Genomic DNA, 72,089 nt, shown 5'->3' with positions numbered 1-72,089 from the left:
GTGGAGGGGTTCTCTACTCTTTCCTCTCCGTTGACTAAATTGACTCAGAAAGCGGTTAGGTTCCAATGGTCCAATGCTTGTGAAAGGAGCTTCCAGGAGTTGAAATCAAGATTGACTATGGCGCCGATGTTGATCCCTGCTAGAGGGTACAGATGGATTTGTGGTATATTGTGATGCTTCAAGAATTGGGCTTGGGTGTGTGTTAATGCAACATGGCAAGGTTATAGCATATGCTTCTAGGCAACTCAAGAATCATGAAAAGAATTATCCAACACATGACTTAGAACTTGCGGCGGTGGTTTCTGCATTGAAAATTTGGCGTCATTATTTGTATGGGGTCCATGTGGATATATTCATGGACCACAAGAGCCTTCAATATATTTTCAAAAAAAAGGAGCTGAATCTGAGGCAGAGAAGATGGCTTGAGTTACTCAAGGATTACGACATCGATATTCTATATCACCCAGGGAAAGCCAATGTTGTGGCAGATGCTCTAAGCGAGAAATCTATGGGTAATTTAGCTCACTTGGAGGCATGTCAAAAGCCATTAGCCAAGGAAGTCCATCTATTGGCTAGTTTGGGAGTTCGTCTTATAGACTCAAATGAAGGAGGGGTAATTGTACAAAATAGGACTGAATCATCGTTTGTTGTGGAAGGCAAAGAGAAGCAATACGACGATCCATTTTTGGTGCAATTGAAGGAGGGGATTCAAAAACATAAAACTATGGCTTTTACTCTTGGCATGGATGATGGTACACTAAGGTACCAAGGGCGGCTATGCGTTCCAAATGTAGATGATCTCTGGGAAAGAATCATGACCGAGGCCCACACTTCTACGTATTCCGTGCATCCAGTTCTACGAAGATGTATCATGATCTCAAGGAAGTCTATTGGTGGAATGACATGAAAAGGAATATGGTGGACTTTGTGGCAAGATGTCCGAATTGTCAGCAGGTCAAGGCCGAACACCAACGGCCTGGTGGATTGGCACAAAACATAGAAATTCCAATGTGGAACTGGGAAATGATTAATATGGATTTTGTGGTAGGATTACCACGCACTCCGCGCAAGTTTGACTCAATTTGGGTGATTATGGATCGGCTCACAAAATCAGCTCATTTCTTGCAAGTTAAATCTACCGACACAGCGGAACAGTATGCTCAATTGTATATCAAGGAAATAGTCATGCTACATGGTACTCCAGTTTCTATCATTTCCGATTGAGGGGCTCAGTTCACGGCAAATATTTGGAAGAAATTTTAGCAAGGTTTGGGTAATCAGGTGAATCTTAGTATAGCCTTCCATCCACAGACTGACGGGCAAGCAGAGCGGACTATTCAGATGCTTGAGGACATGTTGCGTGCTTATGTTCTTGATTTCAAGGGTAGCTGAGATGATCATTTGCCACTCAGAGTTTGCTTATAACAACAGCTTTCATGCTAGTATTCAGATGGCACCATTTGAGGCATTATATGGTAGGAGATGTAGATCTCCCATTAGGTGGTTCGAGATTGGGGAGGTAGAGTTGATAGGGCCAGACCTCGTGCATCAGGCTATGGAAAAAGTTAAGATCATTAAGGAGCGGTTAAAGACTGCTTAGAGTCGTCAGAAGTCCTATACGGATGTTCGTCGTAGGGATTTGGAGTTCAAAGATGATGATTGGGTATTCTTGAAAATTTCCCCCATGAAAGGTGTAATGCGATTTGGTAAGAAAGGGAAATTGAGTCCGCGGTATGTCGGACCGTATAGAATCATTCAGAGGATCGGTGAGGTGGCGTACAAGCTTGAGCTACCACTTGAGATGTCATTAGTGCACCCGGTATTCCATGTGTCTATGTTGAAGAAGGTAGTTAGAGATCCGTCAACTATTGTGCCGGTTGAGGTCATTGAGGTTAATGAAGAACTGTCATATGAAGAAATTCCAGTTACTATTCTTGATAGGCAAGTTCGGAAGTTGAGAAATAAAGAAATTACCTCCGTGAAAGTGCTATGGTGAAACCAACAAGTTGAAGAGGCTACTTGGGAGGCCGAGGAAGAAATGAAGAAAAAGTATCCTTATTTGTTTGAATAGCCATGTATTTATAAAGTTGTGTTCTATGAAAATTTTAAGGGTTACCTTCTATGATTTATGTATCATTTATACAAATTGACGTTAAGGGTGTTCCTTTCTGGTAATATAATGAATGTGAGGCCACAGTTGGTGTTGTTTTGTGTTATGTTACGTCATTGGTTTATGTATATGTTTTAGGGATGTGTTTCTGGGGCTCTCTGACATGTGGATAGGCCTAGTTACAGGGGAAACTCTGGCGAACTTTTTGGGAATTTAGGGAGTTAGTCAAATTTTGGGCTGATGGTGTGTGGTATAAAAACTGAGTGCATAAGATATTAATAGTGAACCTTGACCCTCATTCGAGGACGAATGATCTTAAGTGGGGGAGGATGTAAGGCCCCGTAAAAATTTTCCTAAAAATTGGGGTTCCATGATGCCGCGGTTCGGACTTTTTGGATTGAACAGTGCACTGGGGAGTTGAGAAAAATGTTGGGCAAAAATAGGCATTTCTACAGCCCATTCTGCGGCCGTAGAATGGTCGCAGAGTGAGGCAGTTTTCTAGGTCATTTTGATGTCATTTTCGCGGCCCATTATGCGACCGCATAACCATTTCACGAGCCGCACTCTTGTTGCATATCTAACTTTGGGATTTCTCGAAGGGAGGTTCTGCGGTGCATTATGAGACCGCATAACAGGTCTGGGGGCCGCATAGTGATCGTAGACCCGGTCAGTTTCTTTCCAGTTTTGGCACCCAAATTATACGACCGATATGCGGACCGCATAACCATTCTGCGGTCGTATATGCTACCGCATATCCTGTTCCGGAGCTTCATTTTTGGGGTTTTTAAACCCGACCCTTATTCGTTAAAAAATATGCCATAGCTCATTTTGAGCACATTTTTGATATTTTAGAGTGAGAGAGAGAGTTCTTAGAGTGGGGGGGGGGGGCAACCTAAAACTTATCAATCATTGAGGATTAACAAAGGAAGTCTTCACCCTAAAGGTAAAAATCTATGTCCTAGCTCTCAATTTCTAAAATTTAAGAAAATAGGATAATTAGAAAGACAATTATTGGGTGTGGGGGTTGTTATCTTGCATGCATGTATCCTTGAAGTATGTGGGAAGGTTGTGAGCTATAAATGGTAGAGAATGGGTTGGGGAATGATGGAATCTTCCACAAAAAGGGCCTTAAAACATTGATGCACACCTAGTGTTTGATAATATGCTCAAATGAGCTAAAATCGTGATCATCTTCCTAATTTTGGTTTAACTTATTATATTTCTAAAATAGATTGAAGTTGCTAAGAATTCCGGATCATTTTAGAGTTTGAGAAGCTCAATTGAGGTATGTTGGCTAAACCCCCTTCTTCTTAGAACCGAATCACACGGTGTTCATGTAATTGGAGTAAGTCCTTGATCATTATTGAATTGGCTATTCCTAATGTGGTTGTGTTTGAAGGATGTATGTTCAATATTTATTCTAAATGCTTCATCGTGTCATCTTTCCATTTGAGGATGTGTCAAAATGTGGAATATGTGTTAGAAATGTTAAGACTTCATTTCAAGATCGAAATAAAGGTTGTTCTATCAAATTGTATGAAAAGTCTCTATGTGCCTAAGATTCCCAAATTTCTCATATGTGAATTTAATGTCTTGAATGGGAAGCCTTATTGTTGTTGACAATGATAATGATATTTGAATGTGGAAAAGGGAACTGGAACTATGAAATAAGGCCAAGTGCCAAGAATGACTTTGTAATCGTGATCACTAGTGCCAATGAATTGATATGAAAGAAGTATGATGTGAGATGATAGACTGAAAAAGGTAACGTCTTGGGTGAGACGGCCTAGCCGATCGGGCCGTGATCGGACGCCATGCCCGCACACATGGTGGTGACTATGCTGAAAATGATAATTGAAATTGTGGTTATGGTTGATGTCTCATGTGAGATAACCTAGCCGATCGGTTCGTAATAACTCCGTGTAAGAATACGGTGGTATTGTGAATTGTGGAATATCGGCACTAAAGATCACCCAACCTAATAATATGGAAATTGACTTGAAAACTTATGTGATCCTTAACTTGATGTTTTAATGTTATTTGAAGCTCGTATTGAATTCTTGACCATTTCCCTTGTATTACTATTCATTCTATTGAGATGGTGTTTAGCTATACATACTAGTGCTATTCGACGGTACTAACGTCCCTTATGCCGGGGGTGTTACATCTTTAAATGGATGCAGGTGGATACATACCAGGCAGTGTTGATCAGCGATAGTGGCACATCCTCTTCCCAGCAGACTTGGTGAGCCCCACTTCATCCCGGGGTCACGTACTGTATCTTTTGTTCATATATTATCACGTCTCAAGGTATAGCCGAGGCCTTGTCGCCGACACTATCATAGACTCTTTTGTATCTTTTAGAAGCTCCATAGATACTATCTGGGTTGTATATGGGTAATGGGAATGTTAAACAAGTTATGTTGTATTTGGTCACTTGTTCCACTCAAACTGTATGAAAATGTGTATTTTGAGACTTAGTAGTGAAGTAATTAATGAAACGATTTAGTATTGTATGTATGAACTTCCTACTGTCTAATTAATGAAATCAAGTCTTTTATTGATCATGGGTGAGTTGGATATAAAGTATCTAACAGGGTTGCTCGGCCGAGTTCACTCGGTTGAGCGGCGGTCGCGCTTCCCGAGGTTGGGGCGTGACAAGTAGCTAGACTTTTACTAGGGTTGTGACCCAACCCTAATGTGTAAACCTTATTGGTATCTAATTTAGTGCTTGTTTATGACTGGGTGTTCATTATTTAGCTTAGGTCATGCTTTAATTGTAGAATTAATGGTTGCAAATATTAATTCTTGCCTATTTGACTTAGTCTGTACTTGAGAAAGAGGGACCTAGTCTAGGATAACTTAGCTAACAAGGAATTGGGTCAATTAAGAGATTGATTAACCTAATTAAAGGGTTCAACCTAGAGATAGTAATAACCCGACTTGAGCTCTTATCAACTATTTTGGGTGATACCCATTTGGTCTTGAGAAAGCCAAATTGGGTCAAACCACTCTCTGACCGAGAGGTATTGAGTGAGTAATGTAGAGTTGAGAGCTATAATACACCCCAATCAACAAAACAAGTATTAACGTTTTTATCCCATTAGGCAAACACTTAGGTTATGGTCACAGCCCTAGGCCTTTTTACCCATTTGGAAAAACCTTAAAAACAATTACCTCTACTCTACTTTCTTTATCTTTCAATTATTAGATTAACGGTAGAAATAGAAAGCAAATCCTTGTTATGGAAGTGCAATCTAGATAATCCAATTGCTCATTTGAAATATATACCCCTAACTCCCATCCTAGCTCCCAGTGGATTCGACCCTGGCTCCTAGTTTGGTATTTATTATTGCATATGACCGTTTCATATCTCTATTGAGGTGTGCTTCGGATGTGATCACATACTCATCCTTGTGACAGTCAAGCCAACTTCCTCAAGTGCTCTGAAATGGTAGTATATGCATTCTACTGAACAGAAGGCTCATACAAATCACACAACACAAATCCTCGCACGAGATAAGCCACCTGCTAGCCCTGAATCGGCATCTTCCTATAGCCCTACCATGGTCACAACCACTAAGCGATAAATTAATCTTCCTGAGTCTACACTCGTCAACAAGATATAAGAATCCACTTTATTCCACATATGAACAAATGAATGATCCACAGACAAGCATAAAACACACACTTAAATACGCTCGCTAGTCGAATATAGTATAATATAATATCGTATCCACAGGGATTAGAGTTAAACAACATTATCGTAGTTTGTAGCTAGATTGCTATCCAAGATAATCAATAGTTTAGAACTATGTGATTAAAAACTAAAATTACCTAAGAATCTAAAACTAATTGACGAATGACAATCGAACAAAAGTGAGCAAGGAAGATATCAATGGGAGAAAATAGGGATTGATTGGATAGGTGCAAGATAAATGTCTGGGATTTAACTCTAGATAATTCACTTCTAATGTTCGAGTGAGTCTCTCGAATTCACTCAATTATTAGTTTAAAGTTTTAATAGAAACTCCTCTCTCGATTAAGTCTCAACCTCACAATATGAACCAATTTAAGCTTAGTAAAAATATGCAAGAATTCGTAGTGGATTGGTCTTTAGGAGAACCTCTTTCGACTATCCTCCTAACTAGGTTTAATCAAACATCAACTAGCCTCTTTTGATTACTTAAGAAGAATTAATGAATTCAACCAACAAGATAATGCAAAGAGATCACAAGTTATGCCTCTCTCGATTACACGAACATGTGAATATAGATGCAACAATTAAAACATCCAAAACAATTCAATACATACAAACTAGAGTTAATATCCACAAACAAATATCAATACACCAAATCCATCAAACCCTAAAGGGAACTACTCCATAGATATGGAGTAATTCATCACAATTATGTTTAAAGTAAAGAAAAACATAAAACGATACAAACTCTTGTCTTGAGTGAGGATTGAATGATGAATTCCTTGTGATTTTGCTTCTCCACCTCCTCCTTAGGTCTTAGATATGTCAAAAAAGTCCAGAAAATAATGTTTTTCCATGTATATATACCAAGTAGGGTCGGGCCCAAACGAAAACACCTTTTCCTACGCGAAATAGGACAATTGCTCTGTAAAATTTACACAGGCGCGCCACATGGGGTGACGCGCCATGTGCCACACGCCACACACCACCCCACGCATTGTGGGTGTGTTGTTTTCTTAGAGTTCGGATTTTTTTTGACTTTTTGATATCCAGACGTGGTTTTCGTCCCCGAACGCGATCCTGGCTTTATCCCTTGGGCTTTTACTCAGACTTCAAAGCTCCAAATCACTCGAATTCATTCCTTAACATCTACATAGCTCGAAATCCTCCTACAAGGCATAAAACACATAATTAGTGCAAAACACTAAGCAATTAAAGCTCAAACTCAATTAAAGTGCAGTAAATTAGAGTGCGATAAGCGACTAAAACTCGAGATTATAGCCTACCATCAACACCCCACACTTAAACCATTACTCGTCCTCGAGCAATCAAACTACACTTTTTATAGACCTGGCCTTTTTAAACAACTCTCATAACTCATCACACCAAGAATATTTAAAATAGACTAAGCACAATAGTATAACATCATCACCTCACGATTCGACTCAAAAGCACTACGCATTATTTATAACTCGCTCACTTACTCTATCATAGAGTTCAAGCATTACCTTTCCTTTGTGAATCAAGTGCCCTCACACAACAATGGAGAGTAGTTCCACACACAATAGATATTAAGAACATTTAGGAACTCAAGATAGAAAGAATTCACTCACTCTCAGAAATAACATTCATATGCCACAAAAGATGAACCATAGCCTTGCCCATAGTGTACTACTATACTAATTGCGCTCATTCAGTCAAGGATCAAGTACGACTTTAATTGGTTGTAATGTAGGCTGCGGGACGGGTAGGATACATTTAGATATAAGAGTGAATACACCTCCCTAAGCACTTTAATACATACATTTCATTGTTCAAAACCCCACACTTATGTCAAACCATAACTCCACCTTCACATCAATATACATTAACTCCCTACTTCTTTAATCACAATAACATCAAGAGTTACCACTGTCAAAGAATAATTTCACAACAATACAACATTTTTTTCTTTTCTTTTTCAATTCAAGTGGCTCTTACTTAATTCAAATCAATACACCTTCTTCCTTATTTCATTAGTTCCACTCAAAAGCCAAACCAACCACCCCACACTTCAGCTTTTACAAAGTTCCTAACAAATTTAAGTGCTCACGAGAGGTATAAGGTTCAAATAGATGGTCAACTCAAATAACTGGGTAAGGCTTGTAATGTGGTTGCCAAGGAAACAGGATTACAGGCTCAACGAGATTAACTAAAATACATAACAATTAGGTGGGCAAAAGCATATAACTGGCTCAACAAAAAAATGCCTATATCACTTCCAAGACTGAACAAAACTACTACTTCGCTTTGCACACACACGGGGCAAGTTCTAGACATCAAATGTAATGCACAAAATAACAAAAAACCTCACATACATATGACACACAACTCACTCAAGATTGGATCAACAAGACACTCTAGTCAAAGTAGTAAAGCAAAGTTAAGATCATACACTTTAAGGTACTACAAGAGTCAAAAACTGAGCCTAAGCGTCACTACTAAAGCACTCACTATTCTTAAGGCATAATAAAGTCAAGACACATTGTCTTCAATTCGAATCATAGCACAAGGTTTCCTACTCCTAACAAAAATAAAAAGTAACTACACCCGGTTCAAACAAAACCTTTGAAAAAGAACCGCGAAACAAAGAAATATCAAGGGGGAATTATTACACTACCTAACAAAAAAAATTGTCTTTTTCTTTCAACTTTAATCCCTTAAGAAACCTGTCGAATAATATCCATCGCCAGGAAAAATTGAAAATTTTCACTTTTTATGTTTTTTTTTCAATTTTTAATCTCTAACTACTAAAACAAAAACTAAACTAACACATATACATACAACATACAATTATCCCCTACCCTACACTTTAAGTTGTGGCATGTCCGCATGACACACAATTAAAAGCATAAGGTAAAAGAAACTTTTCTGAATATCTAGTCGGGGTCTGAGTCGAGGTCGGGCTCAATTCCACGCGCCCAAACCAATGCACACATCTTCTTCTCAGCCTTCTTGGGGTACACCCCACACTTATCATTCTCACTGAGTGCAGCCTTTCCTTTCGAACTCTTCACTCTCCACTCAACACTTGCACCTGGCTTCTCCTTTTTAGCCCCCGTTTCTACATTCATCTCAAAAATTATAGTCTCCCCACCACTCTAAGCATGAGTCTTCTCTCATGTATATCTAAGATTGCTCTTCCTATTGCTAAGAATGGTCTTCCTAAGATAAGGGGGACCTCCTTATTCTCCTCCATATTCACCAGTATAAAGTCTACAGGGAATACAATATTATCTACCCGAACTAAAACATCTTCCACTATCCCCTCGGGTATCAAAGTCATTTGTTCTGCCAGCTGCAAAGATATTGGCACCGACCTCATCTCTCCAATTTCCTGCTCCAACTTCCTGTAAATAGACAAAGGTAATAGATTAATTGAGGCACCAGAATCACATAAAGACTTATCAAAATTAATAGAGCCTAAAAAGCAAGGTATAGTAAAACTCCCTGGATCTCCACACTTTTGTGGGAGTTTGTTTTGTATTATTGCGCTGCAATGCTCTGTGATCTTGACCACTGATGTCTCTTCTATCTTTCTTTTCTTTGTAAGGATCTCCTTCAAGAATTTTGCATAAGCTAGCATTTGTGAGAGCACTTCTGTGAATGGCAAATTTACATTAACCTATTTCAACATATCTAGAAATCTCTCAAATTGCTTGTCCAGCTTTTCTTTATACAACTTTTGGGGAAAAGGTAAAGCATGCATGTGCTTGCTCTCTTCATTAGATTCCTCTCTTCTTGAAGTTTCCTCCTTCTTTTTCTCAGCTCCCTTCTTGCCTTTCTTCTTCTTATCAACTTCAATTTTCAACTACTCCCCAATTTCTTTTTCAGGTACCACCTCTTTTTGGACTGGGGTGGGATCTTTCAACACTTGCCCACTTTTGAAGGTCACATCATTTACTGTTTCTTTGGGATTTCGTTCAGTGTCAGCTGGCAGAGTACCTAGGATCCTTTCAGATAATATTGTTGCAATTTGTCCCACTTGTCTTTCTAGAGTTTGAAGACCAGCACCTATTTCCTTGATAGCTGCTTCATGTTCCCTTATAGCTGCGCTATGAGTTTCAAGCTTCTCATCGGTTTTCTGAATGAAGGCCTTTATGAGATCTTCTATGCCAGACTAAATGGGCTGTTGAGGTTGAAATTGCTGCCTCTGTTAATTTTGGTAGACTGGAGCTTGTCCTTGGGTTCTAGAATTATTTTGTTGCCATGCATTCGCAGTACCCCCAGATGAACTCCATGACAAATCGGGGGTGTCTCTGACCCATTGCATTAAAGTTGTAATTACCCACAACATTCACTTCCTCAATTAAGGCTTGACACTCATGAGTTGGGTGTCCTCTTCCACATATATCACAAGCTGCATGAGGATCACTTTGTATCGAGGCTAAGGTCGGCTTCCTTATCTCTTTCGCCATGGCATCAAGCTGTACCTGCACAGATGTGTTAGCATCAACCTGGTAAACACTAGTCGCTCTTCTTTTTTCAGCACTCTCAGAGGGCTACTGATTTGCATCTTCGGATAACTCATCAAGAATTGTATCTATCTCCTCTAGAGTCTTCATCATCAACGGACCTCCAACTACATTACTCAATGTTCTACGTGACGCCGGTGTCAATCCATCCCAAAAGTCCTGGAGTTGTATCCAGAGTTCAATTCTACTATGTTGACACTTTCTGACTATTTCCTTAAACCTCTCCTAAGCTCCAAAAACAGTTTCAATATCTTTCTGGCAGAAATAATGGATCTCTCTTCTAAACTTGCCCGTTTTAGCTGAGGAGAAATATTTATCAAGAAATTTTCTGGTCATCTCCTCCCAAGTTCTAATTGATCCCGTTGGCAAGCTCCAAAGCTACTGCTTAGCATTATCTTTCAATGTGAAGGGGAAAGCCCTTAAGTACACTGCATCTTGTGACACACCATTATATTGAAAGGTGTTCATAATCTCCTCGAAGTCCATCAGATGTGTGTTTGGATCTTCGTTCATCTTCCCTCTGAAGACACAACAATTTTGAAGAGTTTGGAGCAACCCTTGCTTCAATTCGAAATTGTTCACTATAACTGGACGTGGTCTAATACTTGACAATCCTTGGTTCTAGACCGGTCTAGCGTAATCATCAAGTGGTCTCCCAGCACCGGGAGCTATGTTTCTGAATTGGCCAGCACCCATGGGTTGATTTTGATTAAGTCTGTGACCCCTCTCTTCTTCATAGATGTGCTGCGCATCTCTAATAGCTGCTTCCTTAGCATCTCGCGCAGCTTTTTCTCTTCGTTGGGCTGCTTCTCTTGCAGCCAAATCCACATTATCATCATCTCCAGCCATAGTTTCTTTGGTTAAGGATTTCTCAACCTTCTCTATATTCTTAGGATGATTTCTTTCCTTTCTCAGCTATTGCAGTTATTTTTCTATTTCTGGTTCGTATGGTAGCAATTCTTACCTGCAACCTTCGCACAGTCAAAGAACACCAACCGTAAAAGGGAAAAATAAAAAAAAAGGAATTCCTTAATTAGCACTACAAACTATTTCAAACACTATTGAATGCCAATCCCTGGCAAAGGCACCAAAATTTGACGAGCGCAAAACACACACTTAAATATGCTCGCTAGTCGAATATAGTATAATATAATAGCGTATCCACATGGATTGGAGTTAAACAGTATTATTGTAGTTTGTAGCTAGATTGATATCCAACATAATCAATAGTTTAGAATTATGTGATTAAAAACTAAAATTAACTAAGAATCTAAAACTAATTGACGAATTACAATTGAACAAAAGTGAGCAAGGAAGATATCAATGGGTGAAAATAGGGATTGATTGGATAGGTGCAAGATAAATGTCTGGGATTTAACTCTAGATAATTCACTTCTAATGTTCAAGTGAGTCTCTCGAATTCACTCCATTATTAGTTCAAACGTTTAGTAGAAACTCCTCTCTCAATTCAGTATCAACCTCACAATATGAACCAATGTAAGCTTAGTGAAGATATGCAAGAATTCGTAGTGGATTGGTCTTTAGGAGAACCTATTTCGATTATCCTCCTAACTAGGTTTAATCAAACATTCAACTATCCTTTTTCGATTACTTAAGAAGAATTAATGAATTCAACCAACAAGATAATGCAAAGAGATCACAAGTTATGCCTCTCTCGAATACATGAACATGTGAATATAGATGCAACAATTAAAATATCCAAAACGATTCAATACATACAAACTAGAGTTAATATCCACAAACAAATATCAATACACCAAATCCATCAAACTCTAAAGGGAACTACTCCATATCATCATAGTTATGTTTAAAGTAAAGAAAAACATAAAACGATCCAAACTCTTGTCTTGATTGAGGATTGAATGATGAATTCCTTGTGATTTTACTTCTCCACCTCCTACTTAGCCTCCTTAGGCCTTGGACGTGTCAAAAAAGTCCAGAAAATAATGTTTTTCCATGTATATATATATACCAAGTAGGGTCGGGCCCAAACGAAAACACCTTTTCCTACGCGAAATAGGACAATTGCTCTCTGTAAAATTTACACAGGCGCACCGCATGGGGTGACTCGCCACGCAGGGAATTAGTGGGGAAATCTATAGAGTTGATTTCTAACAGGCTGCAGGAAAATACACAAGCGCGGCGCACCACGCGCCGCGGGTGTGTTGTTTTCTTAGAGTCCAGATTTTTCTTGACTTTTTGATATCGAGACATGGTTTTAGATTCCCGAACACTATCTAGGCTTTATCCCTTGGGCTTTTACTCAAACATCAAATCTCCAAATCACTTGAATTCATTCCTTAACATCTACATAGCTTGGAATCCTCCTACAAGGCATAAAACACATAATTAGTGCAAAACACTAGTGATTAAAGCTCAAACTCAATTAGAGTGCAATAAATTAGAGTGCAAAAATGACAAAAACTCAAGATTATAGCCTACCATCATCCACCAACACATCCACATCTCAAAATTATACAATACATCGAGACGATGATCAAACATCCAAGCCCTTCGCATCCCATCCGCAACATCACAAGCCATCGGTGCACAACTGATACTGAGTACTTAACATTGCACACGAATTGAATAGAAAGAAATTGGAGATTTATGCTTCAAGATAAAAAAAAAAGGTCACACGATAAGGAAAGAAAGAAGGGAAGTTTCATATATGCCCTGTAGCCTCTCGAAGATAAGTATGGACGTCAGCATACCGATACGCAAGACACTCATGACTCATATAACCTATGAACCTAGAGCTCTGATACAAACGTATCACGATCCAAAATCTCACCAAGTCGTGATGGCACCTAACCGGACTTGCTAGGTAATCAAAACAATAGTTAACGAAATTCTAATAAATAATCATTAAATTATAACATCCTGACCGGTGGTTTTGTGTATTTGAACCCCCTTTTCCCTTTTGAAGTTTCCTATATGTGTATTTGAGGTTTTATGACTTGTGGGGATGGTTGATTTCATTTTGGGTAAGTTTTGGTTTGAATTTGATCAATTAGTTCTTAGTTTGGAAGCTTAAGTTGGGAATGTTGACCGAGGTTTGAATTTTGTGAGCACGATCCCGGAATGGTGTTTTTATGGTTCCAATAGGTTTGTGTGGTCATTTTAGACTTAGACGTATACCCGAAATTGAATTCAGAGGTTCCTAGGTTGAATTTGTTCTTTTTTCCCGAAAGTTGGCAATTTAAGGCTTTAGAAATTTCCTAAGTTTAACCATAGGTTGACTTTATGGTTATCAGGCTCAGATTTCTTTACAAGACTTAAAATAGGTCTGTTTTGTCATTTGAAACTTGTCTGCAACGTTTGGCCTCATTCCGAGTTGGTTTGATATGAATCGGACGCTTGATTGTGATTTTAGTGATTCTTGAGTTTCATTGTGAATTTTATGTGTTTTGGTATCTAATTCGGTGTTCTGGATGTTATTTTGGTCTTTTGAGCTCATGATCAAATACGTGTGATAAATTTAGACTTGTGTGAATGTTTCGTGTGGAGCCCTGAGGGATCTAGTGAGTTTTGGACGTGTTTCGAATTGGGTTGGAGTTGATTCATGACTGCTGGTGTGCTGGAGTTGCAGTTATTGCAATCGTGAGCACCAGTTTGCAATTGCGAAGAGGACAGGGGGTGTCAGGTTTCACAAATGTGATGCCTTGATCGCAATTGCGAAGGTGGATCATTGTTTAGGCTGGTCACTTTTGCGACGTGGGTAGACTTCAGAAATGCGATGTCTGAGTCATATTTGCGACATTCCCTTGGCTTGTCAGGCAGCGCAATTGCGATCCTTGGGTTGCATTTGCGAGGGTTCGCATTGGGTCGCATTTGAGACTTCTGCAGCTGAATAATATAGTGGGATTTCGGACACAGTCTCATTTTATCACATTTTGGAGTCCTAGACTCGGTGGGAGGCGATTTTAGGAGGTGATTTTCATACAAAGCTACTGGGTAAGTGATTTTGACTCAATTTTGATTATATAACATGATTATTTATGAATTTTAACATCTAGATCATGAGATTTGAAGAGAGAATTTGGGAAATTTTGCTTATGTTTTGAAAAATGCAAATTTGAGAATTTTGAGTCGAATTGGACTTGGATTTGAAAACCAATAACATATATGAACTGGCGGGGTTATGGATAGATGAGATCTACCCATCGACTTGGGTTGACTTTTCAAAAATTGTGTAAAGATCTTCACTTTATTAATTGAAATTGGTTTCTCTTGCATTGTTTGATACTATAAAGTCAAGATTTGCTAGATTTGAGCTCAGCGGAGGTGAATTTTAAGGGAAAAGCATTTTTAGAATATTGAATTGGCCTAATTGAGGTAAGTAACTTACCTAACCTTGTGTGGGAGAAACCCCCCCCTTAGGATTTGGTCTAATTCCATTATTTGTATTATGTGTACGACTTGTACATATGATGATGAGAGTGTACACGGGCGTATGTGTGGTAATTGACCGGATTAGACCTTAGGTTATTGATATGCCTTGAATTGGAATTGTTTGTTATTTGAAGCACTCTTATTGTTATTCACTCCCCGTACCCTTATGTTTTTGTGGTGATTCTTTTTCATATTGTTATTGAGAAGTGGGCTATGTATTGTTGTGGATTTGGTATTGTTGTTTGGGCGATGTGGTGGCATATGTGCATGTGTGGTGTAGTTGATTTTTGTGTTGTGAATGGATTCACATGCAATGACATATGGGTGGTGTGTATATTGATGCGCATGCGGCGAGATAAAGGGGTTTATGCGCGTGTTGCAAGTAAGGGAAAATAATTCATTGTGATGCACACGCGGCGAGATAAGGGGGCTTATGCGCCTGAATCTATGTAGGGGAAAAATGTTTTAAATGTGAAGATCACGCGGTGTCATAAGGGTGATTTGTGACTTATGGTACGTGGTGCTTCGGGGTGATTCTTGTGGTTATTCTTATGCTGGAAATGGTTGATGATTTGAACCTGTCATTGTTTTTTTCCTTAAATGATTTCACTTTATGGTTTACATGTTTTAGTTAATATTTGTCTTGTTATCGCATTCCTATTCGTTTTTATTATTTATTTATTATCCCTTCAATTGTTAATTTATATTGATATTCTGCACAGGTTATTTAATTGTTACATGCTATTTGAATTATGTGCCTTAATTGTTATTTGACATTTAGCATAATAAATATTAAACTGCCTATTTGCTCCCTAATTTTCATAATAATTTGCTATTTGTCATTGTTTGCTTCATAATTAAACCATAATTATTGTATGCTTGTTGTCTTGTAATTATATTAATTGTTACATTTATTGGGAGAATTTCTTCTATAAGAATTGTTAAAAAGTTAATATTGGAGGATCGGGTTGCACGCCGCAACAGACTTATTAAAAGTCTATATTGGAGGATCGGGTTGCACGCCGCAATAGACTTGATTAAAATGAATATGTTGGAGGAGCGGGTTGCACGCCGCAACAGAACTGAATGTGAATATATCGTCAGAGTGGGTTGCACACTGCAACAGAATTGAATGTGAATATATTGTGAGAGCGGGTTGCACGCTGCACCAGAATTATTGGAAATGATAATTGGTTATGACTACTGAGTTGCCTTCAATTATTATAAATGAATTACCTGATTTATTTCTATTATTGTTGTTGTTACTAATATTGCGTACAGGTTAATGTAAGTGAACCGCCTTATCCTCGTCACTACTTCGTCGAGGTTAGGCCCAGCACTTACCAGTACATGGGATCGGTTGTACTGATACTACACTCTACACTTCTTGTGCAGATTTTGGAGTTGGTCCCAGCGGCGTGCCATAGACTTGCTCGGATTTCAGCTATCAGAGGAGACTTGAGGTATAACTGCATGGCGTCCGCAGTTCTGAAGTCCCCGTCTATTGTACTTTAGCTGTGTGTTTATTTCCAGACAGCTTTATTTTATTCAGACCTTTATTTGTATTTATTCTAGAAGCTCCTGCACTTGTGACACCAATTCTGGGATGGTATTTAGACACCGTTATTATTATGGATTATTTCAAAATTGCTTCCGCATTTGCTTCCTTGTTATTAATAAATTTAAAAATTATTTTTAAAAAGGTTAATATTATTCTAACGTTGGCTTGCCTAGCAAGTAAAATTTTAGGCGCCATCACGGTCCGAAGGTGGGAAATTCGGGTCGTGACACATTAAATGCATATCAGCCGCCAATTGGCCATTCCTGGATGCGAACCGTCGCTCAAACACTTGAACCTCATCACTACACCACCAGGTTAGTCTTGAAACTTACTGAGTACCGATTGTGGTATACTCATACTACACTTCTGCACATTTTTGTGTAGATCAAGGTACCTCAGATTGTGTTTGTCGCTAGAGTTTTGAGGTGAGTTGCAGAGACTTCAAGGTATACTTGTTGTTCCGTTCGCAGGCCTCGAAGTCATCTTCTATCGTTTCTTTGCTTCTGTTTATTGTATTTCCAAACAGTGTTGTATTTCGAGATTTCTTGTGTACTCTATGTAGGGCTTATGACTCAGTATTATCAGGTTTTGGGATTTTTGTGACTGTTGTGTTCTGCTTTTGAATATGTTATGGTACTTTTCAGCTTTCATAATATTTAAGTTGGTGTTTTGTTCTGTTTATCTTGCTATGTGATAATCTTACCTAGTCTTGGGAACTAGGTGCCATCACGATCCTTAAGGTGTAATTTTTGTGTCGTGACAAGTTGATATCAGAGCTTTAGGTTCCTAGGTTCTACGAGTCATAAGCCAGTTTAGTAGAGTCTTGTGGATCAGTATAGTGACGTTTGTACTAATCCTACAAGAACTATTAGGAAATTCCCTTCTTCCATTCCTTATCGTGCGAATTTATTAATTTCAGAATTTTAGCCTTTGTCTTTCAATTCTCTCACAGATGGTGAGGACATGAGCTTCAGTTACTGCTGATGCTGCCCCGGGTGCCGGTGTTGCTAGAGGCCGGGGCAGAGGCGGAGCACGTGCTGCACCGAGGGGCCGTGCTAGGGCCGTGACTTAGGAGCCACCAGTAGCTCCAATTGGGGAGCAGACACCTGAGGCGCCTGTTACTACCCTTAGACTTCAGGAGAACTTGGCGCATGTTTTGAGCATGTTTGGTACTTTGGCTCAAGATGGATTGATTCCGGTTGCAACAACTACTTCTCAAACTAGGGGAGGAGCTCAGACTCCCGCCGCCCGTACTCCAGAGCAGCAGACTCATGTTGATCAGGCTCTGGGTTTTATGCCGATGTAGTCCGTGATTGCGATTCAGCCTGAGGTCAGGGCGCTGGCGTCAGAGGAGGAGTAGAAGAGGTTAGAGATGTTGAAGAAGTATTTTTCTCCTACTTTCAGTGGCGCAACTTCTGAGGATGCACATGGTTTTCTAGACCAGTGTTAGTGTATTATGCGCACTAAGGGCATAGTGGAGTTGAGCGGGGTCGACCTTACCACTATCTAGCTGATGGGGTTGGCATATAGAGGTGGCAGGCTTATGAGGAGAGTAGGCACGTTGGTGCAACACCACTTACTTAGGCTCAGATCACTTATCTATTTTTAAGGGAATTCGTTCCACAGACCCTCATGGATGCATTGCGCACCGAGTTCGAGCAATTGTGCCAGGGGACTATGACGGTGTCCGAGTATGATATGAGGTTTAGCGAGTTATCCCATCATACACCCGCTTTGGTTTCCACAATTAGAGAGTGAGTCCGTATATTTATTAAGGTACTCGGTTATGGTCTCAGATTTGGGATGGAACGGGAGTTGGTGACCGATACTCTATTTCAACAGGTTGTGGAGATCGCTAGGAGGTTGGAGTGAATCCGCGACCAGGAGTGAGGGGATAGGGAGGCCAAGAGGCCTCAAGATTTTGGAGAATTTAGTGATTCACGCTCTGCAATTTCTGCTCGTCACAACAGAGGATATATCAGTCGACCACTTATTTCTTCACTTCAAGTTACTCACAGTGCTCCAGCTATTCAGGGACTTCAGAGTACTTATTTTGGAGAGCCATCTTCTAGTGCACCTCTTGCACGGTGTGCTTATAATAGTTATTCTAGATTTTCGGGTCAGGCTCAGTACCAGCAGCCCCGCCCGCAGAGAGGTTGTTTTGGGTGTGGTGATACTAGGCACATGGTGAGAGATTGTCCCAGGCATCAGGGGTTGACCTTCTCAGGGTACTTAGGCTATGGTTTTTGCTCTAGTTGCTACTCCACCTACATAGCCAACTAGTGGTGGAGGACAGGCGGGTTTCATGGATCTTATGAATCTATTACTACGTATGTGTATTGACTACCAGCAGCTCAACAAAGTCACAATCAAAAACAAATACCCATTACTAAGAATAGATGATTTGTTTGATCAGTTACAGGGTGCTAGGTACTTCTCCAAAATTGATTTACGGTCCGGGTACCACCAATTGAAGATCAGGGAGCAAGATATTCCGAAAACAGCTTTCCAGACCCGGTATGGGCACTTTGAATTTCTGGTAATGTCTTTTGGGCTAACAAATGCCCCAGCGGCTTTCATGGATCTTATGAATCGGGTTTTCAAGCCTTTTCTAGATTCCTTTGTGATAGTATTCATTGACGATATTCTTGTGGATTCACGAGATCGAGAGGACCATGCCGATCATCTCAGGGCAGTTTTACAGACTCTTCATCAGCACCAATTGTATGCGAAGTTTTCAAAATATGAATTTTGGCTTGAGTCTGTCACATTCTTGGGTCATGTTGTCTCCAGAGAAGGAATTAAGGTTGATCCTCAAAAGATTTCCGCGGTGAAGAATTGGCCTTGACATACAACGCCAACCGAGATTCACAATTTTTTGGGCTTAGCAGGGTATTACAGGAAGTTTGTGGAGGGTTTCTCTTCTCTTGCCTCTCCGTTGACTAAATTGACTCAGAAAGTGGTTAAGTTCCAATAGTCTGATTCTTGTGAAAGGAGCATCCAGGAGTTGAAATCAAGATTGACTACAGCGCCGGTGTTGACCCTGCCAGAGGGTACAAATGGATTTGTGGTATATTGTGATGCTTCAAGAATTGGGCTTGGGTGTGTATTAATGCAACACGACAAGGTTATAGCATATGCTTCTAGGCAACTCAAGAATCATGAACAGAATTATCCAACACATGACTTAGAACTTGCGGCGGTGGTTTTTGCATTGCAAATTTGCCGTCATTATTTGTATGGGGTCCATGTGGATGTATTCACGGACCACAAGGGCCTTCAATATATTTTCAAACAAAAGGAGCTGACTCTGAGGCAGAGAAGATGGCTTGAGTTACTCAAGGATTACGACATCGATATTCTGTATCACCCCAGGAAAACCAATGTTGTGGCAGATGCTCTTAGCCGGAAATCTATGGGTAGTTTAGCACACTTGGAGGCATATCAAAGGCCATTGTCCAAGGAAGTTCATCGATTGGCTAGTTTAGGAGTTCGTCTTACGGACTCTAATGACGGAGGGGTAATTGTACAAAATCGGGTTGAATCATCATTTGTTGTGGAAGTCAAAGAGAAGCAATACGACGATCCATTTTTGGTGCAATTGAAGGAGGAGATTCAAAAACATAAAATTATGGCTTTTACCCTTAGCATGGATGATGGTACACTAAGGTACCAAGGGCAGCTATGTGATCCAAATGTAGATGATCTCAGGGAAAGAATCATGACCGAGGCTCACACTTCTAGATATTCCGTGCACCCAAGTTCTAAGAAGATGTATCATGATCTCAAGGAAGTCTTCCAACGGCCTGGTGGGTTGGTACAAAACATAGAAATTCCAATGTGAAAGTGGGAAATGATTAATATGGATTTTGTAGTAGGATTACCATGCACTCCGCGCAAGTTTGACTCAAATTGGGTGATTGTGGATCGGCTCACGAAATCAGCTCATTTCTTGCCAGTTAAATCTACCGATACAGTGGAACAGTATGCTCAGTTGTATATCAAGGAAATAGTCAGGCTCCAGTTTCTATCATTTTCGATCGAGGGGCTTAATTCACGACAAATGTTTGGAAGAAATTTCAGCAAGGTTTGGGTACTTAGGTGAATCTTAGTACAACTTTCCATCCACAGACCGACGGGCAAGCAGAGCGGACTATTCAGACACTTGAGGACATGTTGTGTGCTAGTGTTCTTGAATTCAAGGGTAGCTGTGATGATCATTTGTCACTCATAGAGTTTGCTTATAACAACAGCTTTCATTTTAGTATTCACATGGCACCATTTGAGGCATTATATGGTAGGAGATGTAGATCTCCTATTTGGTGGTTTGAAATTGGGGAAGTAGAGTTGATAGGGCCAGACCTCGTGCATCAGGCTATGGAAAAAGTTAAGACCATTAAGGAGCAGTTGAAGACTACTCAGAGTCGCCAGAAGTCCTATTCGGATGTTTGTCGTAGGGATTTGGAGTTCAAAGAAGATGATTGGGTATTCTTGAAAAGTTCCCCCATGAAAGGTGTAATGCGATTTGGTAGGAAAGGGAAATTGAGTCTGAGGTATGTCGGACCGTAGAGAATCATTCAGAGGATCGGTGAGGTGGCGTACAAGCTTGAGTTACCACCTGAGATGTCATTAGTGCACCCGGTATTCCATGTGTCTATGTTGAAGAAGGTAGTTGGAGATCCGTCAGTTATTGTGCCGGTTGAGGCCATTGAGGTTAATGAAGAACAGTCATATGAAGAACTTCCAATTTCCATTCTTGATAGGCAAGTCCGGAAGTTGAGAAATAAAGAAATTGCCTCCGTGAAAGTGTTATGGCAAAACCAACAAGTTGAAGAGGCTACTTGAGAGGCCGAGGAAGAAATGAAGAAAAAGTATCCTTATTTGTTTGAATAGCCATGTATTTATAAAGTTATGTGTTGTGAAAATTCTAAGGGTTACCTTCTATGAGTTATGTATCATTTGAACAAATTGACGTTAAGGGTGTTTCTTACTGGTAATATAATGTATGTGAGGTTACAGGTGGTGTTGTTTTGTATTATGTTACATCATTGGTTTATGTATATGTTTAAAGAATGTGTTTCTAGGGCTCTCTGACAGGTGGATAGGCCTAGTTATAGGGGAAACTCTGGCAAAATATTTGGAAATTTAGGGAGTTAGTCAAATTTGGGGTTGATGGTGTGTGGTATGAAAACTGAGTTGTATAAGATGTTAATAGTAAACCTTGACCCTCATTCGAGGACGAATGATCTTAAGTGGGGGAGGATGTAAGGCCCCGTAAAAAAGTTTCCTAAAATCCGGGGTTCTGTGATGCCGAGGTAGGCGTAGAGGTTAATAATAGTAGAAATTCTTCACGGCAAGCTTGCAAGCCGCGGTTCGGACTTTTTGGATTGAATAGTGCGCTAAGGAGATGAAGAAAATGTTGGGCAGAAGTAGGCATATCTGCGGCCTATTCTGCAACTGCAGAACCACTATGCGGACCATAGAATGTTGCAGAATGAGTCAGTTTTCTGGGTCATTTTGATGTCAATTTCACGGCCATTATGTGACCGCATAATCACTTTGCGGGCCGCACTCTTGTCGCATACCCAGCTTTGGAATTTCTCGGAAGGAGGTTCTGTGGTGCACTATGCGACCGCAGAACAGTTCTGCGGTGCATTATGCGACCACAGAACAGGTTTGCGGGCCGCATAGTGACCGCAGACCCGGTCAGCTCCTTTCCAGTTTTGGCACTCAGATTATGCGGACCGCATAACCAATCTGCGATCACATATGTGACCGCATATCTTGTTCCGGGGCTTCATTTTGGGGGTTTTTAAACCCGACCCTTCTTCATTAAAACATGTACCATAACTCATTTTGAGCACATTTCTGATATTCTAGAGTGAGAGAGAGAGAGAGAGAGAGAGAGAGAGAGAGAGAGAGAGAGAGAGAGAGAGAGAGAGAGAGAGAGAGAGAGAGAGAGAGAGAGTTATTAGAGTGAGGGAGAAACCTTCAACCTATTATCCATCAATTCTTACTCTATCATTGAGGATTAACAAAGGAATTCTTCACCCTAAAGGTAAGAATCTATGCCCTAGCTCTCAATTTCGAAAATTTATAAACTTGGGTTAAATAGAGAGACAAATATTGGGTGTGGGGGTCGTTATCTTGCATGCATGTATCCTTGAAGTATGTGGGAAGGTTTTGAGGTAAAAATGGTAGAGAATGGGTTGTGCAATGGTGGAATCTTCCACAAAAAGGGCCTTAAAATATTGATGCACACCTAGTGTTTGATAATATGCTCAAATGAGCTAAAATCATTATCGTCTTCCTAATTTTGGTTCAATTTGTTATATTTGTAAAATAGATTGAAGTTTCTAAGAATTCTGGATCATTTTAGAGTTTGAGAAGCTCAATTGAGGTATGTTGGCTAAACCCTCTTCTTAGAATCGAATCCCACGGTGTTCATGTAATTGGAGTAAGTCCTTGACCATTATTGAATTGGCTATTCCTAATGTGTGTGTGTTGAAGGATGTATGTTCAATGTTTATTCTAAATACTTCATCATGTCATCTTGCCATCTGAGCATGTGTTCAAAATGTATAATATTTGTTAGAAATGTTAAGACTTCATGTCAAGATCGAAATAAAGGTTGTTATGCCAAATTGTATGAAAAGCCTCTATGTGCCTAAGATTCCCAAATTGCTCATATATGCATTTAATGTCTTGAATGGGTAACCTTATTGTTGTTGATAATGATAATGATATTTCAATGTGGAAAAGGGGATTGGAACTATGAAATACGGCCAAGTGCCAAGAATGACTTTGTAATCGTGGTCACTAGTGCCAATGAATCGAAAGTATATGAAAAAAGTATGATGTGAGATGATTGACTGAAAAAGGTAATATCTCGGGTGAGACGGCCTAGCCGATCGGGCCGTGATCGGACGCCATGCCGCACACATGGTGGTAACTGTGCTGGAAATTACAAACTAAAAAAGGTAATGTCTCGGGTGAGACGGCCTAGCCGATCGGGCCGTGATCGGACGCCATGCCGTACACATGGTGTTACTGTGCTGGAAATTATAATAAAATTGTGGTTATGGTTGATGTCTTAAATGAGACGACCTAGCCGATCGGGTCGAGATCGGACTCCGTGTAAGAATACGGAGGCATTGGGAATTGTGGAGTATCAGCACTAAAGATCACCCAACCTAATAACATGGAAATTGACTTGAATACTTATATGATCCCTAACTTGATTTTTTAATATTATTTGAAGTCCTTATTGAACAGTTGACTGTTCCTCTTATATTATTATTCATTCTATTGAGATGGTGTTTAGCTTTACATACTAGTGCTATTCGACGGTACTAACATCCTTTTTTCGGGGGTGCTGCATCTTTAAATGGATGCAGGTGGTTACATAGCATGCAGTGTTGATCAGCGTTAGTGGCGCATCCTCTTCTTAGCAGACTTGGTGAGCCCCACTTCATCCCGGGGTCACGTACTATATCTTTTGTTCATATTGTTATCACATCCTAAGGTATAACCGGTGCCTTATCGCCGACACTATCATAGACTCTTTTGTATCTATTAGAGGCTCCATAGACACTATGTGGGTTGTATATGGGTGTAGGAAATATTAAACGAGTTATGTTGTGTTTGATCACTTGTTCCACTCAGACTATAAGAAAATGTGTATTTTGAGACTTAAAGGTGAAATAGCTAATGAAACGGTTTAGTATTGCATGTATGAACTTCCTACTGTATAATTAATGAAATCATGGCTTCTCGTGATCATAGGTAAGTTGGGTAGAAAGTATCTATCAGGCTTGCTCGACCGGGTTCACTCGGTTGAGAGTCGGTCGTGCCTCCCGAGGTTGGGTCGTGACAATTGCATCCCCACTGACTAGATTTACTCAGAAGGGTGCCTCACTCAGGTGGTCGGACGACTGCGAGGAGCGCTTTCAGAAGCTCAAGACTGACTTGGCTACAACTCTAGTTCTGGTTTTTCCTTCAGCATCAGATTCTTATACAGTCTATTGTGATGCTTCGCGGATGGGCATTGGATGTGTGTTGATGTAGGAAGGTAGAGTGATTGCTTATGCTTCGCGTTAGTTGAAGACCCATGAGAAGAACTACCCGGTGCACGATTTATAGATGACAACAATTGTTCACGTGCTCTAGATTTGGAGGCACTATCTCTACGGTGTGTCTTGTAAGGTGTTCACGGAATACAGGAGTCCACCACACTTATTCAAACAAAAGGATCTGAACTTGAGGCAACCGAGGTAGTTAGAGCTACTAAAGGACTATGATATCACCCTTCATTATCATCCCGGAAAGGCCAATGTGGTGACCGATGCTTTGAGCAGGAAGGCTGAGAGCATGGGTAGTATTGTTTTTATTCCAGTTGGGGAGAGACCGTTAACTTTGGATGTTCAGGCTTTGGCCAATAGGTTCTTGAGATTGGATATTTCTGAGCCTAACTGGGTTCTTGCTTGCGTGGTTTCACGACCTTCTTTGTTTGAGCGCATCAAGGTGTGTCAGTATGATGATCCCTACTTGCTTGTCCTTAAGGACATTGTGCAACACAGTGATGCCAGGGAGGTGTCAATTGGTGATGATGGGGTGTTGAGGCTTCAGGGCCGGATTTGTGTGCCCAATATTGATGGGTTACGGGAGCTAATTCTTGAGGAGGCCCATAGTTTGCGGTATTTCATTCATTTGGGCACCTCAAAGATGTACAATGATTTGAGGAAACACTACTGGTGGAGAATAATAAAGACAAATATTATGGAGTATGTGGTTTGGTGTTTGAACTATCAGCAGGTTAAGTACGAGCATCAAAGACTGGGTGGTTTGCTTTAGAGGCTTGATATTCTGGAGTGGAAGTGGGAGCATATCACTATGTATTTTGTGTGGGTCATTATGGACAGACTGACCAAGTCTGAATACTTCATTCCAGTCATGACTACCTACTTTTCAGAGCAGTTGTCACGGATTTATCTTCGTGAGATTGTTCTCATTCATGGTGTGCCGGTGTCTATTATCTCGGATTGAGGCACACAGTTCACATTGAATTTTTGGAGAGACGTGCAACATTAGTTGGGTACACAGGTCGAGCTAAGTACGACATTTCATCCACAGATGGACGGGAAGTTCGAGCACAGTATTCAGATCTTGGAGGACATGTTACATGCACGTGCTATTGATTTTGGGGTTTCATGGGATCAGTTTCTACCACTAGCAGAGTTCTCCTACAACAATAGCTATCAATCAAGCATCCAGATGGCTCCGTACAAGGCCTTATATGGGAGGAGATGTCCTTCTCCGGTTGGTTGGTTTCACCCTGGGGAGGCTAGGTTATTGGGCACTGATTTGGTTTGAGATGCTTTGGAGAAGGTGAAGTTGATTTAGGATCGACTTCATACGGCGTAGTCTAAGCTGAAGGGTTATGTTGATCGGAGGGCTCGTGATATGCCATTCATGGTAGGTGAGAGGGTTTAACTCTAGAGTTTCACCCATGAAGGGTGTGATGAGGTTTGGGAAGAAATATTGGTCCTTTTAAAATTCTTGAGATAGTTGGCGAGGTGGCCTACAAACTTGTACTGCCACCTAGCTTATTGGGAGTTCACCCGGTGTTCCATGTTTCCATGCTCCGGAAATATGATGGTGATCTGTCACATGTGTTAGATTTTAGCTCGGTGCAATTGAACAAGCTTTTGACCTATGTTGAGGAGCCGGTGGCTATTTTTGATAGGCAGGTTCGGAAGTTGAGGTCGAAGAATATTGCATCAGCGAAGGTTCAGTGGAGAGGTCAACCAGTCAAGGAGGCGACTTGGGAGACCGAACATGATATGCGGAGCTGTTATCCTCATATTTTTGGCACTTCAGGTTTGTCCCTATACTCGTTCGAGGATGAACATTTATTTAAGAGTGGGAGAATGTAACGATTCGACTGGTTGTTTTGTGTACTTGATCCCCCTTTTCCCTTTTAAAGTTTCTCGTATGTGTATTTGAGGTTTTATGACTTGCGGGAATGGTTGGTTTCATTTCAGGGAAGTTTTGGTTTGAAATAGATTAATTGATTCTTAGTTTGAAAGCTTAAGTTGGCAATGTTAATCGAGGTTTGACTTTTGTGAGAACGATCCCATAATGGTATTTTTATGCTTCCATTAGGTTTGTATGGTGATTTTGGGGTTAGGCGTATGCCCGGAATTGAATTCGGAGGTTCCTAGGTTGAATCGGCTCATTTTGCCGATAGTTGGCAATTTGAAGGCTTAGAAATTTCCTAAGTTTGACGATAGGTTGACTTTATGTCTATCTGGCTCGGATTATGTTTTTGGGACTTGAAATAGGTTCATTTTTTCATTTGGAATTTCTCTACCAAGTTTGGCGTCATTCCAAGTTGGTTTTGACATGAATCAGATGCTTGGTTTTGATTTTAGCGATTCTTGAGTTTCATTGTGAATTCTATGTGTTTTGGTGTCCGATTCCTAGTTTCGGATGTTATTTTGGTGTTTTGAGCTCGTAGGCGAGTTCGTATGATCATTTTATACTTGTGTGAATGTTTTGTGTGGAGCACCGGGGACTCGGATGAGTTTTGGACGTGTTTCGTATTGGGTTGGACTTGATTCATGACAGCTGGTGTGCTGGTACTGCGGTTATCGCAATTACGAGCACCAGTTTGCAATTTAGAAAATGGCAGGGGGCTTCAAGTGTTGCAAACGTGATGTCTTGATCGCAATTGCAAAGGTGCGTCATTTTCTGGGTTGGTCGCTTTTGCGACATTTTGGTCGCTTTTGCGACATTTTGGTCGCTTTTACGACCTTGGAAAACTTCACATATGCAATGTCTGAGTCGCATTTGCGACTTTCCCTTATCTTGTCAGGCATCACAATTGCAATCCTTGGGCTTGCATTTGCGAGATTTACGACTTTTGCAACTGAATAAAATAGTGGGATTTCGGACTTAGTTTCATTTTATCACATTTTGGAGCCCTAGACTCGGTGGGAGGCGATTTTAGGAGGAGATTTTCATACAAAGCTATTGGGTAAGTGATTTTGACTCAATTTTGATTATATTACATGATTATTTATGAATTTTAAGATTTGAAGAGAGATTTTCGGGAATTTTTACTATGTTTTGAAAAATGTAAATTTGAGATTTGAGAGTCGAATTGGATTCGGATTTGAAAACCTAACACATATATGGACTCGTGGGGTTAGGGGTAGTCGAGATCTACCCTTCGACTGGGTTTGACCAGACAAGCCCGTGGTTGACTTTTGTTGACTTTTGGGAAATTGTGTAAAGATCTTAACTTTATTAATCAAAATTGGTTTCTCTTGCATTGTTTGATATTATTAAGTCAATTTTTGCTAAATTTGAGCCGAGCGGAGGTGAATTTCAAGGGAATAGCGTTTTTAGAGTATTGAATTGTCCTAATTGAGGTAAGTAGATTCCTTAACTTTGTGTTGGGAGAACTCCCCCTTAGTATTTGGTCTATTGCATTATTTGTGTTATGTGAAACGTCGTGTACAAGATGACGATGGTGTACACGGGCGTATGTGTGGTAATTGATCGGATTAGACCTTAGGCTATTGATATGCCTTGAATTGGAATTGTTTGTTATTGGAAGCACTCTTATTGTTGTTCACTCCGTGTACCCTTGTGTTATTGTGGTGATTCTTGTTGATAAAGTTGTTGAGCCGTGGGCTATGTATTGTTGTGACTTTGGTATTGTTGTTTGGGCGATGTGGTGGCATATGTGCACGTGTGGTGCGGTTGATTGTTGTGTTGTGAATGACATGCGCATGTGGTGGTGTGTATATTGATGCACGTGCGGTGATATAAGGGGGTTTATGCGCATGTTGTAAGGAAAAATACTTCACTGTGATGTACACACTATGAAATAAGGGGGCTTATACGCGTGAAGCTATGTCAGGAAAAATGTTTTAAATGTGAAGCTCATGCAGCGTCATAAGAGTTATTTGCGACTTATGGTACGTGGTGCTTTGGGGTGATTCTTGTTGTTATTCTTGTGTTGGAACGGGTTAATGTTTTGAACCTGTCATTGGTTTTTTTACCTTAATTGATTTCACTTTGTGGTTTACGTGTTTTAGTTAATTTGTCGGGTTATCGCATTCCTATTCTTTGTTGTTATTTATTGATTATCCTTTCCATTGTTAGTTTATATTGATATTCTGCACAGGTTATCTATGTAGTGAGTGTATTGACTTGAACCTCGTCACTACTCCATCAGATTAGTCTTGATACTTATTGGGTACCAATTGTGGTGTACTCATACTATGCTTTTGCACATTTTTGTGCAGATCCAAGTACCTTGGATTGTGTTTGTCGCTAGAGTTTTGAGGTGAGTTGCGGAGACTTCAAGGTATAGTTGTTGTTGCATTCGCAGGCCTCGAAGTCACCTTCTATTATTTCTTTGCTACTGTTTATTGTATTTCCAAACAGTGTTGTATTTCGAAATTTCTAGCGTACTCTATGTAGAGCTTATGACTCAGTATTACCGGGTTTGGGGATTTATTGACCATTGTATTCCGCTTTTGGTTATGTTATGGTACTTTTCATCTTTCATTAATATTTAAGTTGGTGTTTTGGTTCTTCTGACGTTGTTATGTGATAGGCTTACCTAGTCCTAGGAACTAGGTGCCACCACGATCCTTAAGGTGGGATCACATGAATGGACAAGCTTCCACCCTTATGCTTAATAACTCATCACATAAGATCCCACAACAAAATCGACCAGAAACATGTCGGTTTCTCATAACCTGCGTGTACACCATCAGGAGAGAAACATGAGAGGGTGACCCTAGGTGGATGGATCTGTATCCACATACTGCACGATAAATACCTTGTGCCATAACAGTAACAATATCATCATATCTGCACAACAAAGACCTCGTGCCATTTCAAAATTAGTCTATTCAATATTCACAAACTGTGTGTATGCCATCAAGAGAGAAACATGAGAGGACGACCCTATACTGATGGATTTTTACCCACATGCTGCACGGACAACTCACATGCCATAATCATATCAACTGCACGACAAAGACCTCATGCCAAATCTATGTCACATCACTATCTACATGGCAAAGACTTCGTGCCAAATCAATATCATATTACAGTCCACCTGACAAATACCTCATGCCAAATCAATAACAATATCGCAATAACCGCACAGTAGAAACCTCGTGCCATCACCTCATTCCATATCCGAAAGCCATATGTAGTGATGTATGCATATGAACAAAATATAAGCATATGGAATGCACATAGATAGAGAAATAGCCATGCATGGATGTATGCATGTATACAAGTGATGATACCTAGGTAGGATGTAGGCCAATATGTACGTATGACCACACACCCAACATGTAATAGGTCATTCAAATAATTATTGTGTCAAAATAAGCATCAAAGCCAAATCATAGTCTTTAACGTGGTAAGGATTCTCAAGTAGTAATACATCATTAAAGGGATAACTCAAGTATAACAAGTGTGGATGTGTGTTCACAACATACGTGTGACTACGTCTAAAGCAATTATAGCAATAATCTCAATAATATTTCATCATGCTCAAAATAAGGTACCATTAGCCTCAACATTAACTCTAGCATGGTTTATCGTGCTCACATAGTCAATATATTGAGTAAAATACAGAATCAAGTAGAACACACAATGAAACAAGGCATAAGGTAATCTAGAATCCACCCCGAGCATGAATACCCATAGAACATGTATATACGCTCGTCAATTCATATATACATCACCCCATATGTAGCGACAATACAAATTATTAGGAAAACTATTCCCTAAACTAAAGCTAGGAAAGACACTTGCCTCATCTGAGCTAGTCCAAAGCTCCAAAATCGTATTTTCTTGAGAAATTAACTCTAACCGGCTCTAGTCTAGCCAAACATCAACCAAGGAAGTCAACCTATGCCATAGGAAGTAATCTCACTTAATAAAACTTCGATCTTTGAAGAATCCCCAACAAGTTAACAAAAGTCAACCCTGAAATCCAGAACCAATAAACAATTTTGATAAATAATAACCAGCCGAGTCCAAATATATGATTAGATTCTAAAACCGAGTCCAAATCGGTACTCAAATCATCAAAATATATTCTCTTAAAGTGTAGTCAAAACCCCAAATTCCATCTCAAATTTCATGTTAGAGTGTTAATAATTCATGTAGATTCTTGAAATAATACACAAACTGAGTAGAAATTACTTACCCCTTAGCCTTGTATGACAATCTCCAAACAAAATTGCCCTTCTCCAAGTATAGGGCTCAAAATATGAAGAATGGGTAAAAATCCCGAAATATAACAATTAAAAAGTGTGCCCAAGGGTACCCTTCGCGATCGCAACAGGGCCCCTGCGATCGCGAAGCACTAATGTGACTAGCCTTACCTGCGACTCTTCACAAACGTGATGACCAAGCTGCCCACATGGGAACACGGACAAACCCTCGTTAACGCGAATCATAAAATTGTAAGGCCCAGTAAAATTTTGCCAAGGAATTTGAGGTTTTGTGGTGTCGAGGTAGACTTATGTGTTTGAGGATTGTAGAAATTCTTCGCGGCGAGCTTGCTTGTCGTGTTATGGACATATTTTAGGTTGAAGAATGCACTCGTGAAAGGTTGAAATTAGATGTTTCAGATTTTTAGGCCCCTATCATGAACATATTTAGTTTTAGGGTCAAGCCAATCGTATCTCTAGTCCTCTGGTATAGGATCAACTATCGGGAGAGTGGTAAGCTACCAGAATAATAATAATCTCACAAGTGATCAACCTCTTTTTCAACCTCGTGGGCTTGTGGCATAGATTCCTTGAGTCAGTTACTGTTGAGGGAGTAATGCAACTTCATGTATTTTTTTGAAATCTCTATCATATTCATAGTGCAAGAATCTTCTTATTCTGAGCTAAAACTGATTTTTCCCTACACTCAAGGAGGCGACTGGTGTCACGTACTTGGCTATTTCTTTTTAAGGCTTACAATTGCCGAACAAGGCACATATGGAGTGAAACAATTGTTACTATCACCTTCATAACTCATAGTCTTCCCAGAATAACTGATAATAATGTCTTTATCCTCCCGATCATGCCTCCCACATGTCAAATGTCTAAAATGTCTCACTTCTTTTGCATCTCGGGATCATGTACATGGTTCCCACATTATCAATATGTGCTAGTTAACTCCATGTCCCATTTGTCAGATCTATGATGTCATAACAATGATTAATCATGTTAGCGCTATTAGTAGTAACATTCCCATCCCTTCGGACATAACCTCCTATAATGCCATGCTCAGCATATTGATGAATTCCTTAACAACTCCAGCTCAATCTCGAACCCCGTTGTTCCTCCTTGTATTAGATCTACCGATAGTAGTAGGTTCAGCATGTCAGAGAAGAAGCATCATTCCATGATCGAACATATTGGGTAGGAACTCTATAGTCATATTCATTCTAGCATATCATTAAATAAAGGTTGAAGGTCTCCAAGGGTTTAGTTTGGGTGTCCGACATAGAGATTTAGAGTTGAAGAAAGTGAACAGGTTATTCTGAAGATTTTCTCCATGAAGATATTACGTGAATTATCAATAAAGGTAAAGTAAGTGTAGCGCACATTGGGCCTTATGGAATCTTGAAGGAAATAAAATAGGACAAGCTATGAATATGATGTCCTCCATTGTTGTTCTCCATGCACCCGGTGTTTCATGTGCCTACGTCAAGGAAGGTAGTCGAAAGTCCCTTGTCTATCGTTCTGGTGGGAGCTATTGAAGGTAAAGTTAATGGGTAATTGGCTTATTAGAGATACCTAATTGTTATCCCTGTTGGATAAGTCTGGAAATTGAGATTTGCCTCCGTCAAAGTAAGGAAAGTATTGTCACTTGCATGTATAGCCAAATGGTCGTGGTAGGGCTCTCCTTAGACCCCACATCACTTATAATATGCCTCGTACACTTATTATCATATCCAATTGATATTCATTATATTAATAGTCCTTGTCTACACACAAAATAATATAATGAGCGCACATCAACTTTCTTACTAGCGCTCAAGTACTTCAAAATTTTCTGGGGTGTTACAACTAGGTACCTCGTACCCTCATTCACCTTGCGTCTGTTACCTGTTGAAACTTATACTTTTACCTTCTGATACTCCCATGGCCTGCTATTCACGGGTTGTGTTAGATATTCCCGTCTTAGAGTCTTAAGCAGAAAATTTGCACATCTAGTATGCACGATTTGATAGGGCCTTAAACATGGCCACATCATCAAGAACTCTCTCTCTCTCTCTCTCTCTCTATCAGTGCCCTTACTTGTTGCTGTATTAGCCCTCTGGTTAGCTGTAATCTTTCTAATTACAAGCATTTATATATTATTAGCAAACATAACTCCTGGCTCAAACTCTTATGACTCAGCTTTATAGCACGGTTTGGATTTGAAAGAAGGGTAACAAACTCTTAAATGCCTTGTAGCCTCCTGTTTATATAATGTGGTGCAAAACACATCTATAAACAAAGGCTCTACTAGATACGACTTGTAGACTCCCTAGGATAGAACTACTCTGATACCAAGTTTTTCACGCCCCAAACCTGGGGAGTGTGGCCGGTACCCGGTGCTATATTTGGCCCGAGCGTACCACTCTGTAACTGTGAACGCTGGAGGGGTAACCCTCAACTTAGGCCGACGAGGCCTACCTGCAAGCTGACAATAACAATCAAGGCTAACGAGGCCACCATGAATGTCTACAACCAGCAATGCCAAACTAACATGTACACAGGACTGGCAAGGCCACAATACTGATATAAAAATATACAGGACTCGTCTACAAGCCTCTAGAGATAACTGAACTGTATCATGGTTGGGACAGGGCCTCGACCTACCCATCAAACCTGTATATATAAAATGACCTCCAAGGTATAGACTTGGTAACTCCGAGAAAGTGGAGCTTACAAACCTAACTGAGGTTTGATTCTATCTATTGGGAAGGTCTATCCAGCTGTCTATCAGGACCCGCATGCATGAAATGCAGCGTCCCCGGCAAAAGGGACGTCAGTACGAAATAATGTATCGAGTATGTAAGGCAACAAAATAACTGAAAGCTAAAACTGAACTGACAATATAATAACTGAAAGTAGCTGGGTGTCAAAGATAATCTGAAGATATGCTTACCTGTTGATACTGACTCAACTCTCTCAATATAGTAAGTAAAATAGTTGTCCCGGCCCTATAAGGCTCGGTACGTGTAGCTGCTCTGCCATAGTAGCCTCGCTCATAAGCGCTCGTCCATACTAGGCTCTATATCTCGGCCATTTTGGGCTCGCTCATAGGCGCTCGACCACAGTAGGCTCGGTATATAACTTACCATCTGATCAAAGGTTTTCCAATAGGGGCCTACCCACCGATTATAGCTCGATATATATATATATATATATATATATATATATATATATATATATATATATATATATATATATATATATATATATACATAGGCGCTCGGCCACAGTAGGCTCGGTATATAACTTACCATCTGATCAAAGGTTTTCCAATAGGGGCCTGCTCATCGATTATATTGAAAATACTGTAATACCGTATATATAGACTCTCTACTCTCTTGATATATATATATATATACAGACCCTCTGCTCTCTTGACTTGAAGAAGACAATACTCAACTGAAAATAAAGTCCCGATAAGGGAGGATACTATAACTTATGAAAGTAGGATAATGTACATAAGTTCAGGAATACGAACTTCTCTTTATGTCTCGTTATCAAACACATGTATTTACGGGATCATGCCAAAATGAAGGAAAGTTCTAGCCTTAACATACCTTATCCATGAAGTTACAACTGTTGCATAAGTCGTCGCACCTCTTACGGATGGTAATCTATATCATACAAAGGATTGGTATCAATATCGACTTCATATTCTATAGGGAAGTTCATTTAGCCATTTTATCGAACAACTTATGTGCATAACTTCATAGGGTTTTTTATAGTTTGAATTCAATACGTTTTAGCACAATGATCTTTATCTTCACTTCCTCTCATCCTCACCATTATGTATGTATCCTTACAATTTTATTTGGTATCTCAAAACATGTAAAAACAGCCCACACAACTTAGCTCAACTTCGTGTTTCATAGTTGCTAGTTCCTTCAAGAATCGTCCAACAAAATTCAACCCAACACTTGTACAAACTTAATATTAGGTTATGGAAGATGAAACTTACCTCAAATATACCAAGAAACCTCTGTTCTTTAACTGATTTCGACACCAAGTCACTTTCTAAGTCGCCACAACGAGAAGGAAAGGGAGTTAATGGTAACCACGAAAATCTTTACGTCGAACTTGCGTGGTTTATCTTTGGATTCACTCTAGGATCATGGGGGAACCCTTAGAGAGCATCTAGTAGGGTTTAGGAACTATTTTGGTCAAGACAAATGAGTTAAAACGACTTAGAATTGACTTAAATACGAGCTCGAGTTTTACACCGACTTTGTGGGTCCCAAGGGAGCTGCTTGCGCATTCTCACGAAAACGCGAATATCTCTCTATTGCGATGTCACGAATGGTTAAATGCGTTAGAAACTAGACTCGTAGATCTTCAATTTGGTAGGTAGATCACCCCGTAATTCTAAGTATATTGGGAGAAAAGCTCAACTACATTTTAACCTAATTTTTAGCACACATTTATGAATGTAACTTGCGATGGCCTTTGCCAACTTTTGTTTCACAACTCGCTTGACTTCAAAACAAAACACACGACTATCATACGACTAAAATAACTCATAACATAATCTCATTATAATGTTAAGTATCATAGCCTTACCCCAAAAGTATATGTTATAACATTCCCAACTTGTTGACTTTCAACGAAACTTATTTTCTTCAATGCGTTTAGCTTCTAAGCCTTCCAACCGTCTTGGTACTTGTTATTCATGATCTTAAATATTTGTAACCTCCACGGTAACATGATTACTTTACTTTACTTTATGTACTTCCAAAGATGATCTTATTTCTGAGCTTACATCAATTGACTTTCGACGTATTCTCACGTACGAAAATATGGGGTGTAACACAGTTCTAGTATTATCAGTTCTTGGAATAGTTATATGGATTTTTGCCATCTTATTTATTTTTTATTGAGTTTTTGTTACTAGTTATTTAGCTTACCTAGTATGTTGGGGTTAGGTGCCCTCACGACTATGTGAGATTTTAAGTCGTGATACTTAATTATATTCTCATATGTAATTTATCAATTATATATAAATAGTGATAAATCAGTATCCTTTATAATAGGAAATTAAATAGAAAAAAATTCTCATTAATATTTCCATTAAATATTTGAAAGCTGCCTCTTCTCCTCTCTCACCCCTTCTGCCTTCAAACCCTAGAACAGAAGCCGACCCCTTCTTTTCTCCTCCTTGACACCGATTGGCCAATTATTCGTCCAGTCGAAAATAGACCAAGTAATCAATTGTTCCATTGCTACTGATGATCCAATCGGCGTTGATGTTGTCACATAAAAAATAAGCAATTCCATATTGGTAAAACATCCGAGATTGTCCAGTATCACGGTAAAAGACTCATGTGGCCTTGAACGCTGGCGACTTTATTATTCGTCGTGAACCTCTCACTGACGATCCCTCAATCTTCGATGAAGATGCCATTAGTTAATACTTAGCAGATCTCTCTATTTCGACACCACTCAGTGTAACCAAGCCCTTGCGGGAATTTCATGTTCTCCTAGCCCATAAATACAATGCCTTTGACGCTGGCGCTACTGGTGAATCGGCAACCCTTCAGTTTAATTTCAGATTAAAAATTAAGAATACAGAACATATAAATCACATACGAAATACATACATATACATATTATATGTATTTTGTATATAAATTATATGAAAGTTGTATTATAATTTTATGATGAGTTGCAAGAAGATTATATTAAGTTTTATGTTGTTGTAATTATACTAAATTTATATGAATATTGTATGAAAGTTGCAAATATATCAGTTTTTCTTGCTCGATCTCGGTTTATGTATGAAACTTGTATTATAAATGTATGATGAGTTGTATAAAAATTACATTCAAGTTGTATGCTAATCACAAACTAATTTTGTATGTTGATTTCGAATAATTTTTTCTTATTGTACCAAATTGTATAATCTATTTTCAAATTTTCAAGCTCTAACTTAATCGTCAGTGGTAGTTGACATTTGGTTGGAAGAGAGAGAAAGAAAAAAAGGAAAAAGTGTGTATCTTCAATTGAATGTATATAAATTATAAAAAAGAACTACCTAATTTTGGTATTTAGCAAACTTTAGTTCAACCGAGTAAAATAATTTGTGATTTCATATATATACGAAAATTTCCCATAGCAATAATAGGACATGTCAGATAATTCACAAGTTACACTAGTGAATGTCCAGCCCATATTTTCCAACCCGAGGCAAAGTTTAGTTCGGGCAAGAGGTTATAACTACCGACCTTGAAAATGGAGGGTCTTAATGTTTTTACCTCGCTTGCTTCATGGGCGAACTTTTAGGAGTTGTTTGGTACGATAATAAGTAAAAATAGTTTTAAAATAAAAATTTGGTGTCGCCTTATCCCTTATTTGATGATAATTCTTGGTATAAGTTATCCCGAGATTAATAATAATATCAAAATAATTTATATTTGTCAGAGAGTAAAATAATAATCTCAAGATACATTATCTTAGGATAAAATAATAAAATTAACAATACCAAAATTAATATAACATACCAAACTGTCAATAAAAATTAATATTATGATAACTATTATCATCAAAACTAATCCCAGACCCGTTAAGGTAAAAAGTCAAAAGAGCTGCCCTAATATTAAGGGTGCAATGAAATAAAGGGGATAAAAAGATCAAGAATGGGAGCGAAGTGTGGTATTTGTGCAAATCACCCTGGTTCGGGTGGAACTTGGCAGCCAAAGCAAAAGGTGCTAAGCTCTAAAAATCAGGGGCAAAACCGTACACTCAACAACTAGTGCAACTCATTTCTGTGCATAATAATAGCTCTGATATTTGAAGGATCATCAAACAATGGCGTGCAGGAGTGTGTTCAGAACAGTATTCTTAAAGGAACCCTGTGTTCCGACCTCTTTTCCCGTTGTATTGTTTTCTAGCCACAAATCCTTCTCCATACCCGTTTTGTGCTGTGGCTGTAAATTCATTTACGCCCGAACTTATCACTTCCCACGAAGAAGTCAGCTTCTCAATTGCTCCAATAACGAAAACCCTTCTTCCTCTGAAGATGATCTCGAACAAGGTCCTCCTCAAGAAGTTATCCTTAAGGCCATTTCAGGTCCATAACCTTTAATTTTTGTTCAACAAAATAATTTCCTTTTTTTTTTGTCATAATCTGTTTGAGCTTGATTCTGAGTTTTTATTTATTTATTTATTTATTTCTCGGGGTCTCCTGAAGTAGTTATTTGCTTAGATTGTACTATAACTTGCAAATATATTAAATAACAAAACTTGCTAACATGCAGCAATAACAAGAAGCTCGTGGGGTATGGGAGGCTAGATTATACACAACCTTACCCTACTTGAGAAGGTATAGATGTTGTTTTCGATAGATTTCCGGCACAAGTAAAGATTAAAAGAAGCAGAAACAATAAGTAGTAACAACAACAAGATAAAATGATAATACCCGAAGCGAAAGTAACAACATATAGTGAACGAAAAACTGTGAGTAAGGAAAAACAAAAATACAAGACTAATACTAAAGCTATGTTAATGAAAAGGAGACACGCACGACTACCTACTAACTTTTTACCCTAATTGTCGACCTCCACACCCTCCTATCAAGTGTCATGTCCTCGGTAAGCTGCGTCATGTCCTACCTAATCACCTCTCCCTAATACTTATTAGGCCTATCTCTACCTCTCCTCAGTCCCACCATGGCCAACCCCTCTCACCTCCTTACTAGGGTATCTATGCATCTCCTCTTCACATGACCATATCATATCAGCCTCGTTTCCCGCATATTGTCCTCCACGGAGGTCACTCCCATCTTGTCCCGAACATCTTCATTCCTAATCTTATCTTTCCTAGTATGCCCACACATCCATTTCAGCGTCCGAAAACTTGCTAACATGATGTATGAATATATATCTTTTTGCTATAGTTATTTAGTTACTGGGTTTAAATTGAGCTTCATGAACAGTGAGATTCATATAGTTGACCCCAAGTGCTTGGGATTGAGGCATAATGTTGTTATACTTTAGCTACTGGAATTTCTTAACTTAACCCCAAACCCCCTTTCTCTTTCTTTTATGTGTTGGAATTTCACTTTACCACCTAAAGTTTTTTTAGGGAGATTGATTGTGCAGAAAAATGTGTACACCGTAGAGTAACTTAATGGTGGGAAGGATTAAAAATTAGTAGAGAATATGAACCTATATCTTGAGCTAGTCTGTTTCTCAATTGCCTAAGATAATATTTTTCTAGTTTCTTTGGAGGTGCCTGGCAGGGTATTGAAGTTCTTTTCAGTATTTAAACCTAGTTGTTTTTCTCTTTCTTCTTTCTTTTAATTATATGAGCAACTTTTTCACAATTCTAACCGTTGAGGGTATTCCAGAAGTGTCCAAGACAGAAGGGCGAGTTGGACAAACTACTAATGTTGTTATTGGGGGCACAGTGCATAATGATTCAACTAATGAGTGGCTTGCTCTTGATAAGAAGGTGCAAATTCCTGGATTCATCACCAATTTTTATTTTTCATAACATAAAATAATGTAGAAGTTTAGACAATGGTTTAAAGTTGAAGCTTTGAAGATAATGTCAAATGCTTCATATTTGTAGAAATGATAAATAACTTGATAACCATTAGAAGATTCAGAATTTTATACTTGAGGCGAAGCTGATAAATGCTCTTTTACTTAAAGGTGAATTCTTACCCCACTGAAAGAGGCTTTACAGCTATTGGTACTGGAGGTGATGATTTTGTGCATTCTATGGTTGTTGCTGTAGAGTCAGTGATACAACAGCCTGTTCCTGAGGTAAGGGGAATTAGATAATATACTCAACTCAGTGTGCCTCTATTTAAAATTTAATGACTATAGTGGCAGCTCAAATTTAAGTACGAGGTTTCAAAATTTTTGGAGGATTACATGCCTAGGTTTTTTGGGATTAGCTCGATCTATGCTATTTGTTTTTGGCCATTCTATGTATAAATTTGCGTATTGGGAGGATTATTGTCTTTTATGCTAGAGATGTTAAACTATTGGCCATGCTTGACCTCTATATGATATTGGGCTGAAGATGAATCAATTTATGATTTATGAACCAACTACAATTATGTGAATGAATAGCAGCTTCTCTTTGTTATTGGGAAAGATAATGTTCAGAATGTGTATAACTTTCTGTGATGAGGAAACAGGAGGATTCTTGGGTTGTTCTTTAGATTGAGCTGTTCTATGCTGCTCAGCTGCAATTCTCCTTACAATGAAGTATTATATATTGCCCAACTGTTTCAGCTGTTCATGAGTTGATCGAGATTTGATTTTGAAAACATGACATCTACAGTAAAATAAATAGGAAAAGTATATTTCCCTTAGACTTAGCTAGATCATATGAAAATGTAGAGAAGCTTCTGAAAGCTAGTTGTTGGAGGTTTTACTTGGAACATAATCAGTGCGTACGCACCCCAAGCAGGCATGGATAAGGTGGTCAAGAGGCGTTTCTGGGAGGATTTGGATGAGATGGTGCGTGGTATCCCGCTCACCGAGAAGCTTTTCATAGGAGGAGATTTCAACGACCACATTGGGGACGTCTGGGGGTATGATGATGTGCATGATGGCTTTGGTTTTGGAGATAGAAACGGAGGAGAAACATCTCTGCTGGACTTTGCTAGAGCATTTGATTTGGTGATAGCAAACTCTAGTTTCCCGAAAAAGAGTGAGCACTTGGTCACCTTCCAGAGTTCGGTGGCCGAGACTCAGATTGATTATTTACTCTGCAGGAAGTCCAATAGAAGTCTTTGCACGGATTGCAAGGTCATCCCGACCCTTCATAGGCTCCTGGTCATGGACCTTGAGATCACGAGGAAGAGGAGGAAGAGGGCGATGTATAGCCAACATAGGATCAAGTGGGGAGCCTTGACGGAAGCTAAAGCGCAGGAGTTGGGGGTCAAGCTGGTGATTATGGGGGCTTGAGGAGTAGTGGAGACGCAAGCGCTATGTGGACCACGACTGTGTAGTGCATTAGGGAAGCCGCGAGAGACTGATGGTGGAATGGAGAGGTGCAAGGAAAAGTGGAAACCAAGAAAGTAGCGTATCTAAAGCTAGTGGAAACTGTAAATGAGGAGGAGAAGAGGGCGAATAGGGAGCATTATAAGTTGGTTAAGAAAGAGACAAAGTTAGTAGTTACGACGGCCAAGACTGCAGCTTTTAGTCGTTTGTATGAGGAACTCGAGGGCCGAGGTGGGGATAAGAGGTTGTTCAGGTTAGCTAAGGCGCGAGAAAGGAAGGCGCGTGACTTGGACCAAGTGAAGTGCATCAAGGACGAAGAAGGTAGAGTTTTGTTGGATGAGGGGCTTATCCGTCGGAGATGGCAGACCTACTTCCATAGTCTCTTGAACGAGGAGGGGGACATGAGCATTGTACTGGGTGATTTGGAATTCTCCGGGAGTCGTTGTGACTTTGGGTATTGTAGGCGGATTAGAGTTGATGAAGTTTAGGGGGCTATGCGTAAGATGAGCAGGGTCAAAACGACTGGGCCGGATAAAATTCCGGTGGAGTTTTGGAAGAATGCAGGCAAGGCAGGCTTGGAGTGGCTCACTAGGTTATTTAATGTCATTTTTAGAACGAAGAAGATCCTGAAGAGTGGAGGTGGAGCACGATGGTTGCGATATACAAGAACAAGGGTGATATCCAAAATTGCAATAACTATCGGGATATCAAGCTGCTTAGCCATACTATGAAAGTCTGCGAGAGAGTGGTAGAGCTAAGGGTGAGGAGGAGTGTGTCTATTTTCAAGAACCAGTTTGGGTTTATGCCGGGGCGTTCGACAACATAAGCCATCTACCTTGTTAGGAGATTGATGGAGCAGTATAGGGAGAGAAAGAAGGACTTGCATATGGTGTTCATCGACTTAGAAAAGGCGTACGATAAAGTTCTGAGGGAGGTTTTGTGGAGATGTTTGGAGGCTAGAGGTGTACCTGTTACCTTCGTTAGGTTGATTAAGGACATGTATGATGGAGTAAAGACCCGAGTGAGGACGGTGGGCGGAGACTCGGACCATTTTCCGGTTATGATGGGGTTGCATCAAGGGTCAGCACTCGACCCTTTTTTGTTTGCTTTGACGATGGACGTACTGACGCGCCACATCCAAGGGGAGGTGCCGTGGTGCATGCTATTTGCAGATGATATTGTATTGATTGACGAGACGCGAGACGGTATCAACGCGCAATTAGAGGTATGGAGGCAGACCCTGGAATCTAAAGGTTTCAAGTTGAGCAGGACCAAGACAAAATACTTGGAGTGTAAGTTCAGTGGCGAGACTCAAGGAGGGGAAGGGGAGGTGAGGCTGGACTCGCAGGTCATCCCTAGGAGAGGAAGTTTTAAGTACCTTGGGTTTATTATTCAGGGGGATGGGGAGATTGATGAAGATGTCACACATCGTTTTGGGACGGGATGGATGAAATGGAGACTCGCTTCCGGTGTTTTGTGTGACAAGAAGGTGCCACCGAAACTTAAGGGTAAGTTCTACAGAGTGGTGGTCAGACCAACGATGTTGTATGGGGCTGAGTGTTGGCCAGTCAAGATCACTCATGTACAGAAGATGAAGGTAGCAGAGATGAGGATGTTGAGATAGATGTGCGGGCACACCAGGTTAGATAGGATCAGAAATGAGGTTATTTGCGACAAGGTGGGTGTGGCCCCTATTGAGGACAAGATGCGGGAAGCGCGACTTAGGTGGTTTGGTCGTGTGAGGAGGAGGAGCACAGACGCCTTAGTGAGGAGGTGTAAGAGGTTGATATTGGAGGGCCTACGGAGAGGTAGAGCCAAAGAAGAGGTGGGGAGAGGTGATTAGGCAAGACATGGCGCAGCTTCAGCTGACCGAGGACATGACCCTTGATAGGAATGTATGGAGATCGAGGATTAGGGTAGTAGAGTAGGTAGTCTAGAGTGTTCATAATAGTAGTATTGGCACGTAGTCTCGCTTTCTTTTGGTAGTAGGTTTTTATGACTAACCGTTGTTTTTTTTCCATTGTTGATTACCTTACTATCTTATTTTTATTCTGCTTTCATATGGTTTTTTGGTACTGTCCCTTCTTGTCTATATTTTCATTAATGTGGTGCTTATGCTTTCCTGAGCTGAGGGTCTATTGGAAACAGCCTCTCTATCCTCACAAGGTAGGGGTAAGGTCTGCGTACACACTACTCTCCCCAGACTCCACAGTGTAGGATAATATTGGGTATGTTGTTGTTGTTGACTAGCTCAAAATACCCACCATCTCCCATTAAACTCAAAAAGTAAAATGATCTACATTCCTATCTGAGTGTGATTTTGAAGAGTCAAGGGGACAGTGGAATTACTGTAATGTTTTGAAGTCAGAGTGGCGTATGAACCATCTTTGTCTTGACTTCAAATTCATAACTATGTGGTATGAATCATGTCACAACCCAAATCTGGATCTAGGTTATGACAGGGCACCTAACGAACAACTACCCATTAGGTGAACCCTCTAAGCTAAAGCATGCTCATAACGTAGAAAAGAGAATGGGAAAATACTAGTAACGGTCTCATAATAGATAAAGATAGCAGAAAACAAAGTACAAGTATCAAAACAACCCATACAACCCAAATCCGACCAGTGTTGTAAATAGCGAGCGCTACGTCGCTAATAGCGTGTGGCGACGCGACGCGAGGCAGTAGCACTATTTTGCTCTGTTGCGTAGCGATTCAAAAAAGCCTCTGCCTGTGTAGCGAGAGGCGCTGCAAGGCGACGCTATTTGAAAAAAAAGGAAGAAAAGGCAGCGACAGTGATTAAAATACAAAATTAGGGCTTGGGTTTTCACTTCTCCTCCTTCAGCGACCGTTTCTCAGCAACAGAAAAATTAGGGCTTGGGATTCATCTTCTCCATCATCAGCCATCAGCAGAGTAACCCAGGTATGTTACTTTCTTTTCTTTTCTTCTTCTCCTTTCTTCTTCTACTTTCTTCTTCTTTTTCTTCTTCTATTTCAACTGTCTTTTTCTTTTTGTCTTCGACAGTTCGACTTCGACCATTGCTGTCTTCTTCTTTTTTCTTTTTCTCCTTTCTTCTTTCTTCAGTGATCAGCTCCTTCTTTCTTTCTTCCTTTTTCTTCTTCTTGTCTTTTTTTTTTGTGCTCTGTTTTTCGACCAGCAGCAGAGGCAGAGCAGAGCAGAGACTCCTTCTTTCTTTCTTCCCTTCCTCTTTCTTCTTCTCTTATTTTTTTTTTGCTCTATTTTTCAACCAGCAGCACAGGCAGAGCAGAGGCAGAGTCTCTTTTTAGGCTCTGTTTTTTCAGTTATAGACTTATAGTCTTATAGAGTAGAATTAATTGCATATTGACTTGATAATTTTTTTTCTATAAAACAGCATTGAAATGGCGTCATCCGATAGTAATAAACGAAATGATATAGCTTGGAATTATGCTATACAAGGCTCATCAAGATCCGCAATTAAATGTGTGTTTTGTGAAATATTTCATCCGATATATATAATATTTTATGTTTTTGTATAATTGTCGCTTCACATCAAAAAGGCTAGCGCTTCGCTGCGCGCCTCCCGCCTCAGTGCTATCCAAAACACTGAATCCAACTAAGTTATGGAGCACTAGAATCTGAGTATAACTAATGTGAGACGCAACTCGAAAACAAAGGAAATGCTAAAAATCTGATAATAGATGAAAGCTAGTAGTGGCTCACCTCAACTTAAATGACTGATGACAGAGTTGGAATCACTGCTCCTGGCTGGAACCTGCGCACACGCAGTAACTGTGAGTCTAAAAGACCCAGCAAGATCATCAACTCGCTCTCCCAGCTTACCCCTGTGGCAAGTCTGTAGAAGTCGCTGGTAGTGCATAAATATATCAATGCAAAGCAATACAAATATAGAAATGATATACAAGTAAAGAAACTGAATCAGAGATCCTGAATACAACTAATGAAAGTAGACATAATGCTGCTACATGCTGAAGAACTGTTGAAGCTCCTATGGCTGCTGTGGAGCTATGAGTACGCTCACTCAAGCTCGACCCATCTATGGGGCCATGAGTATGCTCACTCAAGCTCAACCCATGGTGAAATTGCTAGCTCATAAAGACATACATCGTGCCCAAGCTGTGTGTAATGCTAACTATGTGATGATGCGTACTAAACAGCTAAACAAATATCGGTCAAGTAAAGAACATGCCAACTACTGAAAGTATCATGAAAATATATACACATGCTAGGACCTCTCTCTGTCTAAGATAGAAACTTCAAAACTAGCTAAGCAAGTTCATGCTCACCCACGCACAAGAACAAGGTAGTTTTAATACAAGCAACACATATAACATGCTTTTAAGAAAAAGCAAGCAAACTAAGAATTTAAGTCTTAGTTGTCTAAAAAATGGGAACTTCCCTTTTACTTGAATCTCCAAAACTCACTCAAAAGATCTCTGTTTACCTCAATCTATTCAAAATCATGAATAACGGGTCGAAATTAGTCTAGAACAACTATTCTCATATTTTTAGGAAGTTTCGAAGTCAATATCAACTTTTGGTCAACTCCAAGATCGATCTCTGATCAACTAGTCAAATCTCGAAACAAAGTTCATAACCTAGTTACCCATAAGCTAAGGAATCCAAATCCATTATCAAAATTCAGATTTGATGTCATTTGCATGGTCAAATCATCATTTTATCATTTATAGGTGTAGGTCTAAATTATCCAATTTTAGCATTTGAATCTCATGATTTAACGATTCAAATCGCGTATGATGTCAAGACTAGTGTAGGGAAATCATACCTCAAATCTTAGCTTAAAACTCCATTTCGAATACTATGTATAAGCTCAAATCCCAAAACTTGCCAATAATGGCTGCTGAAGATACCAACTTTTTATAGGCTACAGGAATACACATCGTGATCGTGACCCCTGAGCCACACAATTGTGATTCATAGAAGGTTAAATCTTTGCGATCATGTCACATACCACCGCAGTCGCGTGGAAGACTTGAGCGGAGGTTGACCAAGCTGACCCCAACCCTTTGCATTCGCGGACCAACTCCATGCGGTCACGATGACCTAGCCCTCCAAAGCATCACGATTGTGTCCCTTCTCTCTGCGTTTGTGCAAGAGAAAACCATAGAAAAATCCGTAACACGCAATGTTGCTCCAAGTGCAACGAAACATCCCCGAGCCCCTCGGGTCCCAATCCAAACTTATCCACAAGTCCAAAAACTTCCTATGAATTTATAGGAAGTCTCAAATCATGCAACGACACACAAATGCCTTTTGATCTAAATTTTGGTCAAACTCCAACATTGACCAAGACTAAAAGCACTATCATCAGTCCCCTCCTCTCCCGCTCCCCCTTCTACCTCCCATCTCCAACTAATATTTTACCCGAATAGAAAGGGCCGTAAAAGCGAGGATCGAGTTTTTCATTAGTCTTCTTAGCCAAAGAACGTAGTTTGTAGAGCCAAAGTTTGAGATACACCATTTCTCCAACCTCAAAATTCACTTCCCTGCGATGTCGATCAACTTGATTCTTCGTTCTTTGTTGTGCTTGTACTAGATGATTTTTGAGTTTAGTTAAGATTAGATTTCTAGTATGAATTCTTCCACTGCAAAATGTCATCCATTTGAAAAATTGATGGTGAATCCCTCTCGTATAATGTTTTAAAGGGTGTCATGCCCGCAGATCTGTTAAGGATGTATTGGACCAATATTCAGACCAAGTTAGCCAATGGAACCATTGCTTAGGATTTTTCCTGCCATACAATGAAGATATGCCCCCAAACTCGGTCTCCAGATGGTATGCAGAGCTATAGCATAATGTAGTTCCTGCCATTTTAAACAATTCCCTCCAAAACTGGCTAATGAACTCCCGGTCACGATTAGACACAATAGATTTAGGAAAACCATGCAATTAAATCACGTCCTTAATGAAAATAACAGACGTTTTTAGCATTAAAAGGGTGAGAAAGTGGGATAAAGTGTGCATACTTAGTAAGACGGTCTATCACAACCAATATAGTATCAAACTTATGGGATCTAGGAAGGCTAGTAATGAAATCCATACTTGCATCCTCTCACACATGCTGAGGTATGGGTAAAGGTTGAAGTGATTCGACTGGACTCAAAGTTTGAGACTTATTCTTTTGTGAAATTTCTCACTTGGCAACGAAGTTTTGCACATTCTTCTTCATACCTTCCTAGTAAATATTCTCGGACAACCTCTTATATATGTTAAGATACCTCGAATGGCCTCCTATTGGAGAAGAGTGAAGCTCCTTCAACAACCCTGGTATTCTGGATGATCCTTTAGGCAAAATGAAACGTCCCTTAAACAGTAGACATCAAATGATGTATTTGTGTCTTCTTGCTGTTCTATAACTAACTTTTGCAAAATAGAAGCCAGTTTGTTGTCTTTTTGTACTTTTTGGTCCAAGTCCTCGTTGTCTTCTTATGTCTGTATCTGTAACAGAAATGTCTGTGCTTCACATACAGAGGTATGATTTATAAAGGGAATGTCTGTTTTCTTAGCACAACAAATCAAGTAGTTAACTATATGGACTGCAATAAATAATTTACTGGCCAGAATACCATAGGTTGGTATAACAACCTGCTCTAGATTGTGTATGTATCAATCTTTATGTCTCTGAGCCTCTTTCCTTCCCGGGAACTATTAGTGCATAGAGAGGATTTAAGGACAAAGCAAGAAATTTTAAGTCGTAAGCAGGTTAGCAGCTTGTATCATGAAAGCCGTATATCAACTTCCAAAGACTTAAGGGGGGAAGCACAAAGTGCCGTTTTTTACTGTAGTCTGTGTATGTTGGTTCTTTTTTTATTGTTTTTCTATAACTTTTCTAACAATATAGACGTGCTAGTAGGGGAAGGTAATTAACAATACACATTGTGTGTTTATGTTTGTGAGAATGTGAACTGGATTGAACCTTAATGCGTATGACAAAGGGGAAATGGATTGGACCCATATCTTAAGGTAATTCTGCTTCTATGCAGGGCCAGGTGAGGCAGAAGCTATCTTCAGGGGGAAAATATGTATCAGTAAATATAGGGCCCATTCAAGTTGTTTCTAGTGAGCAGGTATTATCCTTTGTACCTTAAATTTGTGATTCCACTGCACCATAATCCGTTGTATGACTTGTCGCCCTCATCCAGGTTCAAGCTGTATATAAGGCCATGAAGAGAGATGTCAGGATGAAATACTTTCTGTAAACTACTTTTTTCTCTACCTTTGTATAGAATGGAAGTACCTAGTAGAGTATGTCGTTCATACTGTAGTTTAACTTTCCTTTTCTTATATATCCATTAAACTAAACATTCTTTTAGTTAATCATTCAACACACGTCTATCCTTAAATGAAGCAGAATCTTTCATTTTCAAAGTGTAAGTTCATCAAAAGTACAAGAAATAATGTGGTTTTACTCATTAGTGAATACTCATCCCTGCTTCTTCAGCAGGGCTGGCTTGGAGTATCCTTCGTTTAATTGACTTAAGATTTTGCTCCTACATAGCAGCTATGTTACTCACTTCGTGCGAAAGTTAAAAGATTTATGAGGAGAAAACAGCTTTTTACTTGAGATACACATAAAAACCAAGTTTTCAATAATTCACTTGGAAGTTCATATACATCTTTACCAAATTAGTATTTGTCACGTCAGCATTGGAGAGGGATTAGTCTCATTGCAAACAAGATTTGGGGGGGGGGGGGGGGGGGGGAAGAAATTGCCCGTAAAATTAGAGTATGTAGCTGGTTTTTCGGGACGAGTATGGAGAATAATTCTTGTATTTTTTTTCCTTTAATCTACCTCAATAGACAAGACATTCGACCTCGCCAGGCTTGAACCTCTGACATGCACCTCGGCTTTTGACGTGCACCTTGTACTAATAAGGTGCGCAACATGTGCCTTTTGAACCACCCATACCAACATATGCTACGTCTTTACAAGTACACCACGTTTTACTATATCTGAAAAGTAGAAAGAATAAATTTGACATTTGCAGTTAATAATAACTTTTTATCAAAGTCTAGAATCTTTCTCAATGATAAAAATAAATCAATAAACTAAAAAATTGTGAGTTTTAGTTGATCCAGTTCTAACCTTTAATGTACATTTATCACGATGAAAACAGGATTATTTAATTCTTTTGACTCAGAGGCGTATCCAAGTTGAGGGATATGGGTTCACGTGAACCCATACTCCCTTCCCTAAGCCACGTATAACAATGTTATATTTCTTCAAAATTACTTAAATATATGTGCGTGGACCTATGCTCAAAAACTCTTATGGTGCAATTATTATTAGTGGGTTCATAATAAGAGACTAAAGTTAAACCCGTCAAATGTAAATTCTAGATCCACCTCTTCACAATAGTGCACCCATCCTATTGAAATCCCGAATCCGCCTCTGCAGTTTGACTAGCTGATTCTACTGAAGCCCCATCCATTTGAACTCAATTCCGTACTCCGTCAGTTCGTCGCTTGGGGGGGGGGGGGAGTTGCTGAAAACCTGGTTCCTTATTTTTATGAGAATATTTCACAAACCACTATTGTTTAGTGGTTATTAGCTTGCTATAGCTACCATTTACTAAATTACTTTCTATAGCTATATTTTCAGTTGTTATAGAGTGTATTCGATGTATTTAAGCTACTGTATTCATGAATACGGTAGAAAAACTCGGCGGAAAACAGGGGAATCCAGCTAAGCAGAGATTGTATTCGACTGTATTCGCGAGCTGTATTCGTGAATACAGGAACGTAAATTTGCGTAAAAAAAAGGGTCCTTTCAGCTGTTTAAAAATGGTAAGTGAATCAATTAACGCGATAGACTCCTAATATAACTCAACTAACTCAATTATAACACGCAAAATCTGTATTTCCAGTTATAGAAAATAATCCCAGCCGAAAAATACCCCAAAACAGAGCAATCTCTAGAGATTCAATCCTTCCTTTCTTTGTTGCTATTGTTCGTGGAAGTTCTGTTTACTAAATAAAATTCGAAATTCGTACAATTATATACAGAAATCGGTATAATTCGATTTTACATATGGCAAGTTTAACGGTGCTACTGCGTCATTCTGGCAAGTGGAACAGTAAGAATAACTACGTCGATTATTCGATTGAGGGGATACTGATAAAGGAGTATGCGTCGTACAATGATTTGGTTGCTTCAATTTCGAAGTAACTCGCCATAGATTTGAGCTCAAAGTCAATTAAAATTGAATACAAAGTGGAAGAAAATTGCACGCCAATGGAAATACATAACGACATGGGTTACATGGTGTATGTAGAGCTGAAAAAAGAGAACAGAGAATTCGGGATGTATCCTTTGTGTATAACAACAATGGACAAAGAAGTTGTAGCTGGAGGTAGTTTAATTCAAGGCGACCTAGTGCAAATAGACGAAGCAAATCAAAGGTGTAAATTTGATATAAATGATACACTTGCTCTTGAGTCTGTTAATTCAGGCGAACCAATTGAGGTGTTCGAGCTGGAAAGGGATTTGATTATTTCAAAAACTACTCAAAGAGAGGTTATGGCTGGACAAGTATATAAGGATAAGGCTACATTGAAAGAGGTGATGGAGCATTATGCAATAGCTAAAAGATTTTAATTCCGGGTTGATAGGTCTAGTGCTATCAGATTTGAGTGTTCTTAGTTACAACTTGTTGAACAACATGTTATATTCAATTGTATGGTTATGTATTCTGAATTTTTGTATAATGTATTCATGGCAGAATTTTTAAAAATACATCATGTATAATATATTTATTTCATAATATATTATTTCCTTCGTTCTATATCTCTTTTATTAGTGTTTATGTAATTGAGTTTTCTGAAACAATTATAGGATATATACATATTTAACACTATATTCACATGTATATATGTGTATTTTGCAATAATATTTATATATGTAACATTGTATTCACATGTATATGAATATATTATGTAATCATGTATACTGATCGTATGTATTACGTAAATGTATTTGCAGCTATACATTATTATGTATGTTAGAGGATTATGAATGGAGATTTAAGGCTTCTAGCATTAACAAATCACAAATGTTCAAAGTGAGAGAGTTCAATGATAAGCATACATGTCCGTTGAAGGATAAGGTGTATGAGCAACGTCAAGCAAGTAGTAGCCTTATCGGTGGTATGATTAGGTCTAAGCTTACTAATCATAAGAGAAAATACACCCCAAAGGATATAATTGATGATGTGAAATCAGATTTTGGTGTAGATGTTAGTTACATGTTGGCGTGGCGGGCTAAAGAAAAAGCAATAAATTTTTTTAGAGGTGAACCGGCTGATTCATACAATAAATTACCAGGGTACTTATATACAATGGATATGACATATCCCGATTCGCACATTAGAATGGTAAAATCACCAAAAAATGAGTTCATGTATGTATATATATCTTTGTATGCTTTTATAAAGGGGTTCGATCATTGTAGAGCCATTGTGATTGTGGATGGCAGCCACCTAAAATTAGCATACACAGGGACATTCGTCTCGGCCAGCACGTTGGATGGTGCAGGTGAGTATGTTAAATATATATATATATATATATATATATATATATATATATATATATATATATATATGGATTATAATAAAATTTGTTAAGTTTACTGCCTAATAAAGATTGAATAAAATTTTGTTAATATGTATGCAATTATATTTACAGGTCATATAATGCCACTAGCATATGGTGTTGTTGATTCAGAGAACGATGCTGCTTGGTCGTGGTTCTTTGAGCAATTCAAGAAAGCATATGGTGAGAGGGAAAACATGTGCATCATTTCAGATAGGAATAAGAGCATCATCAAATCTGTATTGAGAGTGTATCCAACGGTATCATATTTTACTTGTATATGGCATCTATGGAACAACGTATATAAGAAATTCAAAAAGAGTCATTCAAAGTTGAGCGAGATATACTTCTCGATGGCAAAAGAATACACATAGGATGAATTTGATAGTCTAATGGAGAAGGTGAAGAAGGTAGATATTCGGGTGAAAGAATACTTAGAATTAGCTGGATACGAAAAGTGGGCTAAGTTGTATGCACCTGTTAACCGGGGATGGACCATGACGTCAAATATTGTTGAATCAATCAATGCTGCACTTGTATCAGCAAGAGAATTGCCAACATACGACTTCCTCGAAGAAGTTAGGAAGATGTTTGGACATTGGAATTGCAGCAATCGGAAAGAAGCTTCACACATGTACACAACGCTTGAAAAAGAAATACCAGGAGATGCTTACTTTGAATGAGGAAATGTCTACACGTATGACTGTAAGGTTTTTTTTTTTGCTTTAAGTCTGTGTATCATGTATTTAGCTCTGGTATAATATGTATTTATTTCTGATACAATTTCTACTATTCACATACGGCATGTTCATTGTATTATAGCAGTTGTGCATATTTTCTGTTTTATGAAATGTTTTAAAAATTGATCATTATATGTATACATTACTTGTTTATACATTTGCATTTCATTGGTTGAATTCAGTAGTTTTGTTTCTAATTAGATGCATTTCCTAAGCAAATAGACTATATGTTAATGTATATCACTGTATTCATCAGTTAAATGTGATCATCTTTAATAGTCTACCAACCTAAATATAGACTGTATTCCACTGTATTCAATATATTTTATTGTATATCACTGTATGTCATTGTATTTTATACATACATATATGTTTGTATTTCATACAAATATATATTATATTTAGATTTCTGAAAGTTAAATAAAAGTTTACTACTGGATATTTAAAAAAAATTTTGTATACATCTATATTGTATTTAATACGTCTATTCTTTGAGATATATATGACTTTTTAAAAATGTTTAAAACTTATAGTTCTATATTTAAATGTAGGTTGTACCATCGACTGAATACTTACTTATGGTGAACGATGAATGAAGGCATTATACCGTTTGCCTCCTAGAGAAAAAGTGCAGTTGTGGGCGGTTCCAAGTTGACGAATTACCATGCCCACACGCTTGGGCTGTCTTGAAGAGCAAGTTTCTAATGCCAGAAGATTATTGCTCTGACTATTACAAACCAAAGTCTGTTGTAATGACATACGAGGTGCCCGTGTATCCGCTGCCTGACCGAAATGAATATACCAGCACATATATCAGAGAAAGTTGTCTTACCACCCAAATGGAAAAGATCTCCTGGAAGGCCAAAGAAGAAGCACGATAAGCCGTTCAGTGAATTGTTGCAGAAGAAAAATCAACATTCGTGTAGTATATGTAGGCAGGGAGAACATAATAAGCGTACTTGTAGAAATGCTCCACGTAGGAATTAGTTCATATTCTGATTTGTATTACTGCAATAACGATGTGTCATAGATTTCTGTGACAATTTGAATAATACATATTGATTTATTGGTGTATTGGATTATTGCGTGATGAATATTTTTAGTACAGTTAGTAAAAATATTATTTAGTAAACTGCTGAATACATACTGCATTTATTTTTTGAATAAATATGAATACATACAGGTGCAGTTATATCTGAATACATATATACAATCTGCTGAATACATATTAATACAAACTGCATTATATGTACATTACAATCTGCTAAATACATATGAATACATAATGCTTAATATATAATGGAATATATATGAATACATTATGTAGATATATTTGAATACAGTCGAATACAAACTGATGTACATATACAATACAATCTGTTGAATACATATGAATACATAGTGCTTAATATACAGTGGAATACATATGAATACATACTACAAATATATCTGAATATATATAAACAATATGCTGAATACATATGAATACAAACTGCAGTTATATATACACTACAATCTGCTGAATACATATGAATACATAATGCTTAATATATAGTATAATACATATGAATACATACTGTATATTATATTCCATATTTTTTAAGTTTGGTCAAAATGAAGTGAAGGCTGGAGAAATGCAAGAAGGAAACAAGGACTTTGCTGGAGAACTATCAATGACTCTTGTTGATGCAAGAAAACTCTCTTATATCATCTATGGTATGAATTTGTTCATCTATCATCAGTGGCATCAATCTTTCCTAGTTCTGATTTTTGCTTCTTTGTAACACTAAAAACTTGTCAGTTCGTTTCTTCATATTCTTTTAAAAATAAAAATGATGTGTACATATTCTAATCTGGTGAAAGAAAAAAGAAAGATGGTATTTGTTTGAAAATCAGTCGAAGATCAATGTGACTTCCATTGCATGAATAACTACTTTGAATATTATATACATCTGATGACTATATTCCATAGTTTACTAAAGGATTATTTTTAGTAAACTGCTGAATACATACTGCTTATATACTTTGAATACATATGAATACATACTGCATATATCATGTTGAATACATATATACATCTGCTGAATACATATGAATACAAACTATTGAATATATACTGCTGCACAAAACAGTGAAACCAAGTGAAGTTTTGAAATTATAAACTGCTGAATAAATATTTTGAATACAGTGCATAAAGTGAATACATGAGTTATTCTTAACAGAATACCATCTTTACCAAAATAATATTCAAAAAACTATCTTCACAGAAAACTATCTTCAAAAACTATATTCACCGAAAACTATCTTCATAGAAGTATCTGAATCTGTCATTCGTCTAACAATCTTTACGTGCTTCATTGTCGCTTATGGCATCGGCATCTATCTTCCGCATAGCATAGTCCCAAAGAAGGGCATCATATCTTTGACGGAGTAAATTGGCATCAAATGTTGTTTGTGGAACCAATCCATAAGTGCTCAAATACTCTGCATATGCCGCGACATGCAACCCACAATCCATGAAAATGTAGATTGACACAATTAAATAAAACTCATATTATTAGTATTATAAATGATACAAGAATACAAAAAGGAATGAATTCATACATGCTCTCAGCCGTTTGTTGAGGCACATTCGAAATAAAAACAACTGCAAAGGAATCAGTTTGTGTCTTGTCATTGTATGCTGGTTCACGAGACCAATCTATTCCTTGCTTATCTCTGTAGAAACCACTGATCGATAGGTACATAGGTACAAGTTTAGGAAGCTTATCTATCTCAGTACGCACATAAGCATCATGGCATGCTGATCGGTAGGAGTCATATACGTTGATACATCTCTCCTTAAATGAGACAACTGCCAATATCCAATGAAGTTTGTCCTTCAAGTTGACTGGTAGACATTGTCAACCGTATGCCATGGTATATTAGCTAGCAATATGTAGCCCCCTTATGTATTCACATACAACATCTTCTTTCGTGGCTACACTTGCATTACTATCTGTATCATTATACTTGTCGAATATTTCAGCAACTCTTGTCTTGAATATACAATCAACAGTTGTATATTTGAAGTTGGTAGTATGGTTATAATTGCCCTTCTTTCTCAGGTAGTAGAATATAACATCAATATGTTGTATATAAAATTGAATAAATATCGTCAGTAAATGTTGAATACATGTACTTGTTTAACTGTGCATACAAGTTAATACATACTGTTAAAAAGTGCTGCAGTAATTAGTGTATACACTTATATACATATTGATGAATGCATACTACATATAACAAATTGCTAGAAATAACATTGAAAAATAATGAAGTTTGAGATAAAATGTTATCATTGATTATAGTGCATACATCAAAATACAGTGAATTCAATGAAAGCATAGAATACACTAACATACATTGAATACAGTATGTCAATGTATTTCTGTTAATATCGAATACATATGAATACATTGTGTTCAGATACATGAATAACATGAATACAGACCTTATATTAGAATAACAAAACAGTGAAACACAATGTATTGACAAACTATGTATCAAAATATGAAATAAACTGAATGTACAAGTGTTATATCTTACATCGTCATTCCATAGTTGACCGTCAAATGAGAGAAGATAAAACCAATTTTTTGAAGTGACTTCATGAACTCCAAAATCCAACCGTATAGGCAGTGTTGACTTGTGTTTCTTGTAATGGTCTTCTTTATCCTTTCTACAATGATTTGGAGAAAAATATTACATTCACATAATAATTGATAAAATACATACATTGTAGATCGATGAAATTAACTCACTTTTAATCATGTTTAGCCAAAAGACCATCACGAACCCATTTTTCAAATTCTTGAATGACTAACGTATGATGTGGCCCCGATATTAAATCATTTTCAAAAGGGTGTTTCTTGTCATATGTGGCAATCAACTTTACTGAGGTACCTATAGTTCATCGTCATCATTAGTAGCTACATTTAATTATAGTTATCATGAGAAAATATATCAAAACTTTATAAAACGTAGTTTTTTTATATGTATTTACTAACCGGCCGAGTCGAAGTTTGACTCGTAAGGCGAAGAATACCATCGACTTGGACGTCGAGTCCTATGAGAGGGTAAAAGAGTTGAATCAACAACTTTTGCTGCTTGATGTATCACAATTCGAGCGTCTGAAATTTGACTTGGAAGGTACTCATCCGCCAACTCAAATTGTGATACATGTATTTCTCTGGATACATCCTCGTCAGTTTCAGGTGGTATGACAAACGGCACCTCCGGTGGAGTAGGCCCTTCCTTTCTTACTTCACCACATACAGGATTAACATCAGTAGATGCAACTAATATGTCACCACATACAGGATTTACCTCATTAGATTGTGGGAATTCATCGGCAAGAATATCGGTTTTCAGCTTCCTTTCCATAACCTTATAATACCCAATATAATATATTAATATAGCACATGTTTTACAAGAATGTATTTGTCATATTAGTAAAAAAAAAAAAAAAATTTTATAGTAGGCGTATAGATGATGATTCTGTTAATGTATTTCCATGTATTGGAATGTATTCTGATTAATGTATTTTGATGTACACTTGAATAAAATGAATGATAATGTATTATGAATAATGTATTCTGAATAATGTATTTTGATGTATTTTGTATTGTGACTCATTTATGTTGTTGTATACATGATTAAACTGAAAAATTATGAATGTTGTTTTGCAATATGTATTTAGTAAATCATAAAACATGTGATACTATATGCACATGTATATAAGTGTATTATGTAACATGTATTGTTATACATATAATACTGTATTCACATGTATATTAGTGTATTCAGATTATATTTACACAAAACATATACAGACTTGCATATATACTAGAGAGGTTAAAAAATGTTAACCTCTGAATTCTCCCCAACAGGTATATCATGTTGTGTTTAGCATTTGGGATTATTATGCAAGTTGGCCTCGGTTGACATTTGAATACCACCATCATGTCTCCCAGTATATTTTTTTCTTTGGTAAAACCTTTCTGTATTCTGATTGACTTTTGCATTTTCAAAGAGCTTTTTGAAATTTTCGTTGATCAATGTTCGTAGAGAAGTGAACTCACCCATCACCTAATGAATACAAAAATAATTATAGATGGGTTAGAAACATATATGAAAGTTAATACACGAACGGTAAAGTTGAATATGTTTTAACAATACTTACATAATCCTTGAATGAATTTAGATCCTGCCTCAAATCATACAAATTATCAGATTTAGAATCTGCCGGCTTCTTAGAACTCAATACAGTTTTCTTGAATTCAATCTTATCAGTAGGAGGAAACTTGGTTTGAGGTATTGCAAGCACATGTGGGATTGGACTATCTGTAGTTGAGGGATCACTTAACTGATGTTTGTGCTTTTTGTGGGGCGGTGATGAAGATGGACCAACGCTTGCATCAAATTTTTTCTTAGGTTGAAGAGGCGGTGTTGGACTAAAGTCATCAGAATCATCATCATTGTTGTCTGAAGGAATAGGACTTTTCTCTACATCAACGCCATCCGGAGGAACCTGAATAACAGCAAGCTCTGTAGCGGTAGGTTGAATGTTGCTGTATTTCATCTAAAAACTGGAACACACTCAATGTGAGCTGTAAACTGTATTATATATTCTAATGTATTCCAGTAAAACAGGAAAACTGTGATACAGTTGTATGATGTATGCAACTGTATTTAATTTTTAATTTCAATATTGTGTCATGTATTCAACTGTATTCAGCTTGCTTATGAAAACAGGACATAAATGTATTATGAATGCAACTGTATTTAATTTTTAGTTTCAATATTGTATTATGTATTCTTCTGTATTCGATTTAATTATGAAAACAGGGGCATTGATGAATGATGTATGCAAATGTATTTGATTAACAATTTTAAAAAAAAATTTACTAACAGAAATATATGTTGACTAAAATAACAGACAATTAAATAATAGTAACTTACCACGTTTCCTTGGTCGTTGAACATGTTGTTCACCAAGTAAGCATAAGTTAGCTGGTTGACTCTAGATTTCCAATTGAGTATTCTGGGCATCCGGTTATCAACTCGGAGTGTAATTTTGGGGTCAATCTTTGAACAGCACTCATAAAACCATACTTGCATAGCAAGAGGAATCCCAGCTATCCTGTAGTATTTCTTCTGAGAATTCATCTTCTTGCTTATAGATCTGATAAGGGCCTGGAATGCATCCTTACCCCATGGATAATCAGAATATCTCCCACTCTCGACCAAGTCAAAATGTAGTCTTGGGATGATTGTGCATTTCTTCTCGGAGGATAATATGAAAGTACGAATGAAATACAACAAAGCTATCTTAATAGCATCCCCATCGTTATCTCATTATTCGGAGGTGAATCATAGAACACCAAAAGCTGTGGTATCTTATGGACCTAACATAGGTCACATACCTCACGACATAAGATTGAAAGACATAACCCCAATTTTTGTCATCAAAGCACTTCACCAAATCTTTCTTCTTGACATTCTTTGCACCGCCAAAGTATGTATCCACAATCCTATTAGGCTTTTTTGTGTTAAACAAAAAATCTTCAGCATCACTAACATAATTGAGACAAGTGACTATCGGAAACTCCCTGATTGAGAAGCATAATTTTGTACCATTCATATTTATTGAAAATGAATCATCATGGCTTTCTTCCAGCTGTAGAACCATGAAGCACCTGAATAATTGATGTTGAACCTCACAGTGCTTCATTTCGATGAAACTTCCAAAACAAGTATTATAAAATAATTTGTACTGCTCTGGTGTAAGCTTCTCTTTGAGGTCGGAGACTATGTTTGTGTTAGTGTAGGAACTGATATGTGATGATACAACATGCGGGTGTTTAACAAAAAGTTTTATTTCCTGCATACAACAAAAATTAAAAAGATAAAATAAATGATTGAAAATACAGATGAATACATATATTTGGAATACATAACACATTCATGATTTACAAACATAATGTATTGATAATTACTACAAAAAATGAGAGATATGACAATGACTATTGTTTTAAATACAGCAGAATACAGTTGGCTTGAGAATGATGATGAGAACACTTAGTTGGAATACATCACTAAAGCTAGAACACCATACATCTAAATACATCTAAATACAACAGTGAAAGTCACTGTAATAAGTATTTATCAGTGTTGGCACTATTGAATACATATAAATACATCAAAATACAAAGAATAGAAAAACAGTGTATATGGTAATAATCAATGTATGAGGACTAAAATACATATAAATACATCTACGGTTACCTTTTCGCTCAGTGTTTCCGAGCTAATTCCTGTATCGACCTTTTTTCCCTTAACCCCTGAATCGTCATCCATAAGTTTTCTTCTCTTTTCCGCATCATGAAGTGTTGATTCTTTCGAAAATTTCTCAAATTGGGCTTGTTTCGATGTGTCATTGCGTATTTTTATTCTCTTTTTCGCAACTGTATTTGCTGCTGAACCTGCAAATACATGTTCCGCTTGAGTGGTTTGCAAATCGAAAGATGACCCTTCGAAATTGAGTGCTTTGGTCGGTATACCTCGGATAACCCTCTTGTAAGGAGTTGAATCAGCCATTGGAGAAGAAATTTCAAGTTTTCTATAAAAGCATAACAATGGTGATTATTTCTATAAAAAATAGTACAGAGATACAGAAGAATAGAGGTGCCAGCGAAAATCTAACAAGTTTAACACTTACCACAACTTTTTTGAGCAATCAATTTTGAAAATTGAGAGAGAGAATGGAGATGAATCAGTTGATAATGGTGGTTGTATTCGTGGGGAAGATACTGGATTGGGAGAGAGATAGTGGAGAGAGATGTGGGTTTAGCAAAATTGTATACAATACCTCTGTTATTGAGAGAGAGAAAAGAAAGTAGGAGAGAGAAAATTATTTCACAACGTATTTAATGACTTAACAGTAGGAAGTAACCATAAATACATAATTTATTATAAAACCTAAAAGGTAGCTATAGAAAATAAATTTTTAAAAAGGTATTTATTTATAATAAATAAGGTGTAAAGGTTTGCTATATAGGAGGTAAAATTTCCTATTTTTATTGTCCCTGGTTTGCTCTGCATCCTTTAAAAAAACTTGTATATAAAGTTCAACAAACGAAATTGAAATTGATCCAAAATATTTGAAGGGTAAGTTTTATAGTCTAGGTACTCGTGAAAGTCAGAGAACAATAAGTATGAGTTCAATTCTCACTATTCCCTTCCTCTTTTTCATTTCTTGATCCCCTATGTAGATCTAGACAAATCTAGGAAAAGAAAAGCATAAGCTTAGGGACAAACATCCACTAGCATAGAGAAATGAAGACTACTGATTACTTAATGCCAATACATCTACACAAAAAGAAAATTACTACGATCTCCGCTGAGCAGAAATGAGCTTTTAAAATAAGAAATGACGGATACGTCAGTATCACAATTTGCTAAGGCTCTCGCCGTTTATGCAAGTTCATTTGTCTTGACACATGAGTCATTTCCACCCAGAAATTCAAGGTGAAGGTAAAACCAGATTCAACCGAATCCTACGTCCACAATTCAGAACGATTTTAGATAAATCTGACTGTCTGGCATTTTAGATACCAGACATCAAATCTGTGTGGTAACATCATGTCAGTGCAGAAACAAGAAAACATGACAATTCTTCGAAACTCCTGTTGTTGATTTAAGTTTTTCTTATCAAAGATTTTACTGCACATTTTCAATCAAAAGTTTTTTTCCCAAGATGGGATGTTCAATGTCCGGAACTCCATGTACATCTGTTCTGCCACTTTAGAATGACAGAGTGCTTCCAATACCCTACTTATGAACCATCTGGTTGGTCCCAGTTTAACAACTGCTTAAATGGAGATGCAAAGCCAGCAAAAACTGAAATCCAATCCTGACGTTGAGGGGTTCGTTGAATAGTATACCCCGTGTCAGCTCAATCCATTGAAATAGAAGTTGTCAAATGGATCTTTGGAAAGCTGAAAGCTACCACCACTATGACCATTAGCAACCAAAGCATGGATGCGTGGATTGAGTAGATATTGCTCGGCCTGCCAGTGTTCAGTGGACCCAAGTGGCGAATTCTCAAGAATCACCTGCTGCTCCGTTATGCTGATCTGGTTTACATTTGTGGGGTGGCCAATTGAATTTACATGTGTGGGGTGGCCAATTGAAGTAGATTCAGGCTCGGATGAAGATTTATTTGACAGAAGAGAGAGAGCACGAGGTAATTCTGGTTCCGCACCCATATTGAGAGACAACATGTTCTCCTTCACACCTGATAGAGAAACCAAAGAGTTTAGATTAATAATCAAACAATCACAATAATAATATACTTTTTCAAATAAAAGTAATGACATATTGTGTATTCTTAAACAATTTGGTGAATCTAATTATCTAGCATTTCCAGTTACTTCCGGGAACACGTGTGAAATTAAGAGAACTCTCAGAAAACTGATTAAAGACTGCTTCCCCTCAAACTTTATAGCATCTTTCACGATTCAGGGTGACAAGCATAGCATTTTCTACATTCTTCTCTCTTAATTTCTCCTTAGAAGCCTTCCACAAACACAATTTGGCTAATCATGAAAGAAAACAAACTAAATTGGATTCAAACAAGTGATTCCTATTATACCTACAAAGGGCAGAAAATTCTTCTGCTACCAGCAGCCTTGTAATTAGTTTACATGTTATATAAACTAAATGTTTTTATACCATCTACGAGAGGAAAACCAACAATTCAGTTACGTCTTCTTTACTCTGATCAGAAACCTATCAATGCTGGAGGCAAATTGCATAAGAAATCAAACACACAAGCATCTCCCATCACGCATCTCCCGACTCCCGTCAAATAAAGTGTAGATTTCAAGAAGAAGAATGAAACTTCTTGTATTTCAGTATGCTTTTACATCCAATAAGCACTAGTATTTATACAGAGGTTCCTATGGCTAATTTAGGAAAGAAAATCAATTACAGTTATTACACAAATCAATTAGAATAAAATCTCCTAGAATAGAATCGAATCTCCTAAAATTAAGTTTCCTACAATCAAGCTAGTCAACATAATCAAATCTCCTAAAATTAAGTTTCCTACAATTAAGCTAGTCAACATAAAGCGTAACTCAAATTTTTTCCCAGCATTTCTCTGGCTTGCCCAAGAGTTCTCAATCAGATCCAAGAAGAAAACTATGTTCTACTTCTTAATGTACTAAATTTCTAGCCGCCTGCACATGGTTTCCTCGGCCGATGAAAGAAAATATATATTCTAAGAGTACCTGATGGAGTCTTTACATTCCACCAAATGAAAAGTGTCAGCACTAGATAACCTTTCTTTGCTAGTGGTATTCAGACAACTTGCCCACACCTCGACTAATCCACAGAGCACCTGCAACTCTCCACCAACACATGCAATCAATAACTTTGTCCACCAGAGTTTAGACAAATGGGACAAATTCACCTAGTATGCTTTTGTTTCAAAATTGTCACTCTAGCTGACTAGCTCTTTGACTGTCGGGCTACCCTCTTGGGGTGTACCAGCACTAGATACCAAGTATTTTCAAATAAACTTGACAAGTTTACTCATAGCTATAAAGTAAAGAAATAAACCTTTGCAACCCCTAATTTTTGGCATGCTTAGTGCATATTACTTATATAACACATGCTACTGAACACTTCACTTCTTTTCAACATTGCTTACAATGTGAAGCGTGAGGGAACCAACTTAACCATTCTCACCTATGTTGCTTAGACCTTTCAAAATCCCGGCTGCACCCGTGTCGATCCGACATGATTTGGGCATGGGTGCGGGATCCACACCAGAGCAAAACTGAATCGAGATGCAAAAGAATCTATATTCCCTATCTCATATTCTCTATCCCCTAAATTAGCCTAATTAGATTCTTCTTCTTTTTTTGTGTGGATTTCTTGACTTCTCGCCAAGAGGGCTATTTTGGTACTAAATTCACTAAGTCTCTTAATTCTTAATCAATGAGTTAGGCTAAAATATCAAAAAATAGGAGCGAAAACTTGACTTAATCTGGACTTGTTTGGCTTTGTGCTTAAACAGCTCGCATTTCGTAAAAATAAAAAAGAGCATGACTCAACGTACCTTGGGTGCTTTGCTTTGATCAAGAAATAAAGATTGATTGGATATTCAATTTTAGCTCAATAACTTTAATTAATCGAAATATATAATTATGTGTCGTACTACATTTATTGGCCATATTCCAGCACTTGTATCCACAATCCGAACCATATCCCAAAATCCTAAAATTTATGTGATGAAGAATCCCACCTCTAGATCCGCACCCATACTGGATACCCGCACCCGAGTTTGAAACTTATTATCTCACCCTCTTTCAGTTGTGAACCTTGAGGCGGTAACAAGTTTATGTTTTCACCTAAATCTTTCAATTTTCCTAGATACTACGTGTGCAAGAAGAGAGAAAATAATTAATGATCCACAACCACTACAAACTTTTATTAGTTTTTGATACATCCAAGTTAGGTGTTACGAACCAGTTGATCACCCACCAACAAACTGGTTAAGACGGTCTATATTCAGCTTCAACCATTATTTTAGGTCTCAGAAATAAAACTTGGCTAATTTGCAATTGAACATATCTTATGAACTTGAACCCTCGTGAGCCTAGCATTAGGCCTTTAAAAGAAATTAAGGATAGACAATCCCAAATCAGGTAACACCAATCATTTCTACCATTTGCAGAACCAATCTTTGTACCCAAACAAACAAGGCTTTTTTTTATTTTTTACAATAGCCCCCACAAACAAGGGTTTCCTATGGCATAAAAGTAAAGCTTTCAATAAGGTGCTTCTTGTCACTCATCAGATATAGGTCAGTGTCACAAAAGGAACATTCAGAATATGAAATTTATCCAATAGGTTCACCAGGAAGGTTTAGTACTCTTGCAAGCCATGTGGTTATAATGCAAATATCAGAAGCTATACGTAGATACTATTGCAGCCACAAAAAGCCATTAGTAATTATCCAATAACTTGATAGAAATCTTTAGAGAGAGCTAGCAGTAATTTTTTATTTTTTTTGATAAGGTAAAGATTTTATTAATAAAGGTACCAAGATGGTACAAAGGTTACATCAAGAGCAGTCAAACACCTGCAACAGCAGAACTTCAGTTACAAGTTTCCTAGCAAATCCAAAAACTCTAAATACTGATCCGCACTCTCAGCTAAACACCGTTTACACCAAAAAAGAATTGCATACAATTATTTTTAATTCTAGAGATATGAATCCTCCTATTCTCAAAGCAAGCACTGTTTCTTTCTTCTCAAATGGTCCAGAAGATGCATAAAGGAATGGTTCTCCAAAGCTGCTTCTTACTTCTTATTATCTTCTGTCCTTGCCAGCTAAATAATAATGATTTTATGTCTAAAGGCATAGTCTAAGAAACACCACACAGATTCAAGAAAAGCTCCCAGCACTGTTTAGCAATTTTACAGTGGATAAACAGGTGGTTAACAATTTCCAACTCTTCTTCACATAAATAGCACCTGTTACTTAGACTAAATCCTCTTTTTTGTAGATTATCTTGCGCAAGACAAGCTTCTCTGATGGCAACCCACCCAAGACAAGCCACTTTGGTAGGCGCTCTGGTTCTCCATAACATTTCCAAGGCCAATTAGAATCATAAGAATCAGATTGTTTCTGGAGAAGGTTACATCAGCTTTTAACAGAGTATTGCATTTCACTACTTGCTGTCCATACCAATTGATCCTCCTTGTTTTGCTCTATCACTGTTGTGTTCAACAATTGGAGTATCTATCCCACTTCTTCCATCTCTCAGTCATTAAATCCTCTTCTGAAGTTTAATTGCCAGCCATTTGTGGAGTAAAACTCGGCAACATGTCCATTGTTCATTTTTCTTAGCACCGAGGGGAAGTCCCAAATAAACTGTAGGTAAATTCTCCACCTTACATCCCATTACATCTGCTAATTCCTCTATGTAGTGATCTGCGTTAATGCTGAACAAACGACTCTTTGCTAGATTCACCTTTAATCCTGACACAGCTTCAAAGGCTAAAAGAACCCCCTCCCCTTTGGTACAAAATTTGTTCTTTCTCTGCTCCACAAATCATCAAGGTATCATCTGCATAGAGGATATGTGTAATATCACAGCTAACATCACCCCTTCTTCTGATATTCAAACCTCTGAGCCAGCCCATTAGCTCTGCTCTTTTCAGCATATTACCGAGAATTTCCATCACCGACACAAAAAGATATGGAGATAAAGGATCCCCCTGTCTTATCCCCCTAGTAGATTTAAAGAAACCTAGAGGGTTTCCATTGATAAGAACTGAGAATCTTACTGTGGAGATGCAATAGTCAATCCAACTTATCCACTTTTCCCCAAAGTTCATTTGTTTCATGATATCTAGTAGGCATGCCCAGATAACATGGTCATATGCCTTCTCAAGATCTAATTTGCATAACACCCCTTGTCTTTTAGTTTTGAGAAAATATTCCACACATTCATTTGCAACCATTGATTCATCAACAATCTGTCTCCCTCTTATGAATGCATTTTGATTATCTGATATCAAATTCCCTATCACCAGCTTGAGTCTTTCTGCTAGCACTTTAGCAATGATTTTGTATACAGACCCCAATAAGCTGATTGGTTTGAAATCCTTTATTTCTATTGCCTCCCTCTTTTTTGGTATCAAAGCAATGAAAGTTGCATTCAAGCTTTTAGTAAAATTTGCTTCCTGAAAGAACAAATCTATAGTATTCCACACATCACCCCTGACTATACTCCAACACTTTTGAAAGAAATGTAGATTGAAACCATCTGGACCTGGTGCCTAATCTCCTTTAAACAGCTTTATAACCCTTTCCACCTCTTCCATTGTGACAGGCCTCTGAATCCATTCTTTTTCCTCCTCTGATAGTTTATTTAAATCATCCGCATTCCACTTTGGCCTTCAATGTTCAGATTCACTAAAACGATTATTGTAGAACCCCACAATATGCTCCTTTATCAAAAGCATTAATAGAAGTAATATCCAACACAAAAGCAGCAATATCCAACACAAAAGCAGAGATCTTTCTATTAGGTCAAGAAAAGAAAAGATTAATGATGGAATTTCGTGCATAATATAGGAGAACTACAAACAGAAACAATTATAGTGCGGGGTTCCTTGGTCGTGAAACAAACCTTGGCTGAAGACCTCGGTGGTGGTGCCCTTGGATGCATCGGTCTGCATTTTAGTTGCCCCTGGAAGCTTGATTTCCCCCACAAGTGACTGCACATTAATACTGCCAGCTTTGTAAGGCTTTGAAGTTAACCCTCTTGTTATTGTGAACTTGGGAACTTCAGAGGTTCCCCAGGTAGAATCTGCAGTAGTTTTAGATTGGAGAAGGAGGCCATTGTTGAATACAAAATTCATCGATTTGCTATTATCTGTAAATGTAGAAGCACATACAATGATACTTAGTGGCTAAGCACAAAACAAAACAATGTAAGAAGTGTCTTTCAGTTAGATGATAAGGTAGAGACCTGAAAATAAAAGGTTTCAGTTAGCTCCCTACTGATATCCCAACCACAATCTCCACCACCAGCACCACAACAAGAAAGGGATAATAAGACAACAGAACTTGGAAAATGTAAGATGAGGTGAACTAAAAGTTGGATAAACCTCCACTGGCAGAGCATGAGCAAGGAAACACGACGGTATGATACTTATAGAAGACTTAAAGTAAAAGCCATATTCCGAAGTCAGTAGAAGCATTGATCGACATAAGCAGCATATCTCATTTCACATGCAGAACCTCGTGGGCTTACTTTCCAAAAGACAATTGTCGGAGCGCAAATATTCTTACAGGTATGCATCATTTAATTGAATAAAACTGATATCTGATGTCTTAAAATGTATGGATTATGCAAAACAATGCCACAAAAATTGGTTGTTTTCCAGAAAAGTAATTTCTAATAGAAATATTGACAATTAGCCACACATTCCTGTCCTTGTTATATTATTCTTCTTTGTAGCTCTTGCTGAAGCGTTTCATATGAATGATCATGTTATAGTTCAGAAGAAGCCCAATCTTAACATAGGCACCATACCATAGAACCATGAAGAAAGCCTAGTCGAGTTAAATTGGATAGTTTCCTGCTGTGGCTTGCGGCGGCGTGCATTGTGATCAGAAAGCCTCCTGCGACAGCTTCGCTTCTTTTCATCAAAATCAGACAAGCTATGGAACCTTCAGTGGGGAAAAAAAGGAATGGGCCATTATGATCTCAAATATGCTTAATTACTGAGGACATATTAACCCCCTCCCCCCCCCCCCAAAACACCGTAGGAGCTATACATCCAGAAGAACAAGTTGTTATTAACAAAAATTTGGAAGCCAAACATCTAACTACAAGTTTTACCTGCTACACTGCTGACAAAAGCGCCGCTCGGCACCTCCTATGATGACCTTTGGGCATTTGGAATGACTGTGACAAACACGATGCTTTCGGTGATATTCTTTAGCTGAAGACAGATCAAGATTGCAGCCCTCAACCAGACAGCGCGGAATTAGTGCATTCTGACTAGATGATTTTTTTTTCTTTGCTGCACTAACAGATGATACAGGGATTGAGGAGGAGGACGGGAGCTTAACACTGCTTCCACCACTGTTGCTTTCAACTGTTCGCTTACCAAGTTTCAGACCAGTCAATGGTCCATCATAGCCTATCAAAGCCTCCATGGGTGGCGAACATCTAGATAGCTCATCTCTGCACTGTTCCACATCCTTACCAAGATTCCCTTGAGAGCCATTAGAAGCTTCAAAAGTGAAGCTGGATGCTTTCAGCGTCTCGTTTGGTGAAGAGTCGGTAGAAGCTGATATTGAGCTCTTGATTGAAGAACTACGCCCCATGTCAGAGCCATAACCACCAACACTACTGCCAAACCCTGACAGATTGAAGGATCTGCGATCAAGTTCTCCCTCTTCATCAACTCCCCAATCTGTTAATTGCAGTTCTTTCGGACTTCCACAGGCCTCCGAACCAAACATCATCAGGTCTCCCCACTCCCATTTTACATTCCACTCCATATTGTAAAAAGAAACAACAACACGGCTCCACTAAAATTTCAGCATGCACAAGAAACCGGGAAACAGATCTGCATAACCCCACAACATATTCCTAGTCGGACTAGTACATAATTTCACCAAAAAGGGGCAAATAACCAGCTTCATCAGAAAATAGGGAGAACAAGAATGAAGAAGCAAAACGATAAAAGAAAAATCGAATAGGATTAAACACAAAGAAGAAGAAACCTTACACAGAGGCTCATCATCCCATGATGCAACTAAGCTTGTTCACAAACTTGATGTTGTACTCCATAGCTGTAACTCACTAATTGCAAAAACCGTCTTCTTTCTAATCGAACTTCTTTCCAGTTCTATACCCAAAGCAAGCAGAAGCAAATTAAGACAATATATAATCAAAATACACAGTATGACGCACAAAGAATCAATAATCATCAACTCCAGATAAAAGTACTTTTACCAAGCTGCTTGATTTCCCAGTAGCAGACAAGAATTTAAAACTATGGTTGACTAAGAGACAAAAGATATATAACTGCTCGAAAAAGACTTGTATAAAATTCAGTCAGAGACCACAAATATCTGATATGGGTTACACAATGTGGTTATGTTGTATACAATTTATTAACACTACGACATCGTTTTCAGTCACTGTTTCTCAAAAACAAATAAATATTGAATGATTAAGTTTCCATCAGCGCCTGAAAGGATAATAATGAACAATTTATGCTGATGCTGATATAAAGCAGATTTAATTTTGTTTATTCAATGATGGTCGTCACGTGATTCAAACAGGAAGAGTACAAGTTTCTGGTGCAATTATAGATTTTGACCACAAGGGTAGTTACTATTCCCTTCGTTCCTAGTTATGTGAACCTATTTGGGTGGTACGTAATTTAAGAAAAAATAAATATTTTTAAAATTTGTGATTCTAAATAATTTAAAAAGGGGCCCAGAGAATTTGTGTGGTTATAAAAGCTTCTCATTAAGGGTAGAATTGTAAGCTTAAGTAAAATTATTTCTAAATTTAGAAAGGAATTATTCTTTTTGAAACTGACCAAAAAGAAAATAGATTCACATAAACTGAAACGGAAGTATTAGTTAATCTTTAGTATGGTCTCCCATCTAGAGTTTCATTGGAATCAAACACCGAAAGTGGAAGAGAAACTTGTCCGTGCTAATACTACTATTACTACAAATGAAATCAAACGACATCGTTTACGACTGAAAGAAAGCGAGAAAGCAAGAAAATCAAGAATAGAAAATATATGAAAAATGGCCCCAATCCCCCAGAAAATTTTCCCTTATTTTGGAAGGCCTTAATACTAGCACAAAGAACGAGGTTTTAGGCCTTCGTGGCATTTTACAATGTTGAATTTTAAAAAATATCTTTTTTAAATCTCTTACGTATAAAAGAAAGATCTCTTATGTGTAAAAATAAGTCTCTCATGTATAAAAAAAGAGATGTGGTTATAAAACTAAATACAAGTTTGTAATGAGTCACAAAACCAATTGGGAATAAGAAACCCACTTTGCTAAGATAGAGATGAGGAAATAATTTTGCTTACCTAAGCCAACATAGGAATAGTTTTCTCAACAAAGAAATGAAGGGAAAACTTGCTAAACCAGCAAGTTTTGGAGAATTCTAGCTTTACCAAATTGTATATGGTCGAAACTGATTTCGGTATTCGTACGACTGATCGAGATGGGATCATAATGGACCGAAGAAAGCCTTCATAATATCGAGATGTGATCCGAAGATGGCACAAACGAGCTTCAAATTTCAGGTGCAGGTCAAATACCGAGTTCGAAGTCATTATCGAGCTCGGGTCCGAATCGAACTATGATGAGATGTGATGGAATCGAGCTTAAGGGCCAGAGGCCAACCGATACCGAGCCCAAGTCATTACCAGACCCCGAGTCGGCATCGACCTTAAACCCACATCGAGCTCTAAAACTGAAAACCGACCAATACCGACCAATGTTGAGTCCGATCACGATCGAGCTCATAGACAAGAGCCGTTGCAATCGCACTAAGAGAGAGAATCTCGGCGAGAATTAGAAAAAAACTGATTTATCATGGGTTTCCCACTATGTATTTTTAATTATATCTAAAGTAGGATCCCCCACTATAAAGGGAATGACTATATTTCTGTAAAGGAGGAAGTTTGGCATACATTGTAACTCAGATATCATACACTCCCATACTGAAGAATTGTCCTTTTTTAGTTTCATAGATTGATTCATCTTTCTTAATCCATAAATCATCCTCTTTTCAACTTTGCTTATTTTTCATTCTTTATAATTAATATTCGATATTTCTATTTACTCTTACGATTTGTGTCAAGTTATACCACATACCCTTAGAACTACATACAAATTCAACTCTATTCATTTTTTGGGTAAATAGTTTGGCGCCCACCGTGGGGCTAAGGATAATAGTGATTATTTGATACGAATCTGCAAAAACACACCATTTAACACTTGTTTTCGGAAGTGTCTTTGATTTCGGATTAGCAACGACGAGCTATCAATCAAATGGCCTTACCTATCGACAACGAAGCTGGTCTTTAAGGTGAGATCAACAACTTGACGCCCAGGACCGAAAGGCCGCTTGTCGACGCTGATGGAGCTCGAGTCGAAGTGCCATTAGACATTAATTCGCATGTGGTCATTGAGGCAAACCTACATTCTGAACCTGAAAATAGCATTCATGGTGGCACTCGATCTGTAGCTCGAGATACCCATAACGTCGAGGAAAACGGTGTCAGCTTGCGTATGATTTTCGAAATGTTGCAAGCTCAACAGGCAGCAATAGCTCAGTTGTAGAGTCAAACCCAGATACCAAGCAGGCCGGATCCCAGTCCACCCCGAGAAATTGCCCACAGAATGGAACCAGCTATAGTAAGGTCAAATGAGCAAGAGCCGGGGACTAATTCCGAAATTGCTAAGATACTTGAGGAACTCACAAAACGGATTGAAGCAAACGATAAAAAAGTGAAAACATATAACTCCAGGATCGATCAGATCCCGGGGGCACCACCAGTATTGAAAGGGTTGGATTCCAAAAAAATCGTGCAAAAGCCTTTCCCCCAGAGCGCGGCTCCTAAACTGATCCCAAAGAAGTTTCGCATGCCCGAGATTCCTAAATATAATGGAACGACTGATCCCAACGAACATGTCACCTCTTACACATGTGCCATCAAAGGGAACGATCTAGAGGACGATGAGATCGAATCTGTATTATTAAAAAAATTTGGTAAAACCCTGACAAAGGGAGCAATGATATGGTATTATAATTTACCGTTTAACTCTATCAATTCTTTTGCTATGCTTGCAGATTCTTTCGTAAAAGTACACGCTGAGGCCATAAAAGTCGAGACCAGGAAGTCGGACCTATTCAAGATAAGACAAAAGGATAACGAGATGCTAAGAGAATTCGTATCTCATTTTCAAATGGAACGAATGGATCTACCACCAGTCACAGATGATTAGGCTATTCAAGCTTTCACCCAAGGTATAAATGAACGAAGCTCGATGGCTTCACGGCAGCTGTAGCATAACCTGATCGAGTACCTAGCTATTACTTGGGCTGATGTTCACAATCGATATCAGTCCAAAATAAGAGTCGAAGACAAACAGTTGGGCTCTGGGTACGTTATTAAAAGGGCTACCAACCGAGAACAGAGGTCGATTAGAGACCGATACCGGCCGTATAGTAGAAATCCTACAAGCTCGGTGTGATAAACGGCTAAAATGATACTACTGCTAAAGTACGACCCCCCCCCCCTTCAATTATATTTCGAAACTAACCCCTAGAGGTGTTCGACCAAAGACGAGGATTAATGAATTCGATCAGGAACAAAGATAGATTATTCAACACGAAGCCTTAGGTCAGAAAGCACGCGTTGCACTCTTTTTTCCTTAGACCGATTTTGTCCCAAATGGGTTTTTCAGCAAGGTTTTTTAATGAAGCAACCATTGATCGTGCTAACCTGGAACAATTCAACAGTATCCGACGCCTCCTTACAATCAACCTCGAATAC

The 72,089-nt window shown here is 38.3% G+C and overlaps 3 protein-coding genes and 1 non-coding gene across 13 annotated transcripts; 3 read left to right on the top strand and 1 right to left on the bottom strand.

Moving 5' to 3' along the window:
* Positions 1–10,505: 10,505 nt before the first annotated feature.
* LOC117279210 (small nucleolar RNA R71) lies at positions 10,506–10,612 on the top strand. The gene has a single exon (XR_004509623.1). It is a non-coding gene; the product is annotated as a small nucleolar RNA R71 (small nucleolar RNA).
* Positions 10,613–37,216: 26,604 nt separating this feature from the next.
* LOC104106283 (uncharacterized) lies at positions 37,217–47,949 on the top strand. 2 transcript variants are annotated; one of them, XM_009614787.4, is made up of 5 exons: positions 37,217–37,667; positions 38,949–39,049; positions 39,253–39,366; positions 47,565–47,648; positions 47,724–47,949. In XM_009614787.4, exons 1-5 carry the CDS (start codon positions 37,406–37,408, stop codon positions 47,778–47,780), a joined length of 618 nt encoding a protein of 205 aa, XP_009613082.1. In that variant the 5' UTR covers positions 37,217–37,405; the 3' UTR covers positions 47,781–47,949. The 2 variants fall into 2 exon arrangements, with proteins under 2 accessions (XP_009613082.1, XP_009613081.1); XM_009614786.4 differs by having other exon boundaries at positions 37,218–37,667; positions 38,946–39,049.
* A 2,630-nt stretch (positions 47,950–50,579) lies between these two features.
* Positions 50,580–51,854, top strand: LOC117279209 (uncharacterized). The gene is made up of 4 exons (XM_070200941.1): positions 50,580–50,816; positions 51,015–51,114; positions 51,265–51,431; positions 51,546–51,854. The coding sequence occupies exons 1-4, from the start codon at positions 50,580–50,582 to the stop codon at positions 51,852–51,854; spliced, it is 813 nt and encodes a 270-aa protein (XP_070057042.1).
* An 8,642-nt stretch (positions 51,855–60,496) lies between these two features.
* Positions 60,497–68,817, bottom strand: LOC104106284 (squamosa promoter-binding-like protein 12). Of its 9 annotated transcripts, XM_070199805.1 has the most exons (7): positions 68,507–68,817; positions 68,280–68,399; positions 67,382–68,149; positions 67,073–67,209; positions 66,164–66,409; positions 61,097–61,248; positions 60,497–61,066 (listed from the first exon to the last, which is right to left on the bottom strand). In XM_070199805.1, exons 3-7 carry the CDS (start codon positions 68,047–68,049, stop codon positions 60,902–60,904), a joined length of 1,368 nt encoding a protein of 455 aa, XP_070055906.1. In that variant the 5' UTR covers positions 68,050–68,149; positions 68,280–68,399; positions 68,507–68,817; the 3' UTR covers positions 60,497–60,901. The 9 variants fall into 9 exon arrangements, with proteins under 9 accessions (XP_070055906.1, XP_009613085.1, XP_070055905.1 ...); XM_009614790.3 differs by having other exon boundaries at positions 60,497–61,248; positions 68,501–68,817; XM_070199804.1 differs by having other exon boundaries at positions 60,497–61,248; positions 67,382–68,117; positions 68,501–68,817.
* Positions 68,818–72,089: the final 3,272 nt, after the last annotated feature.

This window comes from Nicotiana tomentosiformis, chromosome 4 (genome assembly GCF_000390325.3).
Source record: "Nicotiana tomentosiformis chromosome 4, ASM39032v3, whole genome shotgun sequence".
NCBI classification, from domain to species: Eukaryota; Viridiplantae; Streptophyta; class Magnoliopsida; order Solanales; family Solanaceae; genus Nicotiana; species Nicotiana tomentosiformis.
Note: the sequence above shows the minus strand (reverse complement) of the source record. Positions and strands in the feature narration are given on the sequence as shown.

What these genes read in the sequence shown, in the direction of transcription:
- LOC104106283 (XM_009614786.4), top strand. Translation starts at nt 37,406, where the DNA reads ATGGCGTGCAGGAGTGTGTTCAGAACAGTATTCTTAAAGGAACCCTGT. An exon ending in TATCCTTAAGGCCATTTCAG is followed by an intron (nt 37,668 to 38,945) that starts GTCCATAACCTT and finishes AGGGTATTCCAG; the next exon opens with AAGTGTCCAAGACAGAAGGG. An exon ending in GGCTTGCTCTTGATAAGAAG is followed by an intron (nt 39,050 to 39,252) that starts GTGCAAATTCCT and finishes TTTTACTTAAAG; the next exon opens with GTGAATTCTTACCCCACTGA.
- LOC117279209 (XM_070200941.1), top strand. Translation starts at nt 50,580, where the DNA reads ATGTTAGAGGATTATGAATGGAGATTTAAGGCTTCTAGCATTAACAAA. An exon ending in AATCAGATTTTGGTGTAGAT is followed by an intron (nt 50,817 to 51,014) that starts GTTAGTTACATG and finishes GCTTTTATAAAG; the next exon opens with GGGTTCGATCATTGTAGAGC. An exon ending in CAGCACGTTGGATGGTGCAG is followed by an intron (nt 51,115 to 51,264) that starts GTGAGTATGTTA and finishes TTATATTTACAG; the next exon opens with GTCATATAATGCCACTAGCA.
- LOC104106284 (XM_009614790.3), bottom strand. Translation starts at nt 68,049, where the DNA reads ATGGAGTGGAATGTAAAATGGGAGTGGGGAGACCTGATGATGTTTGGT. An exon ending in TTTTGTCAGCAGTGTAGCAG is followed by an intron (nt 67,210 to 67,381) that starts GTAAAACTTGTA and finishes TCCCCACTGAAG; the next exon opens with GTTCCATAGCTTGTCTGATT. An exon ending in CACCGAGGTCTTCAGCCAAG is followed by an intron (nt 61,249 to 66,163) that starts GTTTGTTTCACG and finishes TTTCTCTATCAG; the next exon opens with GTGTGAAGGAGAACATGTTG.